The 72,089-nt window shown below is 44.6% G+C and overlaps 1 protein-coding gene across 2 annotated transcripts; it reads right to left on the bottom strand.

Moving 5' to 3' along the window:
* Positions 1-31,517: 31,517 nt before the first annotated feature.
* On the bottom strand, positions 31,518-36,647 carry TSPYL5 (TSPY like 5). 2 transcript variants are annotated; one of them, XM_079901897.1, is made up of 2 exons: positions 34,324-36,647; positions 31,518-33,032 (listed from the first exon to the last, which is right to left on the bottom strand). In XM_079901897.1, exon 1 carries the CDS (start codon positions 36,496-36,498, stop codon positions 35,242-35,244), a length of 1,257 nt encoding a protein of 418 aa, XP_079758023.1. In that variant the 5' UTR covers positions 36,499-36,647; the 3' UTR covers positions 31,518-33,032; positions 34,324-35,241. The 2 variants fall into 2 exon arrangements, with proteins under 2 accessions (XP_079758023.1, XP_079758024.1); XM_079901898.1 differs by having other exon boundaries at positions 31,519-33,032; positions 34,368-36,647.
* Positions 36,648-72,089: the final 35,442 nt, after the last annotated feature.

The raw sequence follows: 72,089 nt of genomic DNA, 5'->3' as shown, positions 1-72,089 counted from the left end.
TCTCAGGCACCGTTAACAGGACCAGCCCTAGAGGAAATTGGAAGAGAGTAGCTTTTTAACAGCAGCCTTTCTGCTCCCTTTCTCTTTTGCCAGGGGGCCCTTCCCTGGATTTCAAAACAATAAGTACAGTTGAGCCCTCTTCTCACCCTTCTCCAGCTCCCAACATCCTTCTCAAACGATGCTCATGCATTGTTTATGTCTTTGCGGGAAAGTCACCCTCCTCTTTTCCTGGGGACAATGGAATCTTAGCCCTTATAGCAAATTAGGGGACAAAAGCCTTTATCTTCATTAAAGGAAATGTACACACCAGTGAACAGACCTCCAAAATGGGAAAAGCAAGCCCCAAAAGCCTTGAAGAAAGTAAGCAGTGGGGGCCTTCCTGGTGTCTGAAATCGGCCCACGGAGTCGGGCATCCTCGATGCCTGGGCTGTCCTGCTCCAGGAAGCACCAGCAGGTTCACATCTCCATGGTGACGCAGCCTGGCTTGTCAAATATTCCTGAGCTTTCAGAGAGTCGGGGAAAAAAAGAAAAAAAAACCCACCAAGTGGACAGATTGGGTTTTTGCTAGGCCAGGGATATGGGATTGGAATTTTGAGTCTTGACTCCCATCCCTGGAAACGGTTGACACCATCATGTGGGAGAGCCTGCATTTTCTGCTATTTTAGGCTGAAAGGAGAAACCAGCAATGGCCCATATTCCTACGGCCTCCCCTGAGCTCACCGCCCTCTTCACGGAAGGCGGATTTCAATCCGGCCCCTCCCAGCCTCACAGGGCACCTCACCCGCAGTGACACGTGGTAGTTTTTAAAGCACTTGCACGCCAAGTGCAACTATATAGTTTTATAAGCTCTGCTGGACTGTTGAGGAAACCAGCTCAGGAAAATTTAGTGACTGGCTTAAGGTAAAAAAAACAACAGAGTTGGGACTAAACAGCCAGAGCCTTAACTCCCAGATAAGAGTTATTTTCAGTTCTCTTCAGCTAACTGTCCTCTGGGAGCCGAGCAGGCTGGCCAGGCTGGCCTCCTACCTCTCGGGAGCCTCACCCGGCAGATCCTCACCTCCCTCCATCCCTCCCTCCCCCACGCTTTGCTCACACTTCTCACATCCTCGTATGCAGGTTGGGGTCCTCTGTCCCTGGTCTGTGAGAGTGTCAATGGCAGGGACAGTGTCTGGTTCAACTCTGCCTAACGTCATAAGTGAAAAATAACTAAATAACAAACCAATGAACTTGGGGATGGCCCTCGGTGCCGTCTCACCCACACGCTAAGAGCACCCTGGTCCGTGTTACACCCGGTATAGAAAAAACCCCAAATCTTTTTCCTGGCAAAGTTACCTCCACTGCTACATTCATGTATAAATGAGCAGGTGTTGGCAGCTACAGGACGTTCCAGTGAGAAAGATTTAAGACCCTGGCATAACGTCTGCCTCATCAAGTCCACATCAGAAAATCAAACAAACCAGAATATGATCTTTTATTCTGTTTTTGTCTTAACGGCTTTGGAACTGTGGTCAGTGGAAACAGCATCATTCTCAATAAAAATATTCCTGGCCAGCCAAGTGACACATCTGGTCAGTAGTGACGAGGGAGAGAACGAGCTCTTTCATTCCTTGGCAGCCTGGGAGAAGGCATCTGGGCAGGTCTACCTTGAGAATGTTTGCGAAGTGTCACTCCAGTAACTCCAGGAGAGCTGGGGTGATGAATTTCATAACTAAAATCAGAAATCTTGTCCAGCATAAAGTTTGGATGGTTTTATGAAATCATGGAGCAGAAGAGATCCTAAGTGAGAATAATTAATCTATCCCTCCACTGCTCTACAGGACAACACCGAAATTATCCTACCAAATTCTCTATGTTTTTTCTTTAATCTGCAGAACAGGAAACTCTTGAAACCTCTCTGGATAACCCCTTTAAATACCTCACAACCTTCATGGGAAGAAAGTTTTCCTTCTTTCTAACCTAAATCCCTCTTGCTGAAATTCAAATTCATTCCCTTTTGCTTACGGATCAGCCAAGAATTTAATGCCTTGATCAATTTGCATCAATACATGAAATAAAATTCATGTTTTTTTAAGACGTGAAGTATATCTATTAGCAAGTTCCAAATACCCAACTCAGTGGCTAAATAAAGGTCCTTTAAGCTGAGGATGCACTGTCTAGAAATTGGGTCCCGTAAACAGCTAACTAGCACATGAGAATCATGAGCAAAGCACTGGGAGAGTGAAGGAGTTGGAGCTGAGGCTCTCGAGCCCCACAAATGGTAAGTACAGAGGTAAGTTGAGCTTTGGCACCTTAATAATGTCAGTAAGGGCTTGGTTTCTTTTCTCTTTTCTACTCTGACTTCCACGGGGTCAGTCATTTGAAAGACTTTCTCCCTCATTGTGGCAAAAGAGCTGCAGCAGCTCCAGCCCTCACATTCTTACAGCACACCATCCCTTCAAAGCCACAGGCCTGAAATCCCCTTACATGATATCAGCCTGGATCATGAGTCCACACTTAAACTGGGAAGTTGAATGTAGTGATTGGCTTGATTTAATCAGGGCCCACCTCTGGACCTGGGGGTGGCAGGGGTGGGGTGGGTATGGTGTCAGCTTCCTAGAAGCACTTGTGATTTGTGGGGAAGAAGAAGAAAATGGACTGAAAATCTGGTACTGTTAGGGTGGGCAATTAGATGCTGGGTCATCGTGAAAACAACCTTCCCCCTCCCAAGATTCAAAAGCATGATATGATTTTCTGCACGTAAGACATCTGCTCAGACCTGTGGCTTGTCCACTTACAGACAGGTCCATGCTCCCTGGTGATGAGGATCACCTTGGGCCCTTGTTAAAGATACAGTCCTCAGGTTCCTCCCCTGAAGCTTCTATTCAATGGGTCTGGGATGGAGCCTGAGAATTTTTAATCCAACACATTCTCCAGGTGATGCTTGTGAGACCAGCTCAGCCCACAACCAATCCCAGTGCCTGTTCTTCCCACTCCTGAAAGCGAGGGAGTACATCATGTCTGCAAAGGTCTTCAAGGTGAGGGAGACACACTCAAATCATGGATGCACAATAGATTTCAGAAGGGTATTTCTGAACCTGGTCATTGTGAGTACTGGTCAGGAGTCTATGAAGGTAATTGATAACCCTTGTTGAGCATGAAATCTGTGAAGGATGTTGAGTGCTTCACATAAATTTTCTGTAAGTGATGCATCTCCTTTGTAGAGAATTTTCAGGCAAAGCAGAGACCACCATCCTTCTAAAACATTCTTATTAAGAATTCAGAGCAACATCGATGCAACTAGAGATTATCATACTAAGTGAAGTAAGTCAGAAAGAGAAAGATAAATAACATATGCTATCACTTATATGTGGAATCTGAAATATGACACAAATGAACCTATCTATGAAACAGAAACAGAATCATGGACATAGAGAACAGACTGGTGGTTACCAAGGGGGAGGGGATTGGGAGAGGGATGGAGTGGGAGGTTGGGGTGAGCAGATGTAACATTTTATATGTAAAATGTATAAACAAGGTCCCACTGTAGAGCACAGAGAACTATATTCAGTATCCTATGATAAACCACAATGGAAGAGAATACGAAAAAAAAAAAGAATGTATAAATATGTATAACTGAATCACTTTGCCTTACAGAAGAAATTAACACAACATTGTAAATCAACTACACTTCAATTAAATATATATATAAACTGGAAAGAAAAAGAATTCAGGCGCCTTTATAATATATAAAAATCAGGATCCCCCACATAGTAACAGTTTTATTTAGTATCTACTGTATGAGGAAATATATAATATCAAGAAATCACTATTGTGTGAGTGTTTCTTTGGTTGAGGTTACCTTAATCAATTTGTAATGTATTGGAAAGGTTCCTGGGATAGCCAGTAGCATCCAGGCCTCTGGGAAGAGAAAGGCAGTATCTGGAGAGTGTTCGGTATTCAGCTGTGGCCGCCTCGATTTCTGCTTCTCTCCGTGTGTTTGCAGCACTTCTCACCCAACACCCCCTTTTTCCATGCTTAAAACAAGAAGATGATGCTGGCCCACGGTTGCCAGTTACGGGTTACCTCCGTGCCAGACACCTGCACCCCTAATTAATTAAATCTCAAGTTCAAGTTCTAGAAGGGAGACTGTGGTCAAGCTACGCATAGACGAGGCACCAGCCCGGGTCCAGTGAGCTGTGACTGGGAAGGGAGCAAGGGTGATGCGAACATGGGCCAGGGGCCATTTTCTGTTGGGAGAAGGAAATTAGTTCTCAGAGAAAAAGAGTCTTTGGAGGCTGAAAAGATGCCCCTCCTAAAGCTGCTGATATAATTTATTGTATTCATCCCAGAGGCATCTGAAAACATTGGGAAAATTGCAGTGCGATACAGTGCTGCATGCATTTATGGCTGCCCAGAACTACTACAATGACCCCTCAGTTCTCCCAAGTCCAAGGCCAGCACACGGGAGCCAGTGTTTCAGAGGAAGAAGAATAAGCCAGATGATTCTCGGGAGTCCTTGACCTCTCTGGTCACATCCTTGGAAAGAAATGAGAAAAAGAATACTTCGCCCTCTAGAAGTGATTTGAGGACGAGAGACTGGTTCCTTCCCCCTCTGACTCCCCCAGGACCCTCCCAAGGGCCACCCCCCCCCCCCCATCGCTGGCCTGCCTTGAAGCCGACCTGGCCACTGTGCCTCTGTGGCTAGTTGTAACAGTTCAGCCTTTGCTGGCAGCGGACTGCCCACTTCCTGGCAGCCCCAAACTGCAGGAGACTAATAAAACGAGCCCTAATGAATGGACAGATCTGCAGTCATGTTGAACTCTCGGATTTATTCTTGTTGATAATTTGAGTGGAGTAGACCAAAGGGTGTCTTAGCGTCATAACTAGGAGACAATATTCTGATGAATGAAGCATTACCTTGTTGCATAATTAAGACGGTTGTTGACCCTAATTTAAATGATATTGCCAAGGTGAACCAAATAGCAATTCTGGACCAGAGAGAGAGTTTCTTGCTCACAGTAGACTCTTCTGCAAGCAGAGGACCTAACTTTAATTTTGGCAAAGTTTAGAAATGAGCTTTGCTAATGGGGCTTTTTAACCTGGGTATGGAGCTAGACCTGAAGAGTGCTAGGTGTCAGATTCTGCCTTGTACAGGCCTCCTGGCTAAGCAGAAGGGACCAGGACAGAATCAGGGGTCTGTGCATTCTAGGCCGCCTTTCAGGATCTGCTGTTGCCCTGCTGGGTGCCCAAGGGAGCAGGGCCAGATGAAGAACTTCCAGAGAATGTCAGCACCAAAAAAAATATAGCCCTCCACAATACGTAATTTTAAATATATGTAGTAGTAAACCTTAAAATTAATTCAAGGAATTTTAAAGATGTTCTGATTTTTTTCTATTATAACTTCGATGCATCTTTTAGAAATATCAAAGTTCCCCTCTTGGGTAAACCAGCACTGTGAATGAGTGAGAGAAAGAGCCAGGACTGACAAACAACAGTCCTGAGTTCCAGCCCTGGTTCTGCTTCTCGAGCACCTGTGGGACCTTGGGCAAGCCACGTAACTTTTATGGCTCTCAGAAAGGTCATCCAGAAAATAATGGTTCCTCTCTGGGCAGTTGTGAGGCTCAAATGAAATGTCAAAGTGCTTCATAAACTCTGAAATGCTCTACACATACACAGAGGAGGCCTTCCATGATATTCATCATGCAAGTGCCTGAAACAGGGAGTGGCACCAGAAAGTGAAAGGTTTCATACCCCAGAACTATCCACTGCTGAGGTATAGGACTTAAAAAATCCATCCCCACTCCAGATCCCCTTACAATTAATATAAGCACTCCTTCCTGCCAAAAGGGGAAGGTCTGCCCCTTCCTGAGGGTCTGATGCCCACAACAGCTGACCACATTTGCAAATTCAATGCAAATAGATAGCAAAATGAAATTGCAACTCTTGCAATAAGTGAGGGATTTCATGAAGTCAATGAGTGTGATGTTGGAGACTGCTCAGTTCAGTTAGCTAAGCCACTGACCAAGGAGTATAGGCAGTCACCAACAAAGAGAGAAAAAGCGCAAGGTTAGTGATGCATCAGAGAAAACCATTTGAGTAGCAAAGCTTTTTAAGGGGCTCTTGGGGAAATGATAAAAACTCAAGTATTTTGTAAAAATTACTCTGTTTCGGATTGTGCTACAAAACTTAAATGTGAAGAATTTAGTATCAGACAAGCATGTAATTTTGCTGGAAATTTTTCACATGTAAAAAGTGTTTATTTCATTCATTCTTTAAGAATTAATTAATAGTTGGTATTATGACCCTAAGTTTGTTTGATAGAAAATAAACTAATTTTTATAAAAGTTTTTATAAAATGTTTCATTTTCTAGGCAAAAATCACATTCAAGGATTTTGTTTTTTGATTTTTTTTTATTTTACTATGATCTTTTGGATTCACTTTCAGGTAGCTTTTTTTTTTTTTTACTGATATCAATCATTCTCAGATAATGAGGACTTTTTATAATTATTGAAATGAAATTTGCTAATTTCATTATTTCCCAGTCTCCCTCAATGGAAATGATGTTGACAGTTTCCTCAAGCCCAAGGGAGGGAAAGGGACAAGCTTCCAGCCCTTTGGAAGTGGAAAGGCCCAGCGTGTCCCTCTTTAAGAGATAAAGCCAAAATGTCTTGGAACCAATACAGTGAGAAGTGAGCCCAATTTTCTGGGCAGAATTGACGCTGCCATGCCAGGCTGGGTGCAGAGTGCACTGGGAGAGGATGTGCCAGGGGCCGGCTGTGAGGCATGAACGCCGATGGCCTCTGTACCCCTTGGACCACCAGACTGGACTCGGCTACTCCAGCTGGCCACGCAGGTGCTCCTACATCTTCTCCACTGGCTCCACTGCTCCCTCCTCAAACCTCAGTCAAAAGGGTCAGATTTCCAGGACACCCCTGCTGACCCCTCACTGAGGACTTAACTTAGATGCGCTCATCAGTACCCTTGGAAACAATAAGCCTCCACCTTACAGCCTCAAGCAGGCTGATTGAGCAGTTCGACATGCCAGAGTCCTTGGTACATTACCCCTACAGTTCTGGGCCAGCATTCAGAGATGTGCAGCCAGAAAGTAAGATCTCAGGTGCTGCTAGGCGGACCTGTGTCCACATCACAATTCTACCACCTTACTAGCTGTATGACCTCAGGCAAATTACTTGACCTGGGGCTTCCCTGGTGGTGCAGTGGTTGAGAGTCCGCCTGCCAATGCAGGCGACACGGGTTCATGCCCCGGTCTGGGAAGATCCCACATGCTGCAGAGCGGCTGGGCCCGTGAGCCATGGCCTCTGAGCCTGAGCGTCTGGAGGCTGTGCTCTGCAGCAGGAGGGGCCACAATGGTGAGAGGCCCGCGTACCGCAAAAAAAAGTACTTGACCTGTCTAAACTTCGATTTTCCCGCTATAAAATAGTAAAGCATTTAAAAATAGGTCTGCCTCATGGGGTTTGAGGTATATCTTAGGTCAGACTCCCCAGAAGCAGACCCCGAGAGGAGGATTCACATGCAATGGTTTATTTAGAACACACTCCCACCACAGGACTCGAGGAAGCAGGCAGGGATGGAGAAAAGTCAAAGCAAGGCATGGTTTCCTAGCCCACGATTCAGCAGCCTGTTTCTCTGAGTGCGGCTCCAGGAGATGGTGCCTGACTCAAGACCTGACCATGACGTCCACCTATATTCTGCCATTTGCAGGAAGAGTTGATCAGAAGCTCCAGTCAATAGTGGAAGCTCCGTGGTCCAGAGCACAGAGGGAGCCTTACATAATCGGGGATGGTTTGTCAAAGCACATTTCACGTGCAACTGATTCTATCACCGTGGGACTCGCTGGTGGAATAAACAATCACCGTACACATTTTGTTAGCTACGCCTCATTAGAGATGGGTTTTTGGAAATGGCATCGTGAAGGCTGCTTATCTGTCAGTGCTCCGTTTAAGTATGGTGAGTGTTCCAGATAGGCTTTTCTAAAGAATTAGACGTCGCCATGGCCAGATGCAGCTCGTCATGGTTACTGGAGTTGAGGGAGCCAGGGGGAGGGATACGACAGCCTGAGCTCACCTTCAGAGCTTGCAGCTTCAAGTGCTGGAGGAAAGCTGTAGAGAAGTGTCCTTGCAAAGTGAGAGCTTGATCAGAACTCTTCCAAAGAAGCGTCTTGACTTCAGCGTGACAAAATTCCAGCTTGAAGTCACTACGAATTCTTACACTTTCTTCTGTGGGTCTCCTGTCTCTGCTGTTCAGGATATGTTTGACTAGCTGCTAGGACCACCTCAATACAACAAAAATACGTCAGTGGAAGATGGCTCTGTCCTTGATGCGCCACGCCCAAGTCAGAAGGTGGAGGATTACTCTTTATCGAATCCAAGCAGGGCTCTGACAGGGGCCGTCCCTTAGTGACCGAGTGAGGGCAGGGGCAGGTCACTGAGTTCTCCATTCCCCAGGCACATTACAGCACCTGGTACACAGTAGGCGCTCAGTACACAAGTTAAACTGGACTGGATTGTCACACCCTCACTTTGGGCTTCTCTTCACTGTGAATAGTTCCTCTAACATGAGAACTGCTTGCTGGGTGCTCTCACACACACTGTAATCTATCCTCACTGCTCCAGGACAGGAGCCTTCCAGCCAGCATCAGCGAAAGGCCACAGACAGAATGGAAACTGCTGACAGTATCGGTAGTAGGCAGGGGGGCTAACAGCTCCTGCTCAGCCTAGCAAGGTAACACCTCACAATTGTCCTGTCAGGGGGCGCTGAGGAGTATCAGTATTATGTTATGGGTGAGAAAAGAAAGACATGGAGCAGTTACTTAATCCAAGGTTTCATACGATGTCCAAATATAGAGATGCTCATGGATTGTGAAGATCTAGATTTATCATAAAAGGCAAGTTAAGAAATGCTAACTTGCTTCACAAAAGGATTCCTTTGCTTTTGCTTAAGCATGCCCGTTGTCTTGGTGTTTGTAATATGCAGTTGTTAATGACAACAAAAAATTTATATACAACTTTCAGCACCACGTCTGGTCCACAAAGCCAAGTTGTGTGTCCAATGGAGCTTTGTCCTAGTCAATCTGTATTCACGAGGTTAGAATGCAGATTATTCCCATTTCTAAATAGGAGCCTGGGGTTAACCGGGTGTCGTCAAAGGGTCTTCAGCCCCATTCCTCTGGGTGAAAAACAAGGGCCACAAGTCCTGAGCCCCGGTGGGGATGGCCCTGCCTTCAATGGGCCCCACTTAGCCATAGCTGGGATACTAAGCTGAATAACTACTGGCTATTTTGTTCATATTTCTGGGCCTTGTTTCCTCAGGGGAAATACGTAAGGGGTTAGATAAGGCAGTCTCATGCTTTGTCAGACCTGAGATTCTAGGACTCTAAATCTGGAGGAGCAGAGGCAGAGGGGTGGGCTGGGTTAGAATGGGCAGGAACAGTCACCTGGTTCAAGAATAAAGAGGATGGGGCTTCCCTGGTGGCGCAGTGGTTGAGAGTCCGCCTGCCGATGCAGGGGACACGGGTTCGTACCCCGGTCCGGGAGGATCCCACATGCCGCGGAGCGGCTGGGCCTGTGAGCCATGGCCGCTGAGCCTGCGCGTCCGGAGCCTGTGCTCCGCAACGGGAGAGGCCACAATAGTGAGAGGCCCGCGTACCGCAAAAAAAAAAAAGAATAAAGAGGATGAAGACCTTTTATTCAAATTCCCACCGATGTCCTACGAGTCACTGCAAGAATATCCGTAAGCACACAGCGGCCAAGTGCATTCCATCCAAGCTCTCCTTGACCTTGGGAAGGGTGGTGTTTGTGAAGGATCTGTTTCTCAGCATCCACCAGGGAAGTGTTTCCATGATCTCTGTGGCTTCTAAAGCGTCAAGGGGAGAGTTTCCTGTTTCAGGGGAATCAGCTCTGAGGCTATGAATCAGGAGAACTTTCAAGTTCTCTCCAACAGCCAAGTTGCAGGCTGAGCGGGACTTGAAGCCAGGAAACCTGATGCCTCAGAGAGGACAAGGTTCAACGGTGAGAAACAGGGACCCAAAGTGGCGGTGGTTGAAACAACATAGAAGCTTAGTTCTCTCACCCGTAAAAATGCAGAGGAAACCAGTCCACAACTGGTATGGCAACTCCACATGCTCTTGGGGAGCCCAGGCCCCTTTGGCCCTTCCTGGGGTGCAGACCACATCCACATAACAGATGGGAGGACAGAGGGAGGGGTAAGGACAAAGGGAGAAAAGAGTGGGCGCCGGCAGTTTTTAAGGAGGGCTCCCGGAAGCTGCCCCCAACATCCCCACCGATGCTGAACAAAACTGCATCACACGCTACAAATAGAGGCAGAAGGATTTGGAACTCTGAGCAATCTTGGAGGACAGGGGCGGAGAGATGTGAGGAGAAAGAACCAGAAGGAAGACAGGAAGCCGCTGGGTCCTTGTCCCCAGATCATCCATAAAGTATGCCAGATGTGCAAAGTGCTTGCTGGGAGAGGCTTTTATGGAAAGTGCTGTAGGACCTGAGTGTTGAATGGGGGCTGACAGAGAGGCAAGACAGAGGCTGTGGTGCCAACTGGAAGCTGGGGCAGAGAAGTCCACCAGAGCATAAGCCTCATTTCAGGAGAAGGATGGAATTTTCATAAACCACAGCCTATAGGTCTGAGTCCAAGGCATTGATTTCAAAATCACACAATATATTGTGGGGCACAAGAGGTCCTAAGCCTTTATCTACAGTACACATTATTATCACTGTAAAAAAAAAAAAAAAAAAGGATCAAGAAATTGGCCCTCAGAGAGGTCAAGCAACTAGCCCAAAATCACACAGCCAGTACGTCCCAGGGCTGAGATTCAAATCCACTCCTGTCTTGTTGCAAGGCCAGTGCTCCCAATCACTACCTCTACTGTCCTTGCCCACCTCGCCCCCCCACCGCTCACACACACCGCCCTGCCAAGCAAGGCTTTCCCTCAGGTTCAAGTCCAGCTGAGGGGCTGAGCCTCCAGCCTGCAGGAAACCACCGCTGAGGTATGAGGTATGGTGTCCAGAGGACAAGTCCCTCGGGTGCTGGCTGTGGCTTCACCTTTTACTTCAGCTTCCAGTGGGTCCCACGCCCTCCCTGCCCACAGCTGCACTTCCTCCCCTGCAGGTAGACAGAAAGAAAATCCCCCCCAGATGAGGCGGTGGAAAGTAACAGCACTTTCTTTCAAAGGCAAAGGGAGCTCCTGGCAGATGCCCAGGACCAATCTGCAGGGAGAGCCCTCCAGCAGAGGAGCCAGAGCAGGGCTGGGTGGCAGGCTGGGCTCGCTCCCCGGAGGCAGGGAGGGCGGGGAGCTGAGGGCCACACTCCCCAAGAGCGCCGCTCCGCTCCTAGGGCTGCGTCCTGCCTTCAAATAAACAGCATCATAGCACTGCCCAGGTCCAGGGCCACGGAGCCAGGGGCTGCCAACATCTCCACGAGAAAGCCTTAATCTTTCAGACTGAAAACGCGGCTTTCAGAGTTTATTCTGAATTGAGACTTTTCCATGTAATCTTGGGACCCAATTTTTACTTTTCATTGGTTTGGATTCTCCAGGGATGGAAAGCCCCCTAAGCAGCTCCCCCAGGCCCCCAAAGAACCAAAACTAAGCCCCTAGCTGTCTAAAATGATTTTACTTTTTGTTTTAGACTTCTTTTTTCTTCTGTGCTGTGGAAATCGAAATAAAGCTTCAGAGAATGAAGAGTTCCTCTAGGCCGGGCTGGAGCCTGGAGAGCTTTGTAAGTGTGGGTGGGAGCAGAGGGGCCTGACCTCACAGTGGCCCTCACGCAGGACGGGAGCCGGGACACAAGCCCTGCCCGGCCAAGGGCAGGTGAGGCCCCCGAGGCCGAGCGGGCCTACAGAGGGCGTCCTGTAATACTACTAGGCCTCTCCAGTCCGTACTTGGTCACCACCACCCCAGCGTCAGGAGGAAAAGGAGACTTCTCCGCCCACCGCCTCAGTCCTGAGACCCAGGCCGCCCCCGCAGCATCACTTCATCACCCCATCCTCCCACGCCTGTCCTCACGCAGCTGCTCGAGCGCAGAGCACGGCTTGCCCACAGATGAAGAAACCAGAGGTGTTCCAAGGTCCGAGACAGCCACGCACAGTCTCCCAGGTCCCCCCACTCTGGGACAGGAGAGGGTTCCCCCTTCCGGGCAGTCCCTTGCTCCCTTCACTCTAAACCCTCTTCCTCAGAGCAAAGCTTCCCTCCTTCCCATTGCTCACTCTGGCCCAAGGCTGGGCATCTCCTCTGGGCACTGTTTTATCTCTGAAGGAGGAAATGTCTTCCCTGCTTGGCTCCCAGGGTGAATTTATCTAGCCACTCACCCACCCGAACATAATTAGCCACGCCCCTTCTATGTCCCGCCTTCTCTTCTCTTATTCCCGCATTTTGTGCAACTCATCTGAAACTCTCAGTTCTCTCTCCCACCTCCTCCCTACTCGCAGCCCGGCCTGCAAGGAAGTGCACAGAGCCCACTGCCACCAGGGAGAGTTCATCTTTCCCCAGCTGAGGTTCTGGTTATCAGTTTGTGCGGAACATTTCTTGTGATCAGTTTTTTTCACATTATTATAAATTCATTCTAATTCTGGCCTGCCCTATGGCCGAAGGTAAATCCTGCCATGTCTCTGGCCTCAGGGACTTCACCCGTGTGGCTAGTCTTCCGTCCATCCCTTCACTGGCACTGCTCAGTGTTGGAAGAGGCTGACCTGCCTGTGTGTCCCTGAACCACCCACATTCCTGAGGGGTGACCTGTGATGGCTTACCCCTCATCGTGTAGAGAAGACAAGAGTGGAAGCCATGAGGAAGGATGAAGGGAAAGCCGCTGGCCTGGGAAAGGGGGAGCGAAAAACTCCTAAACCTCTCTGAGGTATATGGAAAGTCCCATGGCTCCCAGGAACCCCTCGCCAGATTCTCTGAGGCCCCAGCCTGTATCAACTGGCTCCACACTGCCGCAGGTGAGAAGCCCCGTGCCCCTGCCTCTGAAGGAGCCCTCCTCACCTACCAGTAGTAGCTGCTGACCGCCTTCCCAGACTCACGTGGCTACAGTCAGCAGTCCCTGTCTGGATTATCCATAGCCAAGAGTCACACCAGAAAACACAGAGGAAAAGCACCAAAACCTGGAGAGAATAATAATAATGGAGAAGAGAAGGGGGGGGGGGGCGGAGCTGCAGCAGCAACAGCAAGGCTTGATGCCCTGAGAGCTTAAAGCAACATGGGTTGTACGCCACATTCAAGCTGCAGCCAGATTTCCATAGTAGAAATGCTGTCATGCTGTGAAGAAAGGTAGGGAGTTGTTGGCCCCTGGTCCTACAAATAACAGCAGTGTTTTTGTTCCTGCCTTCCCACTTCCTTATTAACAAGGATGACCCGGGAATGGACTTCTGCTCAGTGGGCATCTATTGTTTTTCAGGCCCGGCATCCATCCCCCACTTCCTCTGGTACAGACACCATCATTTATTTTCATTTGGAAAAAATTATCCCTTTCCTATTGTCAGTGTTGTAGCTTGGGTGGGGCTGACTCCATTCTGGGCTCCAGGGCTGGGCAGTGACCCAGTTCTTAGTAACTGGTTCGAGTGTATGTAATGACTTCATGAACCAAGAGAGTCAATCTCAGGGCTTTTTTTCGGGGGGACTGCAAGGGAAGAAATATTTTTTTGTCTTCATTAGGATTGCTGAAAGAGTAATATTTGTGGGTCTAGAACATCAGGCAGCCAGCTTGCCACCAGAAGAGAAGAACCTGCCTGAGAATGAAGTTAATACAGAGCAAAGAAAAGCTGACATGGTTTGATCCCCTGGATCAAGCCCTATCTGAAGCCCAGACTGCCCCTGGACTTTCCAGTTCTACATACTAATAATTTTTTTTATTGCATTAATTTGAGTCTGGTTTTTAATGACTTTCACCTAACTCAGAACTTTTGTCTCCATAGAGAAGAAAACTGGGGCTTAGAGATGCTAAATAACCTACTAAGGTGGCACACACTGACTAGTAACTATCAGAGTTTGGATGTGAACCCAGATATGCCTGATTCCAAGCCTTAGCTGTCAGACTCTACAGCCTCCCATTATATTCCTTCCCCCACTCTCTAGGTCCCTGACCTAACTCTGGTAAACATTTAGCAGTCAACCATTCTGGAACATTTGGCATCTCCACCAAGTACCCAGAGTAGTGGCTCCAGCCAGCTTTACTTAGACCACAGTGCATGCCCGCTGCTCTTTGTTGGTTCCAACTGGCATTCTAGCTCTGGCTTGAAGGCCGTGGCTTTCAAACGCAGACCTGAAGCCAGCCCTAAGGTGAGCACGTTCTGCAACCTGCATCTTACCCTCTGTCTTTAGCACAAGATCCACCACATTTTCTCCAATTGCTCATTGGCCCCAGTGGCTACTGGAGTGCTCAAGGGCACAGAACTACCGTGACTGTTTGGCAGAACCGTTTCTTGTTAGATTGGCATGGGTCACCATTGCTCTAGCTCAGCTAGGGCTGAGGAACAGTTAAAATAGCCAACAGGGTGGGGTGAAGTAGCAAAGCACTTACTCCCCACTCTAATTAGAACAGTCCCTGAAAAGAGGGATGAGAAATGCCATGCTGGGTATGCCCCTCCTTGCTCTCTCCAACCCCCAACCAAGAAGAGACTGGAAAAAATAAGGTTAGCATCTCTGGGGGCGGGGGTGGGGGTGGTGGTGACATAACAAAAGCCCTAAAATAAAAAGGCGGGGAGGTCTCCCAGATGGTGATCTTACCAAAGTGACTGGGCTACAGGGAAGGTTCTCCGACTGGAGCTCTAGAGAAATAAGAGCCCATATTCTGGATCACCCTTTTGGGTTTCGAATGATAACAACTCCTAAGCCAATTTATTATAGGTCAACACAATTATCAGCAAAGTATGTGTTTGTGTTTATCTGTTCAAAGGATTACTCTAGGAACTGAGGCCAGATTGAGAAGACTGCCTTTAATCAGAGGCCAAATTAAAATTTTGCCTGCTGCTATGGCATTTTTTAAAGCATTATTCAAATGCCTCTAACGTGATTGTTGAAGTGAACGTTCATGCTTAATTTGAATTGCTTAGATCCACAGGGAACCCCCAAAAAGAAAAAAAAATCATAAAATGTCAGCCTCACACAGTAAAGCTACCAGGGCTGATGCTTAAATTTAAGATTGGTTCAGACATCCTGCTGAAGCACCAAATGTTTTTTCTAGGAAGCCAGCAATATTGTGTTTAACACCTAAAAATAATCTCCTTGGCCCAAATATCCTTAAATTATTGAAAAATTTATGCATTTTCTTTGGAAGGAAATAACAAAAATCCGGCAGAGGATATAAAAAGGAATCCTGCCGATTGAAAATAGTTTTTAAAGTGCTTCCAGGAGGACCTTCAAGATGGCAGAGAAGTAAGCCGTGGAGATCGCCTTTCTCTCCACAAGTACATCAGAAATACATCTACAGGTGGAACAACTCCTACAGAACACCTACTGAATGCTGGCAGAAGACCTCAGACTTCTCAAAAGGCAAGAAACTCCCCACATACCTGGGTGGGGCAAAAGAGAAAAGGAAAAACAGAGACAAAAGAATAGGGATGGGACCTGCACATCTGGCAGGGAGCTGTGAAGGAGGAAAGGTTTCCACACACTAGGAAGCCCCTTCACTGGTGGAGTCGGGGGGTAGCCGGGGTGGGGGGAGCTTTGGAGCCACAGAGGAGAGCACAGCAACGGGGGGGAGAGGGCAAAGCGGAGAGATTCCCACACAGAGGATCGCTGCCGACCAGCACTCACCAGCCTGAGAGGCTTGTCTGCTCACCCGCCGGGGCGGGCAGGGCTGGGAGCTGAGGCTTGGGCTTCGGAGGTTAGATCCCAGGGAGAGGATTGGAGTTGCCTGCGTGAACACAGCCTGAAGGGGGCTAGTGCCCTGAAGGCGGCTAGCTAGGGAGGGAGTCCGGGAAAATGTCTGGACCTGCCTAAGAGGCAAGAGACCATTGTTTCGGGGTGCACGAGGAGAGGGGATTCAGAGCACTGCCTAAACGAGCTCCAGAGAGGGGTGCGAGCCGTGACTATCAGTGCGGACCCCAGAGACGGGCATGAGATGCTAAGGCTGCTGCTGCAGCCACCAAGAAGCCTGTGTGCGAGCACAGGTCACTATCCACACCTCCCCTCCCAGGAGTCTGTGCAGCCTGCCACTGCCAGGGTCCCGTGATCCAGGGACAACTTCCCAGAGAGAACATACGGCACGCCTCAGGCTGGTGCAATATCATGCCGGCCTCTGCCACTGCAGGCTCGCCCCACATTCCGTACCCCTCCCTCCCCCTGGCCTGAGTGAGCCAGAGCCCCCTAATTAGCTGCTCCTTTAACCCCGTCCTGTCTGGGTAGGGAACAGACGCCAGAGGACGACCTACATGCAGAGATGGGGCCAGATACAAAGCTGAGCCCCGGGAGCTGTGCAAACAAAGAAGAGAAAGGGAAATCTCTCCCAACAGCCTCAGGAGCAGCAGATGAAATCTCCACAATCAACATGATGTAACCTGCATCCGTGGAATACGTGAAGAGACATGAATCATCCCAAAATTGAGGTGGTGGACTTTGGGAGCAACTGTAGCCTTCGGGTGTGCTGTATGCGACTGACTAGTTTCTGATTTTTATGTTTATCTTAGTATAGTTTTTAGTGCTTGTTATCACTGGTGGTTTGTTTATTGGTTTGGTTGCTCTCTTTTTTATTACTTTTTAAATTTTTTTATTTTAATAATATTTTTTAATTTTAATGACATTTTATTTTATTTTACTTTATTTTTCCTCTCTTTCTTTTTTTGCTCTCTTTTCTTCTGAGTTGTGGGTCTGACAGTGTCTTGGTGCTCCGGCTGGGTTTCAGGCCTGAGTCTCTGAGGTGGGACAGCTGAGTTCAGGACATGGGACCACCAGAGACCTCCCAGCTCCAAGTAATATCAATCAGCGAGAGCTCTCCCAGAGATCTCCCCCTCAACGCTAAGACCCAGCTCCACTCAATGACCAGCAAGATCCAATGCTGGACACCCTATGCCAAACAACTAGCAAGACAGGAACACAACCCCACCCATTAGCAGAGAGGCTGCCTAAAATCATAATAAGTTCACAGAGACCCCAAAACACACCACCGGACGCAGCCCTGCCCACCAGAAAGAGAAGATCCAGCCTCATCCACCAGAACACACGAACCAGACTCTCCACCAGGAAGCCTACACAGGCACTGAACCAACATTACCCACTGGGGGCACAGACCAAATAAAATGAGGACGAACCTGCAGCCTGCGAAAAAGAGACTCCAAACATAGTAAGTTAAAGCAAAACGAGAAGACAAAGAAATACACAGCAGATGAAGGAGCAAAGTAAAAACCCACCAGACCAAACACATGAAGAGGAAATAGGCAGTCTATCTGAAAAAGAATTCAGAGTAATAATACTAAAAATGATACAAAATCTTGGAAATAGAATGGAGAAAATAAAAGAAACGTTTAACAAGGACCTAGAAGAACTAAAGAGCAAACAAACAATGATGAACAACACAATAAGTGGGATTAAGAATTCTCTGGAAGGAATCAATAGCTGAATAACTGAGGCAGAAGAATGGATAAGTGACTTGGAAGATAAAATACCGGAAATAACTATTGCAGAGCAGACTAAAGAAAAAAGAATGAAAATAATTGAGGACAGTCTCAGAGACCTCTCAGACAACATTAAATGCACCAACATTCGAATTACAGGGGTCCCAGAAGAAGAAGAGAAAAAGAAAGGGACTGAGAAAATATTTGAAGAGATTATAGTTGAAAACTTCCCTAATATGGGAAAGGAAATAGTCAATCAAGTCCAGGAAGTGCCAACAGTCCCATACAGGATAAATCCAAGGAGAAATATGCAAGACACATATTAATCAAACTATTAAAAATTAAATACACAGAAAAAATATTAAAAGCAGAAAGGGAAAAACAACAAATAACATACAAAGGAATCCCAATAAGGTTAACAGTTGATCTTTCAGCAGAAACACTGAAAGACAAAAGGCAGTGGCAGGAAATATTTAAAGTGATGAAAGGGAAAAAACTACAACCAAGATGACTCTACCCAGCAAGGATCTCATTCAGATTTGACATAGAAACTAAAACCTTTAGAGACAAGCAAAAGCTAAGAGAATTCAGCACCACCAAACAAGCTTTACAACAAATGCTAAAAGAACTTCTCTAGGCAAGAAACACAAGAGAAGGAAAAGACCTACAAAAACAAACTCAAAATAATTAAGAAAATGTTAATAGGAACATAAATATCGATAATTACCTTAAATGTAAATGGATTATGCTCCAACCAAAAGACATAGATTGGCTGAATGGATACATAAACAAGACCCATATATATGCCGTCTACAAGAGACCCACTTCAGGGACACATACAGACTGAAAGTGAGGGGATGGAAAAAGATATTCCATGCAAATGGAAATCAAAAGAGAGCTGAAGTAGCAATTCTCATATCAGAAAAAATAGACCCTAAAATAAAGACTATTACAAGAGACAAAGAAGGACACTACATAATGATCAAGGGATCAATCCAAGAAGAAAATATAACAATTGTAAATATTTATGCACCCAACATAGGAGCACCTCAATACATAAGGCAAATGCTAACAGCCATAAAAGGGGAAACTGACAGTAACACAATCATAGTAGGGGATTTTAACACCCCACTTTGACCAATGGACAGATCATCCAAAATGAAAATAAATAAGGAAACACAATCTTTAAATGACACATTAAACAAGATGGACTTAATTGATATTTATACAACATTCCACCCCGAAACAACAGAATACCCTTTCTTCTCAAGTCCTCATGGAACATTCCCTAGGATAGATCATATCTTGGGTCACAAATCAAGCCTTGGTAAATTTAAGAAAATTGAAATCATATCAAGTATCTTTTCTGACAACACTATGAGACTAGATATCAATTACAGGGAAAAAAAACTGTAAAAAATACAAATGCATGGAGGCTAAACAATACACTACTTAATAACCAAGAGATCACTGAAGAAATCAAAGAGAAAATCAAAAAATACCTAGAAACAAAGGACAATGAAAACATGATGACCCAAAACCTATGGAATGCAGCAAAAGCAGTTCTAAGAGGGAAGTTTATAGCAGTACAATCCTACCTCAAGAAACAAGAAACATTTCAAATAAACAACCTAACCTTACACCTGAAGCAATTAGAGAAAGAAGAACAAAACAACCCCAAAGTTAGCAGAAGGCAAGAAATTATAAAGATCAGATCAGAAATAAATGAAAAATAAATGAAGGAAACAATAGCAAAGATCAATAAAACTAAAAGCTGGTTCTTTGAGAAAATAAACAAAATTGATAAACCATTAGCCAGACTCATCAAGAAAAAAAAGGGAAAAGACTCAAATCAACAGAATTAGAAATGAAAAAGGAGAAGTAACAGTGGACACTACAGAAATACAAAGAATCATGAGAGATTACTACAAGCAACTATAAGCCAATAAAATGGACAACCTAGAAGAAATGGACAAATTCTTAGAAAAGCACAACCTTCCAAGACTGAACAATGAAGAATTAGAAAATATAAACAGACCTATAACAAGTAATGAAAGTGAAACCGTAAATAAAAATCTTTGAACAAACAAAAGTCCAGGACCAGATGACTTCACAGGAGAATTCTATCAAAACGGTATTTGTTCGGACATATTTGACAGATATCAAATTCTATCTATCTCTATTTAGAGAAGAGCTAACACTTATCCTTCTCAAACTCTTCCAAAAAATTGCAGAGGAGAAACACTCCCAAATTCATTCTACAAAGTCACTACCACACTGATACCAAAACCAGAAAAAGATATAACAAAAAAAGAAAATTATAGACCAATATCACTGATGAATACAGATGCAAAAATCCTCAACAAAATACTAGCAAACAGAATCCAACAGCACATTAAAAGGATCATACACCATGATCAAGTGGGGTTTATCCCAGGAATGCAAGGATTCTTCAATATATGCAAATCAATCAATGTGATACACCATATTAACAAGTTGAAGGATGAAAACCATATGATAATCTCAGTAGGTGCAGAAACAGCTTTCTACAAAATTCAACACCCATTTATGAAAAAACTCTCTAGAAAGTAGGCATAGAGGGAACTTACCTCAACATAGCAAAGGCCATATATGACAAACCCACAGCCAACATTGGTCTCAATGGTGAAAAACTGAAACCATTTCTGCTAAGATCAGGAACAAGACTAGGTTGTCCACTCTCACCACTATTATTCAACATAGTTTTGGAAGTTTTAGCCACAGCAATCAGAGAAGTAAAGGAAATAAAAGGAATCCAAATCGGAAAGAAGAAGTAAAGCTGTCACTGTTTGCAGATGACATGATACTATCCATAGAGAATCCAAAGATGCTACCAGAAAACTACTAGAGCTAATCAATGAATTTGGTAAAGTAGCAGGATACAAAATTAATACACAGAAATCTCTGGCATTCCGATACACTAATGATGAAAAGTCTTAAAGAGAAATTAAGGAAACACTCCCATTTACCACTGCAACAGAAACAACAAAATACCTAGGGATAAACCTACCTAAGGAGACAAAAGACCTGTATGCAGAAAACTATAAGACACTGATGAAAGAAATTAAAGATGATATAAACAGATGGAGAGATATACCATGTTCTTGGATTGGAAGAATCAATATTGTGAAAATGACTCTACTACCCAAAGCAATCTACAGATTCAATGCAATCCCTATCAAACTACCAGTGGCATTTTTCACAGAACTAGAACAAAAAATTTCACAAGTTGTATGGAAACACAAAAGACCCCGAATAACCAAAGCAATCTTGAGAATGAAAAACGGAGCTGGAGGAATCAGGCTCCCTGACTTCAGACTATACTACAAAGCTACAGTAATCAAGACGGTATGGTACTGACACAAAAGCAGAAATATAGATCAACGGAACAGGACAGAAAGCCCAGAGATAAACCCACGTACATATGGTCACCTTATCTTTGATAAAAAAAGGTAAGAGGGCTTCCCTGGTGGCGTAGTGGTTGAGAGTCCACCTGCCGATGCTGGGGACATGGGTTCGTGCCCCGGTCTGGGAAGATCCCACATACCGTGGAGCAGCTGGGCCTGTGAGCCATGGCCGCTGAGCCTGCACGACCGGAGCCTGTGCTCTGCAACGGGAGAGGCCACAACAGTGAGAGGCCCGTGTACAGCGAAAAAAAAAAAAAAAAAAAAAAGAGGTAAGAATATACAATGGAGACAAGTCATCGTCTTCAATAAGTGGTGCTGGGAAAACTGGACAGCTACATGTAAAAGAATGAAATTAGAACCCTCCGTAACACCATACACAAAAGTAAACTCAAAATGGATTAAAGACCTAAATGTAAGGCCAGACACTATAAAACTCTTAGAGGAAAACATAGGCAGAACACTCTATGACATAAATCACAACAAGATCCGTTTTGACCCACCACCTAGAGAAATGGAAATAAAAATAAACAAATGGTACCTAATGAAACTTAAAAGCTTTTGCACAGCAAAGGAAACCATGAACAAGATGAAAAGACAACTCCCAGATGGGAGAAAATATTTGCAAATGAAGCAACTGACAAAGGATTAATCTCCAAAATTGACAAGCAGCTCATGAAGCTCAATATCAGAAAAACAAACAACCCAATCCAAAAATGGGCAGAAGACCTAAATAGTCCTTTCTCCAAAGAAGATATACAGATTTCCAACAAACACATGAAAGGATGCTCAACAGCACTAATCATTAGAGAACTGCAAATCAAAACTACAATGAGTTATCAACTCACACCGGTCAGAATGGCCATCATCATAAAATCTTCAAACAATAAATGCTGGAGAGGGTGTGGAGAAAAGGGAACCCTCTTGCACTGTTGGTGGGAATGTAAGTTGATACAGCCACTATGGAGAACAGTATGGAGGTTCCTTAAAAAACTAAAAATAGAATTACCATATGATCCAGCAACCCCACTACTGGGCATATACCCAGAGAAAACCACAATTCAAAAAGAGTCATGTACCACAATGTTCATTGCAGCTCCATTTACAATAGCCATGACATGGAAGCAACCTAAGTGTCCATCAACAGAAGAATGGATAAAGAAGATGTGGCGGGCCTTCCCTGGTGGCGCAGTGGTTCAGAGTCCGCCTGCCGATGCAGGGGACACGGGTTCGTGCCCCGGTCTGGGAAGATCCCACATGCCGCGGAGTGGCTGGGCCCGTGAGCCATGGCCGCTGAGCCTGTGCATCCGGAGTCTGTGCTCTGCACCGGGAGAGGCCACAACAGTGAGAGGCCGGCATACCAAAAAAAAAAAAAAAAAAAAAAAAAAAGATGTGGCACATATATACAATGGAATATTAGCCATAAAAAGAAACGAAATTGAGTTATTTGTAGTCCGGTGGATGGACCTGGAGTCTGTCATACAGAGTGAAGTAAGTCAGAAAGAGAAAAACAAATACCGTATGCTAATACATGTATATGGAATCTAAAAAATAAACATTGTTCTTAAGAACCTATGGGCAGACAGGGATAAAGACGCAGACATAGAGAATGGACTTGAGGACACGGGGAGGGGAAAGGGTAAGCTGGGACGAAGTGTTAGTGTGGCATTGACATATATACCTTACCAAATGTAAAATAGATAGCTAGTGGGAAGAAACCGCATAGCACAGGGAGACCAGCTCGGTGCTTTGTGACCACCTAGAGGGGTGGGATAGGGAGGTTGGGTGGAGACGCAAGAGGGAGGAGATATGGGGATATATGTATACGTATAGCTGATTCACTTTGTTATAAAGCAGAAACTAACACAACATTGTAAAGCAATTATACTCCAATAAAGACGTTAAAAATAAAATAAAAATAAAGTGCTTCCGTCCAGTAATGAGAAGTCAAAGAAATCACAAAATACTTTCAAGAACAATATGCTGAATTGCCCTCTGACCCAGAGACCATTTGATCCTATGTTGGCTTTTGCTAAATATTTGTTTCATGCTTTTATTTAACTGTTCACTGATACTTAACCCCTCCCACATTTAGATTATAAAGCATGTTGCAGGTCTATATCCTACAGTTCTTTCAACACACCAGGGTGCCTAGTTCATGCCTGAGATCAGAGAGGGTACTAAACAAGCATGCTGTCCAAATCTATGAATAAATAGTGAATGTCCTCAGTCCTCTCAATTATTCCACTCCAGCTATGCCAATCACAGAGCCTGATGAGTCCTTGGCTTTGGTATCACGTGGCAAGTGCACACCCAACAGCCATGCTCCCTTCGTCCCTGCAGGCTGTGTGCCTAGTCCCTGGGAACTAATCCTGGTTGGTCTAAGCCAGTCATGGCATTAGCATTCCTCTTGCCTAGGAATTGGTCTAAGAGGGGATATATATGTATATGAGACTTATGTCTGGCCAATGAGATGAATGAGGTGTTAAAGGAACGTGCACTACAGATTTCAGGATAGATTTTCCTCCCCTGTAAAAGAGAGAGACGGTTCTACAGGAGAAGCCCCTGTTTGCCCCCTTGGCTACTTTTCTAATTTAGATGCTGTCTTTGAGAATATGATGTTTGGAACTGAAGCAGCCATCTTGAGACCATGAGACAAGTTTGAAGACAAAAAGTCCTTGCTGAGTCTATGCCAAGGATGTTAGGAGGATGGAAAGAATCTGGGGACCTGATAAAATAACTGAGCAGCTAAGCCAAGCGTGGGATCACTTGCCTCCACATTCCTTATTATAAAAACAGAAGCTGCCCTTACTCTTGGACCTCTTTGGTCAGAGTTGCTGTTACTTGCACCTGAAAGCATTCTATCTGATTCATATTACTCTCACGAAAATTAGAAGTAATTATGTCTCCTCTCTTCTTCCAGGAAGGGCCGTATGATATAATGGAGAGAACCTCTGTTTTGGAGCCAAAGACACTCTCATCAGTCAGAATTCCAGCTAAGTAACCCTGAGCAAGTTTTTTAACTTTCAGAGTTTCAGCTGCATCATTAACTGTAAAATGTAGATAGCAATGCAGATTTCATAAGCTTACTATTATAGAAAGTAAAAAATAATTTGCACATAAGTTACTCAATCTGGCACATAGCAGGTGCTCAATAAATGCTAACTGCCTTGCTTCCTTTCCCTCCATGTGATCCCTGTGTGGAGTAGAAGATTCAGTGAATTTTTTGTACATAGGGAAGCACACCCCTATGGAAATGTCAAGAAGGAATGATTTCTCACTGTCTTTCTCATTTGAAGACAAGAGCAGGGATAGGGACGGCTGTCTGTGTGGGAGAGAGGCTGCAGCTCAAAGAACAGCTTATGATGAGCAGGCCGATCTATGCTGCTTGCACACAAACAAATACCCTAATTTCATAGCTGCAACACCCTTTTGTTGAGTCTGGTGCCTTCTGCGACTCAGCTTCCCTGTAAAACATCTGCTCGAGGCCTCAATAGAGGCCCCCTCTTCTGAGCTGCTTCAGGCCAGGAGAGTCTGTTCCCCAAACTGCCCACAGCTGGGAGCCTCTGAAGTGTGGACTCCACTGCTCAGTTGGCAGTGATCCTGAGTGAGCGTGCGTGCCTGGGAGCCTCGGGGTGCCATGGGCCTGTAGAAAAGCAGCAGGCAGTCTGCAGGCCGTGTTCCAAAGCTGACTTTGGACACACACGTGGACACACCCAGGACACATGCCTTCCCTGGACACACAACCAGATATGGCCCCCCACACACGTACACACAAACACACACACACACTTCCCAACCCTGGTGAGTAGGCACAGTGACAGCCACCCTCTGGAGAGCTGGAAGCCTATCTGGGACCACACACCCTCTTCCCTCCCTCCTGAAGTCAGGAGACAATGTTAGTCTAACTCACCAACTCACCTGCAAACCCCAGCCTGAGAGGCAGGGCAGAATAGTGGTTAATGGGCTCTACCCCCAGCTCCAGGAATTACAACTTACATGACGTTGAACCAGTTATCCAAACTTTCTTGGGCTCTTTTTATCTCATCTGGAAAATGCAGATAATAATAGAATTGTGATGATGTGTCTAAATGTTCCAGCACTGTGTTTGGCGTGTGGTATGTGCTCAGCAAAACAAAGTCCCAAAGCATACTTAGGAAGAGACAGCTCCTCCCACCAGAGGACCACTCCAAGGTACAGCCCATCCAACCTGCCACCTTAACAGGCCAGAGCTCACAAGACTAACACGTCCACCAGCCCAAACTACTTGTCAAACACCTCCTATGTGTATGCAGTTGGGATTCAACAGTGAACAAAGATCCTTGAAAGCTTACAGTCCAAAGCAAGAAACAAACTCAAAGACAAAATCATAGCCTTGAATTGTGATAAGTGCTATGAGGGAAAAGAAGGAATAGAGTGGGCAGTGGGGGTGGGAATACCATTTTATCAGGAAGTCAGATAAGACCTCCTGCTGAAAGAATGACACGTGACCATGGAGGAGCTCAGTGACCCTCCAATGTTGGTTGGATGAGTAAATGCCCCCTACCCCAGAGGTGGCTCTGACAGTAAGATGAGTTCTCAGGGCAGAAGATGAAGAGTTCTGATGATGATACACTCAGGCCCTACAACCTCACTGCCTGAGGGACAGTCAGCCCGGTCTCGCTCCTCTCTCCCCCTAAGTGTTCTGAACGTTCTCATAAGGTATCTGGTACCATAGCACTAGGCGATGCAGCACCGGGCTTTGATGATCATATGTGTCCTAGAATCTTAGAATTCAGGCTACTTGATACTGAAGCTCAAGGCGCCTCTCCGCTAGATCCGCTCCTTGGATTCCATCCTGCAGGGCACTCTCTTGTCCAGCTTCTTTTCAGTGACATCATTCTTTTAGAGACTGACTTTGTTCTAACCCAATTTTTTGAAGTCATTTGAATTCAAGGGACCTCTTAGCAGATCTCAGACTATTATACACATTCATGTATAAAGACAGAGAAAGATCCCAGGAAAGTCATTACCAGAATAACATCGGCTTGGCTTTTTGTTTTCTATTATAGACCTGTGTGCTGTGGAATATTACTAAAGCAGAGCATACCTAGTACATTTCCAACATTCTTCACTTGCTTTCCAGCTCACTTCCATTTTCCTACTTTATTTCCAGTATGCTGTGAGAGTAATTTAGTGTACTTTTTGCCTGAGGCTTTGTGCAGGTAATAGCTTCCTTCCCCCACTATCCTTTAATCCATTTGTATTAGGTTCATGCTTCTCCTTCACTTGAAATTATTCCCAGTCTCTGCTCCTGGGCATTTCCAACCTCTCTGTAATTTGTCAGCAATGCCTTCATGAATCATTAAGGACCGTTCATTTGCTCACTTGTTCAGTACTTCATGAGCACCTACTATGTGTAAGCCCTTGAGCTACGGGAATGCGAAAATGATTAAGACACACTGTTAATTACTATTCTGTGGTCTCAAGGATCTCATAGTCTCTGGTGGGAGCAGACAGGGAAACAGACAAGAACAAGACACTCCATTAGGTACTATGAATCGAAGTATGAACAAAATATTGTGGAAATAAAGAGAAGGGAGGGACTAATTCAGCCCTGAAAGATTAAAAACTACAGCCCAGGCAAAAATATCTGAGCTGTATCTAAGCACCAGAGAGGGTGCACGAGGGTGTTCCCCCTAGCAAATGGTGTGTGCCAATGTGCAGGGCGTGAAGCAGCACCACGGTGTCCACAGAACCCACAGTGGTTCACGCCAGCTGGTGCGCAACACATGGGGCAATGGGAGAAAATCAGGGACAAAGATGAGAGGAGTGTGCTGAAAGTGAGTTTGGAGCAAAATGCGGGTCAATTATGTAGCCAAATGAAAGATGACTGTAATTGTAAGACATTAAATAAATAAAATTCCACAAGTCCATAGTGATAGTAAACAGAAAATAAAGAAAAACATGTCCTTATTTGAAAGCATTAGAGGTGATTATTATATGCCAACTTCTGATTCTGAAAACTGACAACTAAAGGGAACAAGTTAAGCACTTATACTGCCTTTTCAGAAGGACGTATAGTTCATCACCAGATGATGAGGGTAAGGTCTTCCTTATAGAATACCAGCTAAGAAATGTGAAGGAAATGCCAAATTTAGAAAATCACTATTTTGTAACCCACGGAGGAATATCTGATTTGGGCAAATACCATCAATGGCTGCTAAAACCTTGGGACGAAAATTTAAGAGAACCGGATATTCTCACAGTGACCAAGTACCATCTCAGAGATTACCTGCTGATTGGAAGAGGAAAACCTATCTTTACAAAGGAAAGATCTAGTGATCACCATCTTAACTAAGAGATCAAACTAACAGCATGATAGCGGGACAACCTGTCATGTACCTTCTGAAGTGACGTCTTATTAAGCACACACCTCATTTACACAGTATTCTTGCCAAAGGTGTTTCATCCAAATCCTCAGTTTTCAAGAAGTACAGAAGACAGAGAAAAAAGTTAAATTACCCCACGAAGCAGCAATCAGACAAATCCAGAATGTGGAACAGCCTATAAGACAACTGGCCTAACTTGTTTAGAAGTTCAATGTCATGGGGGAAAAAAACTGAGTGGATTATTCTTGTTTTAAAAAGAATGAAAAACAGCAAAATGCAATGCCTGAACATTATTAGATCTTGCTTTTAAAACTGGGCTTCCCTGGTGGCGCAGTGGTTGAGAGTCCGCCTGCCGATGCAGGGGACACGGGTTCGTGCCCCGGTCCAGGAGGATCCCACATGCTATGGAGCGGCTGGGCCCATGAGCCATGGCTGCTGAGCCTGCGCGTCCGGAGCCTGTGCTCCGCAACGGGAGAGCCCACAGCAGTGAGAGGCCTGCGTACCGCAAAAAAATAAAATAAAATAAAATAAATAATAAATAAAAACTTTAATACTATAAGATAATCTCGGGAGCAATGGAAAATTCTAAATACAGACTGGATACTAGACGTTATTCGGGAACTGTAACCTTCTGCAGTCTGATCATGGTTTTGTGATTGTGTAGGAGAGTAACCTTATGTTTTTTGAGATACATGCTCAAAAGGGGTGAAACAACCAATTATTTTCAAGTGGTTCAGCAAAATATAAACATACAGACACATGAATAAACGAATATGGCAAAAAGTTAAAAATTACTGAACTTAAATGGTAGGTATATAGGTGATCACTGTACTTTTCTATCAACTTTTATGTGAATTTTCATAATAAAGAAGTTCGAAAGAAAAAAATGTAGGGTCAGATAACGAAGGGCCAGTCATGAGCTTCTTAGGATTTTGGACCTTACTCCTGAAGGCTCTGAACAGATGACTGACAGGATCAAATATACACCTTAGAAAGACTATTGGCTTAATGCATTCACTCCACTAGCATTTACCACCTACACCAAGCGTTGCGTGAACCCTGAGTTAGGTGCTGTGGGAGATAGGAACACCAAAAAGGCACTGCTGGCCAGAAAAGCATTTACCATAAACAGAGGTGAGACACAAAACACGGAGCACGGGTAGAGCTTCCTTGTCAGAAGAGGACGGGGAGAGCTGGGGAAAGCGCAGATGCACACGCCTCCAGGTATTAAGTGGTGTTCCAGGTCACCAGCACAGCCATGCCACCCCAAAAAGGATGAACCTACAAGTGACTAAGATCTCCCAGCAATTCTAGACTTCTGATCTCTTATTCCTTGATGGCAGAATCCCACTCCCATGAGAGATGCTGAAAAGTGCTAGATTTCCTTGAAGAAGAGTGTGGGAGTGTGACCCATTTCTGGCCCAAGGGACCTGACTCAGGTCCCCTGAAATCCACCAGGGACTACCAGCAAAGATTTTCTTCCCTGATAAAGACAGAGAGGACCCCTTTCCCCTCCTTCCTGGTTTAAGTGCAGCCGGATGAGGATGTGGTGCTTGGAGCTAGGGAACCATGAGGGGGACCCAGAGCCCTAATATCCCTGTGCTACTGAAGCAAGCCTGCAACTTCCTATCACTCAACTTCTTGTTATGGGAGAACTTCCTGTTATCTTTCTTTCAAATCACTCATATTTAAGTATTGATACTTATAGCCCCAAACCTCACTCAGCCTCCATCTGCAGCCATGTGCGTCTAGAGCCAATCCTGACCCTGGGACACAGCAGTTAAAGGAAGCCTCGGCCACAGTCTAGGTCACCCAGGCCATCAAGTCACTGCCCCTAGTTGAACTCCACCAGCAGCTGCAGTGTGGGATGGTCAGGAAGGTTCACATTCACATGTCAACTCTGATTGACTGGCAGTGACTAAGGTGCTATGCGGAGGGTTCTGATGCACCGTGTGAAGGGTGAAATACAGGTTCTGTGCAAAGAAGTGCCTAGATTCCTGTGCCAGATACCTGCCCTGGCCTCACATTTATCATCGCATGTATGGACGGAGTTTGGAAGCAGAAGACCTGAGTTTGAGCCCTGGCTCTATTGCTTACTGGTTTTGTGATTTTGGTCAAGTCACTTAACCTCCTCGAGCCATCTTATGGGATAATTGTTATCACTGATAGTGAATGTGCTTTGTAAACCATGAAGCGCCATGTGTGGGAGTTATTTCGTCTTATATTTGTCAAACCTCAACTGAGGACCAGGTTGATAGGACGTAGGGAGAGGAGGAAGGAATTCAAGGTTCCAGCCTTGGACACCTCACCAGAGGGCGCTGATCCAGGCTAAAGAAGCAGGACTAACACAAGGTCAGAGTTTCAGGTGAAGGTGAATCAGCAGAAGTTGAGTTGTGAGCCTAAATGGTGAAATATAGTTGGAGAAGATGTCAAAAGCAGAAGTGAAGATGCTAAGGACAAAGAGATAGAAACCACAGACTGGAGATGGGATCTCTGCTTTTTTTTTTTTTTTTTTACTTCTTCGTCACCAGAGGGATATGTCCCCATCCAGCGGTTAACAGTGGCTCCCCAAGGCTGAGGACCTCAAGGGGTAAGAGGGTAGAAGGAGTTTCCAAAATCTTCAGAGGGGCAAAGGGGGGTGTGGTCCCCTCCCTAGGTGAAGCCACCCCAGGGCAGCGTGCCTCCTTCCCTTGTAGCAAATCAGTGCAGTAAGACCAGAAGGGGAAGCCCAAAGTGTAAGAAGAGACAGTCAGAAGTAGATAGACTTTCGGTAAGCTACAGGTAGCAAGACCATTTACTTTTCTCTTCCCCCCTCCCCTATGGCATAGCACAAACTCACGACATTCCGAAAAAGCCCAGCAAGTAACAAGTTAAGAAATCAGAAGGCCTTTTGCAATAAAACTAGCTGAGAAAGGGGTAAGGGACTCTTAACAAGAATTACTCCAAGAAGCCCTTACTCTCCAGGTTACTAAGAGTCTAAATTGCCTTGTGAAGTCTGACCTAGAGGCCAGAGAATGATCCCCCATATGGATCTAAAACACCGGCCAGCCCCATGCAGGAAAAGGGGAAAAAAAAAAAAAAAAAAAGATTGACGACAATTCCAAGCAAAAGCTGAGAGGAAGCTGAGACCCAGAAGCGGGGCAGAGTTCAAAGCTGTATTTGTCCATCACTTTATCTCTAATGTCTACAACAGAGATGATGAATGAATGGGCCTCTGGGGCGGTGAGGAGCCCCAGATCGGATGGGCTCTGCAAGGTAGTGAAGGGAGGGGTGTGAAAGGGGCCTGGGAAGTGGAGGCTCCACGCCTGTGAAGAAGCAAGTGTGCGAGAGGAACTGGACAGAGCCCCTCCAGTTTGTAGCCCCAGAGGACTCTGCACGGGTCTCAAGAGGACGCTCACACCTGAAGGACAGGCTGCCCTTCATACCCTTTTGCACTCCACCTATCACAAATAGCGAGGCTCTGGGTGTTTAATTTTTTAGTTGAAAACATTCAAAATTGGGAGATTCTACATATTCTGATTCCCCCCATTCCTTTTTGAAGATGGAGCGACACTAGGCCTGCGGGCCCCCAGGTAAACGATCCGGCACTGCCCAACAGCTGCCCCGATTTACACACAACACCCACCTCTTCCCACTGCTCCCAGACACACACACAGGTAAGGCCGTGAAAACACAGAGAAGACGAGCACCTGTAAGCCCAGGAGAGAGGCCTTCAGAAGAAACTAACCCTGCCGACACCTTGATCTCAGACTTCTAAGCCTCCAGAACCGGAAATAAATTTCTGTTAAGTCATCCAGTCTGTGGTATCTTGTTATGGAAGCCCTAGCGAATTAATACATACATCCTTACGAAACAAATATGGGCCACTTCACAAATTTAATTACCAGCCTAGCCCTAAGGCATCTGAAAATACACTATGTTTTAAATTCATTCTTTCATTCAACATTTGAGCACCTACTATGCCCTGAACACTGCACATTTATTGATTCAAGCCCAGTATCTTATAAACCAATTTTATTTTCTTGTCATTTAACAACCCACTTCTGATTTCTTCTAACCATTTTCTGCTGGGAAGCTTTATGTGGCATTTGGTTGTCTGCTGCTGATTCTCCTGATTAATGGAAAATGGTCTTTGTCACGAATCTGTTACGAACGGTATCAGAAATCCTAGTTCTCAACTCCGGCTAGACATCAGAATCATCCGGGATGTTTTTAAAATACCTACACCTGGATCAGTCCCTTCCTCCATTCTGATTTAGTTGGTATTTGTGCGGAGCTCTGCCAGGATGTGTATATTTCTTTAAGCTTCCCAGATAATTCTGATGTGCAACCAAGACAGCACTGTTATTCTAGTTTGAAAGGTCCTTGAAGGTCACCTCCTTTGCTACTCAAAGTACAGTTCGCAACCTGCCAGCACCGGCATCACCTGGAAGTGTGTTAGAATTGCAGAATCTCAGGTTCCACCCTGGACTACTGCATCAAAATTCATATTTTAACAGGATTCCCCACAAAATTCAGAGGTACTCTAAAATTTGAGAAACACTGGATTTCCACTAGAATTACCTGGAAAGCTTGTTAAAAACAAGACTGCCTGGCTTCTTCCCAGAACCACAGAATCACAATCTCTGGTATGGGCTTGGGAATCAGAACTTTATATATGGTTAATGTAGCTAGTCACACATGGGCCTGAGGCTTAGGAATCACTCACGTACGCCATAGCATACATCCCCTCAACTACCCAGCCTCTGCTTAACCTTCCAAGTCATTTTTAAAGATAAAAAAATATAACAGAGAAACAGGCTTTTATTTTTTCCATCACGCATGCAAACTTACAACTATTTAAACTGTTTCAGAACAAAGAAATAATTGCATTATTACCAGTGTGTCAATTACCAAGTAAGACAACCAGTTACTGATTACTGTTGGGAGGTTATTATCACAGAACACAGCAACAATTTCCAAATTATACTTTCAAGCCCAGAGTTATATCATGAGACCAGGACAAGCTGATAATTCTAATAGTCACACAAGTCTCCATCTTACACAGGAAAAAAGACTGATGCTCTGGTGAAAGATCTCAAGTAAGCACCTCATCAAAGACTGATAAGTCTTTATCAACAAACAGTCTCTCCTTCCTTTTGTGGATGCAGGGAAAAGGCAGCATCCCCTTCATCTCTTTTTGAGACTTCTTGTTAATTCCGAAGACTTTCATTCTAAGGCCCACCTCTGGAACTTCATTAGTTAACACGAAAAGCAAAAAACAGACCTGATGTGATAATGATAGTGCACCCCACCACTATCACCACCAACACAGAGTCCCAATCTCCCAAAGCAGTCCTGGTTGAACTGGCACAGGATCTTGGACTTTTGATAAACAATACAGGCAGGGAGAGGGAGACACAGATGAAACCAGGTTGATCATAACTGATAACTGATGTAGCTAGGCGATGGGCACACGGGGTCCAGAGACCATCCTCTCCACTTCCGTGCATGTCTGAAAATGTCCATAACAAAGAAGCAGCAGCTCAAAAAAAAAAAAAAAAAAAAGGCAGATCTGGACAGTTCTATTTTCCCATTAAGCAAAAAATGAGGAAAATGGTTAGATTTACTTAGAGACAAAATAAGCAGCATATACATTAATCTTCCACATACACAAGGCCACACCTAGAACAAAAGAGAAAGCATCCAAAGTAACATTATTCTGTTTTTGTTTGTTTCTATGATTTATAAAATCCACTAATGATGAGAGACTGGACAAAACTTTGGGCATACCCTCACCTAGGCATCGCATTTGCCCACAGCCCTTTAATTCTCCCGTCCCCACCCTGGGGAAGGTCCCTCCCCATCCGCTCCAACACTGAGAGGCAGGAGTGTTCTCCCTGAGGCTCCTCAAGCCATTTCTATCTGCTCTTCCAGGCCCGCTCCACACCAGACTCATTCCCACTCTGTGTTTTTGCTCCAACTCCCCTGCCCAAAACACCCTCTCGACAGCTCTGAGTCAAGACCTCCCTAGCCCCTGGGGAACTCAGAACAAGGTCTTCCATAAGGAAAGGGACGCTGGTGGGTGGAGGGCAAGTGTAGACACAGTCCTACTTTCCCACCCTCAGGGATAAGGGGGAAAGAGGGCACAGGTGAGCCTGGGCAGGGAGGGCCCAGATCAGCTTTTACACCCACAGGAAATGAGCCTTGGAGATTCAGAACAGGTTCTGCCCACCCCCATCCCCATGCCCCAGGAGACAGCCTTGGGATCCCCCACCCTATAAACCAAAGCCTACTTCTACGGGTATTTGAGGGTAGAAGCCAAGAGAGCAAAGGACCGCTAAGGGTGGGAAAGCTGGGGAATGAGGTTCCAGAGGGCGAGAAGCTACCACAGAGGAGGAAACAGCAGGAGGCAACTGGGTCTTAAGGGACAGAGGAAAAGGTCGGAACAGGAGTAACCCTGGTTCACGACACTGCTGCCTGGGGGGTTATTATTCTAGCAGATGCACAGCCATGAAAAGAGTTTTCAACATCAGAATTATAGCGTGAACCCAGGAGTCGGGAGCAGGGTCTGAACCCAGACCCACTTGGCCTTCTGGCTTCCTCTACCCTCTTCCAGCCCAGTGTGTGCGTGTGTACAGCAAGTCCCCAGCTATCTCGCTACCTGTATGTAGAAAACCCTGGTTTTACAATTGTTTTGTTTTCTCTTTCTGAGATGCGGTACTACTGAAACAAAAAAAAAAAAAAAAAAAGGAAGGGAGGGAGGAGTGGTAGACAGGACAGGGAGAGAGGGAGGGAAGGAAGAGTGAGGAAGGAGGCGTGGAGGTGTGAGATGAAGTAGCCACAGGCCCACAGATCAGAAATACCTCTTCCCCAGCAACCCCACTATAGCACTCTGGTCATGTGTGAGGAAGGGATGAGGGGAGTTGATAATCAAGATACCTAGATTATAGGTGAGTCCAGTCCCCACCCTCACCTGGAGCCGCAGCCTGATGACAGTGAACACATGTCCATACATACCAGCCCGCCCATCAGTCCGGCAGCCGGGAGGGTTGCTGGAAGGCTGGGGAGGGTAGGTGTGTGTCTCATACACCGGCAGGGCGCCTGGGTCCACAAGCAGTTCTTGAGGTCCTTGTTGACCAGGAAGCCAACTGGGGCCGATAGCAACCTAGACAAAACTCAATGGCCTCATAGTGACGGGTCATGGTGCAGACCCTGACGAAGGTTCACCAAGAGAAGGGCCCAGAGGCAGGAAGAGATGCATGATGGTACAGAACACGTGGCATACTGCTTCTCACCCTTAACCTCATCTGTGTCCAGGAGGACAGCATGGGCCCCTGGCCAAAGCCAGAGATCTTGTAGATGGCACCTTGGCTGGTGACCCCAGAGCCACGGAACAATCAGTTCTGGCTGATGGCCAATACCATGTGCACAAGCTTCATTTTGCAGTGGCAACAGAAAAGCTTGCCATAGATGGCATGCATGGTCACATGAACCAGCCCAGCAAGTCATGGGCCCTGAAGTAGTAGAGCTTAAGGATGCACTGGTCCTCTTGTTGGATGACTCATGAGTGTCCACGTTAAAGACAGGTGGGAAAGGCCAGAGCCAAGAACAGGGTCCAGGCAACGTAGATAAAGGCAGCACACATCTGAATCATGTGTGTTTAACATATAAACAGTAGGGGTGAGGTCACGTAACATGTGACACTAACGTAAAAAAGCAAGAATGCCATGGGGAGGCAAAAGAACATAATCATAAACACCGTATTCTTGTAACTGAAGTCCAAAGGGAACACAGTGCACAGAGGTCAACATGAAGAGAAGGCAGACAGCCAAACACATGTGGTCAGCCGGGCACGGGTCCAGCAGGAGGTAGTAGGGAGACTTGTGCAGAATCAGTTGGAATTGTTTACCCCAGGCTCTGGGGTCTCCACTGGCTGCCTTGCTGGACATGGCCTGCCCTCCTTTCCTTTCTCCGCTCGGGCCCCTTCACTCATAAGGTAGTACTGCAGGGGATTGGGCCACAACTCCTCGTTGATTATCTCCACAATCTTGTCAGACTCAATGGAGCTGTGGTTTGAAAACCACCCAAAGAAGCTCCGGGTGTCGTCTGGGTTCCCCTGGCTTAGGGACTGAAGATCGTGCCCTGGGAGCCACTGGATTGGAGTAGAACGAGACACCACCTGACCGGAAGGACCACACCCATATTCCTTGATGAGCACCTTATTTTGGAAATAGGGGTTGCGGCCAAAGTAGAACTTGATCTTGTAGCCCAATCTGGCGAGGCCAAGCTCTTCCACCTCCAAGCTGTTCAAGTAGCTGAGTGCCTCTTTATCTTGGTTGTTCAGAAAGGATGCGAGCTGGGGGTGGTTCTGAAAAGCCTGCCCCCAGAAGCCCGGGATATTCTGGATGAGGAGGTTCCTGCGCTCTAAGTGGTGCAGTCGCAACTGCCCAAACTTGCGGGAGAGCCGCAGGTAGGCCCTGTCCGCCTGGGCGTTCATGGTCTCCAGCTTCAGCTGGACGTTCTCCAGTGTATCCATGCTGCCATCTGTTGCCGGGGGCCCTGACCCTGCATCCTTCTCCACCTTCTTTTCCTCTACCACTGGAACGGAGGCAGACTCCCCAGTGGTCCCTCTCTTCGGTTTCCCAACAGCTACGGCCGGAGACGCCCTCCCCACTGCGCTACAGGAAACTGGGGCCTTCTTCCCAGCGGGGCAGCGTCGATTTCCAACGCGAGGAACATTTTTCGGCCTTCCCATGGGCCCCACGGTTCCCACGAAGACAGTGTCTGTCGGCAGGCGCTCCGAGAGGGTTGTGGCCTTCCCCGGGTCGGGCCTGGCTGCGGCCTGCCCGCTATCCCCCTCAGCCCGGGCCCGGAGCGCGAGGCCACAGTCCAGGGGGAGCCGGCAGGCACTCTCTTCCCCGGGCCGGCGGGGCGGCGCGGGCTCAGCGGTTTCAGCGGTTTCCAGGCCACCCCAACCCGCGCCAGCCTGCACCTGTGCCTCCTGGGTCTCCTCCCCGAGCCTCTGGCACTGTGGGGGGTCCGGGTCGCGTGAGGCGTCGTCAGGAGTAGCGCGGACTCGGCCTTTGGCGCGGCCTTTGCCACGGTTTTTGGCGCGGCCGGACTTTTTACCCCTACTTCGGCCGCTCATGATGGTAACGGACTCAACTTCAAACGCACGCTCCGGCCTGCGGCCCCTGGCGCCTGCTCGCTGTCCCTACCGAACGGGCCTCTCCATGGCAACCGCCGACGTCACGACTGCACGACGGTACCGTAGCGCGAGGACTGGATGCGCCCGGTGATTGGCTCCAGTGCCGCAGCTGCGCACCAGCCGACCCTCACAGACGCCCCCACCCCCATCTCACCCCAGCTCGCTCTCACTGTTCGAGAGGGCAGTCCTTTCGTTTAGTTTCTTCTCGTTGGTCTCAGCTGTGCCCTCGCGGTCCTCTTATACAAGACACCCTCAAGACAGCCATCATGTCAGTTCCCCCACCATATACTTTCTAAGCCTAATATCTAAAGTTCCTTCAGTTATCTTCTGTGACATCTATCATGATGAAACTGCTCCTGGTCTCTATGTCTCATCTTTGAAAGCCTTTGCTGAGGGATTTGCCCAGGTACCTTAACTCCAGGGACTTTAAAGGTAGGTACCGTAATGCCAGGCCACAAAGCGATGTGATACGTGGTGGGATGTTAGTACTAACTACTTTAAAAAAAAAAAAATAGCAACTGCTATTTTATGAGTATCATTATGTGTCAGGCACTTTACTATGTGCCTTATATGCATTTTCTCAATATGTTAAGGAGGTATTGTTATCATTCTCATTTTCCAGATGAGAAAACTGTGGCTCAGAGATGCCGAGGAACATTCCTGAGGTAACGCAATAAGGCATGGAAGCACAATTCTAACCCAATTCTGACTCATAACCTTTATTTTATATTCACAGGTGTCTAATCCTTCCAGACCTGCTCAGCTGTAAATTACTGCCTTAGCGCTTAAGAAGGCCAGCCTTGCCTGTTAAACCAGCATCAGCTGAGCACCTCTTCATCCTGGGACCATGACCTGAGTCCTCTAGCTGCCTCAGGCCTAATTTACAGAGCTGGGCTATCACTCAAGGTATAGGGCCAGGAGTGAAGGATACAAGTCAGAATTCCTATAACTGGAGTAAGATGGGAATGTGGTCAGAGAATTATTTAATTATCATTCAAGGAGTGGAGCAGGGCTTCCCAGGTTAAAGTTCAGAAGCAGACCCTCCATAGTGGCAGTGAGGAGGCCCTAGAAACTTCTTAGAGACTGCAAAGAAACAGCCAGACAACCTATTGCGTGTTCACAAGAGAGCCCTGGACCATGCTTTAGTGAAGCCAGTGATGAGGTTATGACCAGTATGAAAGTTTTCAGGTTGTCTCTTTAAGTTCAAAGGGAACAAGAAGGCCCTTGCAACCAGCTAACGGAGAGGTAAGCCCCAGCGTCTCTGGGTTCTCAATACCTCTTACACTCATTACTCTCTTATACTCTCTTGTGGTTGTGGCCCAGCAGCCTGGCATCACCTGGAAGCTTGTTAGAAATGCAGAATTTCAGGCCCTACCCCAGACCAGCTAAATCAGAATTTGACTTTTAACAAGATCTCAGTTGGTTTGTATCCGCATTAAAATTGAAGTATAGGAGACAAGGAAAAAGAGGAATTGTTTGATACAGTTGGGCCTTACTTTAAACCAGCCCGATACAAACGACTCTAACTTTCCCAAAGATTCTACAATAGCTTGCAAGGCTCTCCGTGATCTGCCAAGTTCCCTCCCTGCCACTACCCAACTTACCTCTCTGACCTCATCCTCTTGTCTCTCCCACCCTCTTCCAACTACACTGGCCTACTTACTGTTCTTCAAAATTCTAGGTAGGCTCCTGCCTCAGGGTCTTTGCACTGGCTCTTCCTTCTGCCTTAAATGCTCTTCCCCCAGATATGGTTTACCACCTTGGCTGGCTCCCTTCACACTTTGCTCAAATGTAACCTTCTCAATGACCATCCTATTTAAAATTGCCACCCAGCTCCATCCTTCTAACTCTGCACTAACTTTTTTTATTCCTTAGCACTTGTCACCTTCTAACACGCTACCGATTATTTATTACGTGTATTATTTAACTGTCGCTCCTCACTAGAGTGTCAGCTCCATGAGGGCAGGGATCTTTGTTTTGTTCACTTGTGACTACAACAGTGTCTGATACATGAAAAGCTCTCAATAAGTGAAATAACCAATCAAAGGAGAATTTTTTAGAAATGAGTTTATAAATTGATTCTGATTCTGAAGTCAGAATACCCCTCTTTTCCCCACAGAAGCAATTTTATAGACGAAGGTTGTATACTCAAATCAATGCATGGAAACCTATCAAACTCATAATTTAGCTAAAAAATCATCTTTTGATATGGGCACCATTCAGGGACAATCTTAGGTAAAAAATCTAGAGTGACACATTTAAAAATTAAATTAGGGGAATTCATATTTGACTTAAAAGGGATTAAGCCAAGGGTTACCTTAAACTCTTGTTGAGGGCCCTTTCATAATCACTTCTTCCCAAGGTCTTCCATGGTCACTCCAGACCACAGTAAGCAGCCCTGTCCTTGATCTTACAGAGAAGTTGTTAACTGTAATATATTCATTTAGCAATCAGAAATGCAGTTTTTGTGCCAGTCCTTGTACAGAATTACCTCTTAAGCCAGATAACCACAGTCTGGAATTCTCTGTAATCTCGGGGGGAAAAAATTAGCTGAAGCAGCCACTATCCCTCTGTAAACTGCAGAAATTGATAGATTGGCCCACTTCTCAGAGCACTAACAGTTGGACCTGTTGTCAAGAGCCCTAATCCAGCATCAGCATCTGCGTCACGTAACGCTCACCCATGACTAAACCACTGCAGGATTAACGTAGGCTGGCCGCTGCAAACGGTGTTTATTGTACAGTCTGCTTGAGCCTGTTTTCATCATGTCAAAGAGACAAGCATCAGGTAAAGGGAAACAAATGTGAGACTAACACCTTATATAAAGATACTCCTCTTCTCCTTGAGAAGCTGGCCTGTGCTACTGAACTGAACTGTTGGTTTTCTTCCGAGGTATTGATATTTAATTTATATGAGACTATATCTTGGGTTCCCAGTTAGATAGTAAACTGTATAAGGGTAGAGACTGTGTCTCTTTCTTTTATCCCTCAAAGCATCTAGCGTGGCCCTTGCACATACTAGTAATTATAACAAAAGTTCACATTTATTTTGTACTTTATACAGTACCATGTTCTAATTCACCGAATCCCTACAACCATGCCATGGGTAATATAATTATACATACACATACGTGTACATACACATTCATATATAGATAAACTAATACCTATATATATCAATTAGTCATGAATCATTTTCTATGGGGTGTATATGTGGCATGATGATACTAAACAGAAGTGAGTTTCATTTCAACAGTCCAGGTTGAGAATAAACCATCTTCATTTGCATTGCATTTGTCATAAGCATTCTATGACTATTATGAAGGAAATACAAATTTACTGTCATGAACTCAGAAATCTGGAAGCAATTTGGCCTTTTCCCAAAAATTAGGCATTAAATCCACAGTAATGTAAACATTTAATTGATTCTTTTAAATAGTTGATCATTAGCAAATATTTATTAAAAACTCATAAAAACACTTTTCAAAATATTAGAATAACTAGTCGTCACTTCTGTTCTCTGAAAATTGTACTTCCTCCATTCCTTTTAAGGTCTGATTTCCTCCAATCATAGAAATTAACAGGCTGGGAAAAGACATTCCAGTCATCCAACCTATTGCGCAGCCAAGAGAACAATGTTCCCCGCCGTCTCCCTGCCGAAGGGCTTTGAGATCCCAGATGACATTTTTTAGCCACAAAGGTTTTCTCTTCCCCCAAGGAGATAGTCTGAGTCTGTTAGATCAAACTAACAGACTACTATAAGACATTTTGCCAACTAACCCTCCCAGATTTGGAGGATCATAGAAAAGGAGTGGCATAGGGAATATTTTTCAAAGCCAAGGAGGGAGAGAAAAATCTGCCTCTTAATGGTAAATTTCAAACACTATTTGAATTTAACATCTTGAATCATGTGCCTAGCTTCTTCCCAGTTCCCACTCACAGCCAAAGACCAAAATTTTGCAGCATCACCTAAGTTATTCAGTTCATGTCGTATAAGTAGCTGTAAAATATTTTTAAATATTGACAGGTGTATTCTTCCTTCCTGGCATTTTCTTTTTACCCTACAACATTTTCACCATAAAAATTAGACCTTTAGGCTAAGGCTTTTGTTCTGGAGAAGGGAAAATACTGAAGAACCCAGCAAGAGCAGAATTTAGCAACTCAGATTCTTCACTTTGAATTTCAAAATAGGTTCTTGAGAGGGGAAGATACAACAGCATTGAAAGAGAAAAAAAAATTTTTAGCTCTGCAAGAGCACACCTGGGAGCATTAAGAGCATAGAGTTTATAATATAAACCACAAAGGAAGAAAAACATGTGATGATATACAAGCCAGATCTCCACCACACAAAGAGGAGACTAAAACCTTTCCTGAGCTGGGGTTGAAGAGCTTGGGGAAAATTTAGAGAGTACATTGTTGGTGCAGGATCTATAGAAAGGAACTCTCACAGTTACCCCTCCAGGGGTCAGACCTCTTAGAGAGCTAGTAGAGTCCATCCTCCCTGGAAAGATAGAAATCTGAGAGTAGGGAGGACTAGTTCCCAACTTGAAAACTGGAACTCAGACAAGAAATCCTCTTAGAGGGCTTCGTTCCATCACAAGGATAAGTATTGCCAAAGGAAGGTCTTTGAATTTTAAGCGTTTTAAGTGATAAGTTACCTAGTTATTTGAATTGCCATGTTTAAGTTCATCTGAACTTTATAAATTGCTGCAACTATGAAAATTCATACCCATTACAATAACATTACCTAGACCAGACCCAATATCTAATGGGTTTAAGCCATGCAATACCAAAGGCAAGGAAACTTAAGGGACGGGTGACTTCAAAACTCTTTAGAAGATAAATGGCATTGATAATTTTAGAAAATAACAGAGGGTATTAAAAGGAAGCCTCATAAAACATGGTTATGATTGCAAAAATCAAAAAATTTATGAAACTCCAAGCACCAAATATGAACATTTTCACTACAATTTAGGGGGGGACCCTAAAGCAAAAGTAAGTGCTGTCCAAGAAGGTCTTCCATTGACTGGTTATGTGTTGAACTTAGAACCATGGGTGTACCCCACTTATTGCAGTTATTACTTTTAATATGTAACTTAGTAATTTACCATACACTTGAATTCCACCTCTGGTTGGGTTACATATGCAAGTCTTTGTCTCCAACCAGATCAGAAGCTTTATGATTTACAAAGGCCGATCTTGCCTTCTATGTAAGCTGCACAGTGCCTTCTCTGAATTACCCCACAGTCATCCCCCAATTTCCACACAGCCCTCATCAATTTCCAAAACAAAAATAAGCTGTCCTCAGTCAACACCTCTACATGTCGTCTAGTGCAGAGAACAGTAGGTGCAAGGTCTCTCTCTTCCCTACCATCTCTTTTCATGCCACTCAGGGATGTTTTGTTCATATTATACCCATAAGTTTATTATCTTTATTGTTCCCTTTCCTGTATTTACACACACACTTTTTTGTTGAAGTATAGTTGATTTATAGTGTTGATGTTTGTATATGTGTATGTTCTTTTTCAGATTCTTTTCTATTATAGGTTATTATGAGATATTGAATATAGTTCCCTGTGCTATGCAATAGGTCCTTGTTGTTTCTCTATTTTATATATAGTGGTGTGTATCTGTTAATCCCAAACTCCTAATTTATCTCCCCCTCCCACTATCCCTTTGGTAACCATTCTGTTTTGTAAATAAGCTCGTTTGTTTCATTTTTTTAGATTCCACATATAAGTGATATCATAGGCTATTTGTCTTCCTCTGTCTGACTTACTTCACTTAGTATGATAATCTCTTGGTCCATCCATGTTGCTGCGAATGGCATTATTTCATTTTCTTTTATGGCTGAGTAATATTCTCTTGTATGTATATACCACATCTTCTTTATCCATTAATCTGTCGATGGACATTTAGGTTGTTTCCATGTCTTGACTATTATAAATAGTGCTGCTGTGAACATTGGGGTGCATGTATCTTTTCAAATTAAAGTTTTCGTCTTTGCCGGATATCTGTCCAGAAGTGGGCAGCTCTATTTTTAGTTTTTTAAGGAATCTCCACACTTTTCTCCATAGTGGCTGCACCAATTTACATTCCCACCAACATGTACACACACACTCTTAACATCCTTGTGCCTTCTCTTTTTTTCCCAACAACGCATTAATAGTACAGAAATATTCTACAGAAAGAAGTAAAGTTGGTAGATTTTCACTTGGAAGATTAATTGGGAAGAAAAGATCTCAACAGGACTAGGATATGAAACTTGGGATATCCCAGGAAAAAAAGTCATTAAGAAAGGACAACATGGAAAACAGAAACTGGAATCACCCTCATTTCATATAATCTAAGATCCTGCATGGGTTACACAGGGTCCTGAGATTGAGGAAGGCCAGGATCTTCATGGAGGATGACCAGTACCTGCAGGGAGTTGGGGTCTTAGGATGGGGGTGGGGAAGTGAATCCTCTTATATCACCCAGCACATCTCACACACCAGCCAGGTAGCTATAAGGATGAGAAGACCCCCCCCTCCCCTTATCAAACAAGCCATCAGTTTTCATGAAGCTAGGAATTTTCATCAAAGACATGGGGAAAATGAACAAAGAATGTTACATTGAATTTTAAATTAATAGGCAAGCATTCTGCAGTTAAAATGTTCAATTATATGTTGCAACCAACTAGCACCCATATGCATGAGGTTTCATTGTTCCATTTCCTTTTACCTGGACGAATTTAACTGAAGATACTCCTTGTCTTCTAGAATGCCTGCTTCGGTTATTCAGTCTGTGTTTGTGTAATATCTGACGGCAATAAGATACTTTAAAAAGCACTCAAAATTAATAGTCAAAAAAAAGAGTAAAAGAAAATAAAGAACTCGAAAATGAAGAAAAAAAGCAGTGAAATACAGTCACCCCTCAGTATCATGGGGGATTGGTTTCATGATGTCACCTTGAACAAGAAAATCCAAAGAAGCCTGGGTCAGTCCCTTACATAAAATGGTGTAGTATTTGCATATAACCTAGGCATGTCCTCCCATATACTTTAAATCATCTCCAGATTACTTATAATATCTAATACAAGTAAATGCTATGTAAATAGTTGCTGGTGTGCAACAAAATCAAGTTTGCTTTTGAAACTTTCTGGAATTTTTTTTAATACTTTCCATCTGAGGTTGGTTGAATCCACAGATGCAGAACCTGCAGATAATGAAGGGTCAGCTGTCCCCAAATGCGTCCCAATCCGTTGTGTCTCCTACACTTGCTAGAAGCTGGGCACAGATTTGATTCTGACCTTTTATCTACCAGTGCAAAGAGAGAAATCAGATGTGGTGTAACGTTCATAATGTTTGTAATATTAAAAAACAAACAACAAAAAAACAGGTTCTCAGAGAAAACGCATTGATTCTCAATGCTGAATCCAGAGAGGAATATCAGGATTCCAAGTCCCAGTAATATCCTGACACTGAGTCCAGCACCGTGGTACCTGTAGCACCGCCTTATAGGCTGGTGAGCAGCCAAAGAGCCATGTTGTAAATGAAGTTCCATGGCGGTTCAGGTCCAGAGCTAGAAGGCTTAATCCAAGGAGACAGTTTGTAGAGTTTTGAGGAGAAAGCTGGGTGTGTGTCTTGAGGTCAGCCTCTGCAGTATGGCCTCCTCGGCTGATGGTGTGCCTGGAGCCTGGATATGGCCTGGAGCCTGGATACGGCCTGGAGCCTGGATATGGCCTGGTAGGCATCACATGAAGAGCGGGCTGGTGAATTTCATTCTGCTCCTTGCTACCAAATGGGTCCAGACCTTTCCTGAGAGCCACGCCCTCCTCTCCCATTCCTTCATCTTTTTTTCTGTCTCCCCTCACTTTCTTTTCTTTCCTTCCCCCGTACACTGATGTGTTTAGAGAAACCACTCCAGCTGCTTCAAAAACTATTTTCCCGCTCCAGGCCCTCCCCCATCCACACGCAGAGTAAGCTGAGTCCCTGTGAAATTAAGCCATGTTTCCCTCTCAGAGTGGCTTTGTACCTCAGTGTCTCCACACTGTCAGAGGTGTCGGTTGGGGTCAGGGTTCAGGTTCAGGACCAGGCACGTGGCATAGGTGAGTGAAGCAGGCCCAGTGCAAGCCTTTAGGGAGTTGAAGAGGGAGTTAATGCCCCATCTCAGGCTGGCAACTGCCACTCCACTCCAGCTGATTGTAGCCATGGAGAAATCTATTTTTATGTGAAATTTCTCACTTTAAAAATCCTGCGAGAGCCAAACAAGACAATTCTGCTTGTAGGCTCTAATTTGCTACCCCTGTTCTACATCCTTGTTTTTAAAAAAAAAAAAAAAAAAAAACTCAGTTTTTAAGTGAAATCATGAAGGAATGTCTGGAAATTATCTGAATTCCTCCAAAGAAGAGCAGTTTTTGTGGTTGTCCCTCGAGAAGAGCCTATGAACGTAAAGAAAGGTAATATGATCAAGCTGGACTCCACCTTACGTTGTTAGGGCAAGTGAGGAATTGATGGCAACTGGGAGACAGCTTTACTCAAGGTGAGCCCAAGTAAGGGATTATATTTTTGTCAAGATTTTTATCCTTTTTCATTTTAAACTGCAAAGATGATGATCATTATTTTTAATTGGTTTTATTTTTCCATAGATTAAGACTCTGTGCTACCTCTGATTTTTTAACATGTGTAACTTAGACTCCAAAACTATTTTCATCTCGCTACAGTATGAAGGCTTTGCAAGATCAACTCAGAGACACATCCATACTGCTCTCTGCACCCAGCAGCCACATCTGGACAGCTCCACCGAACAACTAATGCAATTCTGACACAAGTCGTAGATTTGAGTGACTAACGCTGCCTCTCTGTTGTTTTTTTCCTCCCCTTCTTAATCAATACCCGTATAATTGATCAGGTAGGCCATATGGCCCCTCTGATTCCCACATTAAGACAATTAGGACACCAGCCAGGTCATTGCTCAAGCTGGCATTCTTCATAACTAAGACAAGAAAACCTAACTCTTTGTCTTCCTCAGACAAAAGCCAACTCCATCTGCTCTTGGGTATGATTCAGTACGAATTCATATAATATCTAGCTAAAAAGGAGTACAGCCACATTTAGAAAAAATATTGCCTAAAAGTGAATTGTATGCCAGTAAGTCTCCCCCTGCAGAATCCAGACTGAAATGTGATAGTAAAAATCTAATGTGATAGTAAAACTCTAACTCAAGAAGAGTGAGTATACAGTGCAGACTAAGATCTTACACACACTCTGAGAGAGCTGCTGGTCACTGGAGAGTAGGTAGACTCTCCTACTCTAGGACCGAGTGTCAGGAAGAGTTAGGAGACTGGGGGATTCTCACAGCTACGAGCCCTAAAATGATAGAGGCGAGGGAGGACTTAGAAATGCAAGGCCAAGTATAAGGAAAGATAAAAGGTCTATTTTCTGGCATCAGGATTTATAGAGGGAACCGCTCCCACACTGCAACCCTCTTTTTATAAGAGAAAATAACAAGCTAAACAGCATGTCATAGCTGAGATTTCTGGAAAGTCAGCCATTCTCAGCATCATGGAATCTGTGAATCGGGAGCCAACGGGAAGCAAAACAAGTAGCAGTTTGAACATAGAATTATTATTTTATTTAGAACAGAAAGAGAAAATTTACTAAATGTATTTACTAAACATAGGCTAAACATATGACCTATTGGCCAGGAGATTTATGCTTCCCTACGTGATGTGTTCTCTTAACTCCAACCCCCAACCCCCAAGCAGGAGCGGTGGAGGAAGCAAGAACCACCGCAGCAGGGTTAGTCCTGGAAATGACATTGTGCACCAACAGACTTCCTGCAGAAGGTTTCCAAGCATAAGAGAGACCCCTGAAGTACCTGGGCGGCCCACCCACTACTGAAACAAGACGAAAGTGCCTCTGGGAAGGAGATGACAAATATTCCTCTTGTCTTCCATCACTCAAACCAATTAAAAAGTAAAACAAAAGTACCTAAAAAGAGGCCAACAACAGCAATCAATTCTCCCAGTTTATAATCAAACAGGATTTCAGCAACCAATGATGTTAAAAAAAATTTCTACCATATGCCTCATGTGTTACTCTAGTAAATGATTTCTTTCATCATCAAGAGAGTTTATATGACATTCTCTTGACAATGAAAGAATTTATTTCCTAGAACAAAACTCTGGAAAAAGTCATGTTAAGAATCATGCTGGCGTAAGTCAGGTGTATCTAAGGGCCTGGCCTTCTGGCCTAAATTTTATCATTCAGTCACGACTGGAAAATATTCCAAACCACCCCCCTAAAACTGCACACAGTTAACAAAGAAACATGTCATTTAAAGATTAAAATAGAAAATTCCTTTTATGATTTTGAGATTGTGTACATGGGATGGGATAGGATGGGATCTTGTGGGATGGGGGAGGGAGTTAGCAGGAAAGGGCGGCCACAGGCAGTAGCTCACTTATGACTCAACATGTGTTAGGGTCTAAAGAAATCCTACCCAGATCTTTTTGATTTTGAACTCAGATAAATGAGGCTACCTGTTGGCAAGAAGCAGCAATGCTGAAATAAGAGATAGAGGACTGAATTCATTTCCTATTGCTTCTGTAACAAATTACCACAAATTTAGTGGCTTAATGCAACATGAATTATTTTCCAGTGCTGGAGGTCAAAAATTCAAAATGGCCACAACGGGACTGAAATCCAGGTGTTGGCATGATTGTGTTCCTGACAGAGGTTCTAGAGGAGAATCCATTCCGATGTTTCTCCATCTTCTAGAGGCTGTCTGTGTTCCATGGCTCTTCCAGACAGCAGTTGTATCACTCCTACCTCTGCCTCTGGCCTCACATCTCCAGCCCGCCAGCCTCCCTCTTTCACTTATAAGGCCCCTCCTGATTACAACAGCCCTACCTGACTTACCCAGGATAAATTCCCATATCAAACTCCTTAACTTAATTGTATTTGCAAAGTCCCTTATGCCATGTTCGCTAACATATTGACAGGTTCTGAGAATTAGAATTTGGGGGTCATTATGCTTCCTAACATAGGGCCATAAGTATTGAGTATTGTTTTTAAAAGTTAAGTGTTAGAAGGCTTACGATCAGTTGTCCTGCTTTATAATTGTTCATCTCTTTCATATACACCCATCATTTTATTTCTGTGCCCTAAATCTAGTTTATTATAATAATAACAATAGGTAACATTTATTGTTTTCTAAGTACCAGGTACTGTGCTAAGGAACTTTCATTTTCATATTTACTGCTCACAACAACCCAGTGAGATAAGTGCCATTATCATCCCCATTTCGTGGATGATAAAATTGAGGCTTAGAGAGGTTAAGTAATTTGTCTAAGATTAAACAGCTGAAATTCAAGGCAAGGTCTGTCTGGCTCCTAACCCATAAGAAACAGCTCAACTAGATTGAGGCTTGTAACAGAAAGGTGTATTTTTTTTTCTGTAAGCTTTATTTATTTATTTTATTTATGGCTGCATTGGGTCTCTGTTGCTGCATGCGGGCTTTCTCTAGATACGGTGAGCAGGGGTTACTCTTTGTTGCGGTACACGGGCTTCGCATTGCAGTGGCTTCTCTTATTGTGGAGCATGGGCTATAGGTGTGCAGGCTTTTGTAGTTGTGGCACGCGGGCTCAGAAGTTGTGGCTTGCGGGCTCTAGAGCGCAGGCTCAGTAGTTGTGGCACATGGGCTTAGTTGCTCCACGACCTGTGGGATCTTCCCCGACCGGGGCTCGAACCCGTGTCCCCTGCACTGGCAGGCAGATTTTTAACCACTGCACCACCAGGGAAGTCCGAAAGATGTATTTCTTTCTCATGCTCCATACCCATTACAGGTCTGCCTTGGGTCTGCTGCATCTTCACATCTTCATTATTCTGAGACCCAAGATGAAAAAGCAGCCCGATCTGGGATATTGCCCTTCCCGGATATTGCCCTTGGTCAGAAGAGAGGAAAGAGAGAGATGGTGGTAGACCCTCCCATAGGCTTTTAGAGTGTTATCTTGAGGTGACATAATCACTTCTGCTCACATTGCATTGGCTAAAGCAAATCAGTGGCTCAGCCGAACATCCATGTAACCAGGAGGTTTAATCTATTGCCAAGTAGCGCAGCAAATATTTGGAAAGAATTATACAGTCTATAACAGCTTTAAGTATGGTACCATCCCACTCATTGAAGACGAGAGGAAAAGTAATCATTTATCCACAGTCACGATGATGTGGGACCTCCCTTGGTGGCCCAGTGCTGGTCCCTCAGCCAGCTGGACTGCTGGGTCTATGTGAGCAATCACCTGTGTGGAGGGAAATTCTCAGATACTGAAATTTTCCTTCATCCATGAGCTCAAAGTGCCTAATGCTCCATCATTAGAGAGAGAGAACTGTGCCACCTGAGGATAGCTGTGTGGTACTAGGAGTTACGAACTGTTCTCCAAGGGAACTTTCTCCCAACTGGTGGAATCTAGATGGAGGCAGGCCTCCCTCAAAGTATCAGGTGAGGAAGAGTGTGGGTCTCCAAAGGTCCTCTCTAGTCCAAAGACTTCCTAGGATTCTAATCCAGGTGGAGAAGAATACTCTTCTCTAAGGACAGTTCTTAGGACCCAAGGATTAGGAGTGATGGTTGCTTCTTGCGCAGTGGCCCTCAAACTGTGCTCCAAGGAGCCCTTGAGCTTCTATAAAATTGTCTCAGAAATGGCCAGACAGAGGGACACACACCCACACACATCCTTGCCCTCATTCCTGGAGCTTGCCACACAGACTAGGGCTAGGATAAAAAATGTGGCTTTCATAATGAGACAAGAGGTGGATGATGAGAGAGAAGAGTTCCTTTTGATAAAACAATTCACAGAAAATCTGCGAAGCAAGGCTCCATCTTAGTAGTCTGGAAGATTCGTCTGCCCAGTATTTGTTTCACCCAAGGTTATCAATGTTCTGCCCCACCCCTACTCCGTGTGGCCCATTCAGAGAGGCTGGGACTGCACGGCTGCACGGCTGGGACTGCACGGCTGCCCATGTGGAGGACATTAAGGACACAGGGCCAGCGGAGGAGCAAAGAAGGGAGTGTCAAAGGGGAAGGTTGGTTCCCCATGCCACCGAGGAGGGTGGCCCTGGGGCTGAGCCCACGGCTCTCAAGGCACAGAAGGGCGCATGCTGGATGGTGCACCTCGATGCCCCACCTCCCTCGGAACTCCGTGGGGTCCAGCACGCCCGGGGATGGCTGTCAGTGAGGCCACTTAGCAAAACACTGTTAGGACCACTTCATCTCACGGTAGTATTGAGCGCACACACAGAAAAGGCTTCCACTTAAGATTTACTTTGAATTTTTAAAACAAAAGCTTAAAAACCCCACAATTTAACTCAGTCTTCTCACTTCATGGGAAAGGAAATAGGAACTCAGATGAAAAGGCTTGTCCAAGATCAGAGAGAGATCCAGTAGAAAGTCAGAACCAGAACCAGAACCAGGATTTTTGGCTCCCAATTCAGTGTTGCTTCCAGGCAGCCCTAAATTCCTCACATCCTGGGCGCGCATCTTTGGTGCTCACAGCCCTGTCACTTAGGGGCGACGACCATTTGCTTTAACTGGGTAACCTCACTTCCAATTCACTGATGGAGGAGAATGAGTATTTGGATTTTGCAGCAAAGCCCCTGCTTCAAAAGGAACCAAACCTTATTCTTGTAGTGTTACTGGGTTCCTCTAAAAGCCACGGCATGGGAGTGTGAGCTTCTGGCTTCCCCTGGGTCCCCACTGCCCCCCACATCCCTTCCCCCGGCCTTCTCACGCTCCATGGAAACGCCGCCCTGACTTGTCGGGATGCTGCAGCCTGCGAGCTGGCTGCCAGTTGGAGTTTTCTCAAGTTTGCCACGTTGCAGTGACAGGACTGTGTCGAGGCCCAGATGCTTCGGCATAAATAAATAGCACATCTGGGACCTGGAAGGGGTCCAGCTGCATATGATAGAAAAAACTGGGGTGGAAACAGAGCCAAGTGATACACAGCTGGAAACCGTTAAGTTAGGAGCGAGGTAGGGGAGCAGTTGAAGTAGAGAGAGGAAGAAAGAAATGGAAAGGGAGGGGGGAAGATCAAACCAGCGATGACCGTTGTCTGAAGGCTCTGAATTATAATTGCTGAGAAACAGACCTGTGGTTTACACACAGCTGAATTAAGAGCATTCCTACAAAATGATAGTTTATAATCATTGACCTCAAAGCAGAGAGACCAAGCAGGGGAACTTGACTCCTGGATGTCTGGCTGCCTTGGATGTGTCGGTTTGGTCACCTCCTAGCTATTTGCATCTATAAATGGCCTCGTGGTGAGCAGGGTGAAGGAGTTCAGACCTGCATCGATGAGCACCCCAGGGCTCCCTTCCCAGGGTCATCGGCATTTGGGAAGCTCACTGAGTTCCCAGACTCCAGGGCAGCCTCAGTTGAACATGCCTGTCGCAAACACGCAGAGGATTAAAGCGGAGGCTGGGGTGGGGGTGGAGGGACAGTGACATCACCGTCTCCCAGCCCAGAGGCCCCAGCAGATGAGTCAACGAGATGAATCAGCGATGGCTGCAGAGGGAGCTGCACACCCACAGCCCCACCAGAGACTAAAAGCTACCATGGTGTCACCAAGCAGAGGAGAGGAGGTTTGAGTACGGGGAAAATTAGGACACAAAGAAGAGACAGGAACACAATCCGTTGCTCTCTTAATGGAAATCAAATGCATGGATTACCTTCTTAATGATGGCTTGATTTAATCTCCTGGATTAAAAATACCCCAAATGAAGCCATCGTCAAGAGATGCCAGAATGCAGGCTTTCTAAGCAAATCACGGTATCGCAGGGCAAAGCTTTTCTAGATCCTTCCAGACCCTCCCACTTCATCCTTGTCTTGTCGCAGGCGATAGCAGGTAAATCCCACCATCCTAGAGAGGATCCGAGGCTCCTTCCAACCTACTTGGTGCTGAACATGGATGGCCATAAGATGCAGGCTTGTCGTCTTTTAAGGAAAGCAGATGACTACACAAAATGGACCCTACGACAACTCTTACACTTGGTTTGGTTGAGATTCCAGGTTTTCTGCATTCACAGGGAATCTGAAAGGATAAATGACTTTCTTTGGGTCTTGGTTGGCAAAGTTTCTAATTGGCAACGATTGCACTTTGGAGAATTCTCAAAATGACTGAACCACAACAGAAAGACTAATCTTGGAAGCTAATTCTTAGTTTGTAGGTTCCCAGCATTCCAGTGAAGGGAGGAAACCAGTCAACCTTCACAATATCATTTATAGTGATTCTGAAAGCTCATAATAACACATATTTAGGGAATATGGTTGGAAGTTGGTATGGTTCAGTTATGGATCTATGCATTATTTAAAAACCTTTGTTCATTCATCCAAGAAATATTTACTGAGCACTTTCTAAGAACCAGGCATTATGCTGGAAGCTGGAGGTAAGTTGTTGAATGAGACACAGCCCCTCTTCTCAGGGAGCTTATAGTCGGGCAGCCAGAGTTCCTACAACCACTGTGACTGTGAAAACACAGCTGTTCATTGTATTTAAAATTAACTTCTTAGCGCATCAGTCAATTCTAAAGAGAAAAGAAGTCTGCACAGCACTGGAAGTATCCCATGCCTCAAAATAAAAATAGGATTGTATTTAGAAAAATCTTAATTTTGTGGTATTCCAAGAAACAGAAACTGCATAAAGGGAGGTAAGCCAGAATTCTTTCTATAGCCTGGTAATTAATTTGCAGCTTAAAATCTCCTACAAGAGACTCCAAACCAAAGTACTATTTTGGGGAAGGAGACGAATTCGGGAGTTGATGGAAGGCATGTTTCCTAAAGCATCTCATAATTCAAAGTCCACACAATTCAAAAGCAATCCTGACCAGGGATAGATCGTTTGGAGGACTCAGGGGCGTGAGTGCTATTTACCAGCTGAAATGGCATGGCCATGTGGCAACAGCAGAAACGCTATTTACAATTTGTCCTGCTGCTGGCTTGAAATTGTATCATTCTCCGCTCATTTTTCTGTTTAGTTTGGCAGCCCTCCAGATTTTTCTCCATCCTGTTCCCCCCAGGAAGTCAATCTGTACGGACTACAGCAATGAGTCTCCTTGCCCTCTGGCTTCCAGGCAGGTCCCACCGGTGGGCAGCACCCACTGAAATCAGGGTGATGGAGGAGGGAGGTTAGGGTATCTACTCCCAGAACCCTCTGCCAGGCCACAGAAGATCAAGTGTGTCCCTTTACCAAAGCCCCCAGCTCCTGTCAGGTGACCCTCTCCACCCAGCTACCCCCGGAAGGGGTTCAGTAATTGCTTATTCGCCTCGTGCCTTCAGGTCAGGAGGGAAGATTTGTACTGTTGCTTGCGGTTTCCCTACACCCTGCCCACGCCTTTGTCAATAGCTCTTTAATCCAGTTTAAGTGTGCCATCTATTTGCTGCCGGGACTGTGGCAAATCGAGGGGATTTATATGATCTCAAATGTTGTACCTAAAGGGAGGCTTTATTATTATTTTCATATTACATGATTTCAAATTTGCTTGGTTCAAACTTGCATGAAAAAGCAATAAATTTCAAAAGATCCACAGGGCCATCTGCATCAGTAACAGTGTTGAAAATCAAAGTTTACAACAACCTGCCTTAGATCTCCCTCTGTAGCTTAACAGACTATCCTTTATGACTTTGGGGACCTTCCTCTTCTGCTTTATTTGTAGCTTAAATGGTAGACATTAGGTCATCCAACAATTCCTTCTGACCTAGCTTCATTAATTTCTAGGCAAGAAGACGAAAAGACTTTACCGGCAATGCATTAAGGCAATCACCCCTCTGTCTTTCCAGTCATTGAATTCCATTCCCAGGCAACGATAATCTCTGAAATATTCAGAAGCACACACGCGACATCTCTTCTTCCACTGCAGCAATGCATGGGGGTGGATTTTTATTTGCCTTCATTTTTTCATAATTTCAGCCCCTTTTGTTGGGTCACTGATTCAGTGGTAGACAATTCGGCTTCCACTGCAGCTCAGAGAAGCCAAAGCAGACAGTTTGGCTGTGGGGAAAATGGGTGTCTGTCACCAAGAACCATGACACATCTGCTGATTTATGGACACGACCCATCGTTTCATCTGCCACCTCCATGTGGAACTCCCCATCCATCCATTCATTCTTACTCATTGGTGCCATTTCCACTTCATCACTTTCAAGGAAACGCTTTCTGGAAGCATTGTGGGAAAGGGCAGTCAACAATTTCCTGAGATTCATGTCCGAGGAATATGGATTTAAATGAAAAGGCAGGGATGGACAGTGACCGCCCTTGTAACGGGCAGACCGTGTAGTACGCACACTGACAGCACTGACTTTAGAATCAGGTCTGCATTTTAATCCTAGGTTCACCTCCTATTAGCTAAGTAACATGAGTTAGTTGCTTAACCTTTCCAATTCTTACTTTTTTTCTCTGTTAATTGTGGATATCATTAATACTCACTTCAATGGCTGTTGTGGAAATTAAATGAGGGAGTATCAGTAAAGCTCTTAGCACATTGTATGGCACATGGGGCGCTCACTAAATGAGGGTTTTCATCCGGGAGCCCTTTGGTGGTTTTCTGCTGCTCCATGAAGCCCTTCAAATTCAACACACACTCCCCCTTCCACTGCCTAACTACTAACACGTAGAAACAGAATTTCTCCCCTTGTTGGTATGTCTAGATTTGCCAATCACAGGGGTTACATCTTCTTGTCCCACAATGATCTCAGACGTATAAACCCACCATTACGGAAAAGGGCAGTGTCATAGGCACACAAGGTTTTGCCCTTTTCAAAGCACTGCTTTTGGGGGTGGGTGGGTGTGAAAGGTTAGGCTGAGCTGGGCTTCTCTGATGCCTCTCTGAATGATGGAAAGCCAGAAAAACACCATTCAACCCATAAAACTATCTAGCTACTAACCCTTCCTACCTACCTACAACTCCTCTATTGGAATCATGTTTATTATTTACCCCTTGTCTCCCCAAAAGCTATGATATTTAAATTTAATTCTTTAGATGAATGGATATCATTGAAGAATTTTAAGCAAAGAGTGTTTAGACTTAGATCTTCCAAGAGCATTCTGGGAGCACTTAGATCTTCCAAGAGCATTCTGGGAGCTGCATAAAGGATGGGGAGGAGGGGGCATAACTAGATCAGTGCTTCTGGAATGTTTCAGTGTGTCTGATCACCTGGTGATCTTGTGAAAATGCAAATTCAATTCTTTTTTTTTTTTTTTTGCGGTACGCGGGCCTCTCAGTGCTGTGACCTCTCCCGTTGCGGAGCACAGGCTCCGGACGCGCAGGCTCAGCGGCCATGGCTCACGGGCCTAGCTGCCCTGCGGGTATGTGGGATCTTCCCGGACTGGGGCACGAACCCGTGTCCCCTGTATCGGCAGGTGGACTCTCAACCGCTGCGCCACCAAGGAAGCCCCTGTGAAAATGCAAATTCTTATTTGCAGGAGGCCTGGAGTGGAGCCGAAGTTCTGCAGTTCTAATCAGTGCTCTGGTCCATGGCCGTACTTTGAGTACCAAGAAGCCAGACCATTTAGTCCAACCTCTGATAGTCCAAGTTTGATAAAGGATAGCGCCCATACCGTGTACAGAGCTGTATCTTGCTCTGTACAGCTCCTAGCATTGGGTGCAGTATAACTATCGTGTTTATTTAATAAGTGCTTTCTGACAATGCTGATGTTGATCGATGACAATGAGAAATAAAACGAAATTGAATTATTGAAAATGTGTCCCAAAGATTTCCAAATGCTGGGGTTTTGTTTGAGAGTGAAGGAAAACAACCCAAGGTTTACCAGTCTTAGTTTAGGTTTTGCTTTCCACCAATTTCAGGCTGTTTCTAAGGGACCACCAAATCAATTTTTTTCAAATGAATGTTTTTAGTTTCATGAAATAATGGGTTTTTTACTTTGATGAAATGAAAAAATACCTCTCACCATGGTTCTATAATATTGGGTTGACCAAAAAGTTTCTTCAGGTTTTTCTGTAAGATGTTATGGAAAAACCCGAACAAACTTCTTGGCCAGCCCAATAATATTAACAGATCAATCCAATGCCCCTTGTAAAGAAGGACTGAGTGTCAGAATGGTAAAAATCCTTCTTGTCAGTCACCTCTTCTCTCCCTGGTCTGTTGTGAAAACAAAGCCGTTGGGACTGCATTCCCCGTCCTGTCACTCACACATCTCCATCTCCACGTCACTCAAACCACAAGCAGTTTGCTCATCCAGGCAAAGAATGACTGCTCTACCTCTTGGAGGAGACCTACATCCTCATAGATCAGAGGTTCTCAGTGAGGTTCCTGGACCAGAAACATCAACATCACCTAGGGACTCGGTAGAAATGCAGATTCTCAGGCAAAACCCCAGACCTCCTCAGATTCTGGGGGTGACCCAGTGATCTGTGTTTCAGCAAGCCCTTCAGGTGATCAAGCTGAGAACCGCTGTCCTGCATTTGGGTTTTCAGGTGAAGGCACTCCAGCTGAGTGACCCTCCTGATTATTTTCCCTGCCTTTTGGAGAGGATCTGTGTCTAATTGGTGAGTCTAGGAGAAGGAGTTGAGTGTTTGGGGTCCGCCACTGCTGGAATCTCTGATTCTGATCTTCCTTCCCACAGAGGATGCACTCTGCCAGGGGGCAGGAACTGGGGGTGCAGAATCTTCTCATTCTTCCTACCCATAAACAATGACTGTGATGGCCTTTGAGGCTGAACTTGATCTGACCTTGCAAGAGCCCTTCATGCCCGAGCAGGCATAGCTGTGACATAAATTTCATTCTAGGAAAAATAGAACGTTTTAGACCTAGTTAAAACTAATCCTAAAATTGGCTGTAGCATATGTGCTTTTTATGCATTGGATTTGGGAAATTTTTTGCTACTTGGATTATGTCTCTTCAACATTTCTAGAGGCCAGGTGTTTAAACTACAAAGGCAGCTAAGTTCTTCCTGGCTGCAGAGCGCCAGTGTGAGTCTCATGCCAGACCTTAATCTAGATCAACTACTCAATGTTCTGTTCCTTTCTGCATTGTTAGGAACTGCATTCAAGGACAAGGAAGAGAAGTGTGGAAGTAGGGGGATGATTCACAGACTCAAGTCACCCCCAACCACCAGACCTCAAGTTTATCCTGTATTTGTTCATTATGTAAATTCTGGCCCTAGCTTTACATCCCAGGGGCACTAACACTCCCCAAAGATGGTAGATTTCACTAATGAATACATCAAAGAAGGAACAGGAGCCACTGTTTTTATAAAGAATATCCCATCTTCTTGGGAAAAGGAAACTACCCCTCCCCTACAAAAGCTCAGTGAAATTATTATCAGCCCCAAAGCTAAGAAGGCAATTTAGGAGGCCTGAGCCTGAAACAGCGTATCTGGAAGCAGGTTTGCTCAGAAACTCAGGGAGGAACTCGATTGCTGTCAAAATGCACTTCTGCCTTATTATCTCAATAGGAGCAGAGAGAGAATGAAAGACAAAAGCAGATGGCCTGATTAAACAGGAGGAAGAGAAAGATTTCCTTAGAAGGTTTGGGTTTTTAGAGACAAGGTAGATGGATATAAAGGAGATCAGGGAACATAACCAACTCCATCTGCTCATAAAGAGATTAGGAAGAAAAGTGATGAAATCTAACAGAGCCAGCCAGAATGACTCCTCCCCCATCCCCACCTGCAAAGGGATCCCAAGTTTAGGAAACCGTTGAGAGAGGCATGCCCTTACAGCTACAGGAAGAGAGTCCCTAATGAGAGCAATCAGAGAAACCACACGCAGGGGACTGCGGCAGCAGTGGTTACAGAAATCTTAGATTTGAGAAGGGGGGATCCATCTAAAATATTCAGAAGAAATACTGGCTTAGTTTCAAGGTGGAACTGTTATCATAAGTGAAGATGCAAATAATACCTATGACCTGAAAGAAATGCCCAAGAACTCCATGGAATTCACACAAAGAAAAGCACGGTGAAAAATGGGACCTTTTAAAAAGAAGGCAAGCAAGAAAAAGTAGGTCAGCGGCAGACCTCAGGTTACATATTGGTTTAATGGAACTGCACCCCTTAGGTTGGATTATCCCATTCGTGAGATGCAGATGGAAAACCTCTCTGTGAGCAATGGATGCTGGAAAGATCCAGAAATCTTTGATTTCTTAGCTCTCAGTATGAGGTACCCTCAAGAGAAAAATCTAGAAATAGAAAAACAATCCTAAAGTTTCTAAATTTTAATTTGCTTCATGGGAGAGAAATAGACCTTGAATTAGGCTTGGTGACTGGGGCTGTCACTGCTGTAAATTTCTGAACTTGGCAAGAAAGGAACTCCAGTCTCTAATGAAGGCGGTGGCAGTTTCATGTGGATTTCCCTTCCACCTGCCCACCCCACCCCAAGTATGTTAAACGAGTGCCATAAGTAACCTCTTTATGAAAGTTGTCTCCCAACCAAGTTTAAGTTCATAGGTTCATACTTGAAGTTCACAGATTACGGAAACGTGCCCTGGATAAACTGGATGGCATTCTGAAAAAGGTGCAACCGAGAGTTATCCTGTCTATCCTCTTTCTCACAGCCTTTATTACGATCTTCAGGATGCTAAATATAGAGTGATGGAGATAGAATTTGGCCAGGCAGGGATACCTGTGCTGGAAGATGGACATTTGATTATGTTCCTCTAGAAGATGGTAATTTTCTCTAGAAGAAAGTAACTGATCATTTTAGGTGTCTTATGAATTATTAAACTAAGAGACTTGGGGTTGGATTAATTCACTTCAAAGACACCAAAGGAATCACACATCTTTCACTTGAAGGAACCCCACCTACAAGAACCTCTGAGAATCTTTTTGGCCCAGCCTGAGCCAAACATACCTGAACAGAACTGCTCCAGCCATTGTACCAAAGATGCCCCAGCAAACTTTCAAAGCATATTTTCTCTTATGCTTTCCTACTTTCCAACTCTCCTCCCCATTCTCCTGTTTCTGGCCACTTTCTACTGGCTCCTGGCTCCCCAAGGCTCCCCCAAATGCAGTACCTCCTCCCTGTTTCCCCCCCTTCCTCTTTGCCTCCCTCTGTGACAACAGGCATAGATCTGTACTGTCCAATACGGTAACCACATGTGGCTACCAGACACTTGAAGTGTGGCTCCTCTGAACTGAGATTTGTGATAAGATTAAAATACACGCTGGATTTTGAAGACAGCATGAAAAAATATGTAAAGTATGTCACTAATTATTTTGATTATATATTGAAATATATTTTTGATGTATTGGTTAGATTATAATATATTCAAATTAATTTCATCTGTTTCCTCTACCTTTTTCAATGTGGCTACTAGAAATTTTCTTTTTAATTTATTTATTTTTGTCTGCATTGGGTCTTCATTGCTGCACATGGGCTTTCTCTAGTTGCAGCGAGCAGGGGCTACTCTGCGTTGTGGTGCGCGGGCTTCTCATTGCGGTGGCTTCTCTTGTTGCGGAGCACAGTCTCTAGGCGCGCAGGCTTCAGTAGTTGTGGCCCGTGGGCTCAGTAGTTGTGGTTCACGGGCTCTAGAGCTCAGGCTCAGTAGTTGTGGCACACGGGCTTAGTTGCTCTGTGGGATGTGGGATCTTAGTTGCTCTGTGGCATGTGGGATCTTCCCGGACCAGGGCTCGAACCCGTGTCCCCTGCATTGGCAGGGGATTCTTAACCACCGTGCCACCAGGGAAGCCCTAGAAATTTTTTAATTACTTATGTGGCTCACATATTTCTAATACAGGTCTAGTGCCCTGGGCCCTGAGAATCTCACTGCACCTTGTCTTACTCCTGATCTTCTAAAGTACCCAAACCAATCTAACTTTTCTTCTTCTGGCTAAGCACAGATTTCAGTGTTCTTAGTTGGAGAATTATTTTATAAATGCACCATATGGTGCTAAGATTGACTATGGCCTAGCATAGTCATACGCTGGGGCTCTCACATGTATTTATTGAACACCTACCACGTGTATAGATTGTACTTGAACTAAGCGGGCATACTAAGGAAGCATCAACAGCTTCAATCAACAGCCATCCAACAGCTAACAGTCTAGTTGGGTATCACCGTTTGATGACACTAACCTGAAATATGACATATCTTCCCCTAAAGGAATGAATCAAATAGGAATTCTAACGCACCGTGGTAGAATAATGGAAACTACTTGTATTATGGTTATAGAGGAAGTTTCATGGAGCCATTCAGTTCATACCACATATGTCTGCATACTTCCAGCCCACTGCATTGTCAAGCAGTTGGAGAATTTTTTTCTTTTTGTCCCTGACAAGAATTACAGACTCTGTGTTTCTCTGGTGTAAACAGCATCCTGAAGAAAGGTAAGTGACTTGAGCCAAGTCAGAAAAATAAAAACAAAGTGTCAAAATACTTTCTACTTTGTCTCTTCTATTTGAAGACAGAGGAGTCTGGGGGCTGTGCCTTGACTGGTCTACCCTGCAACCTCTTCTCCATTCCTACTCACAGAAAAATCAGACCAAGCCAATTAAATAGGAGCCCCACTCAGAGAGGAAATGATTCTTGCTTCTCTTTTTTCGTTTCATGGAGGAAGCCAATCATGTCAGTTCAAGAGGCCAAGGATAATTTCATTTATAAATCATACATTTTGACTACATGAATTTTAACACAAATTAGGGGTGGGATTTAGTTTCAATTCTCTTTCCTTTGAATTTGATTATTTTAAAAGAGGAATGTTTTCCTTGAAGCAGTTAGTATTTGCAGGCCAAACATTTGCTGCTCACAGCTGTCTACAGGGTTGCCTTTGGATATAAATGTTCCTAATAGATCACAGTTTGGGGCTGAAAATGTCCATGTTTATTCCAAAATGTTTATTTTCTTTCTCATTCTACAAACACTATAGTCAATTTCTTTTCCAACCCTTTTTTATCTCAAACAAAACAAGTTTTATCATTTGAAAGTATATCTTATGCCATAAAGCCAGGTCAATATTAAGAGAAGAGTGTAATCACATAGATCAGTATCAGACACAAAACGCAGGATTTAGAGTGGAAAAAGATGAGCTCTTATCAACCACAGTAATTAATTGCAAAGAACAGAGAAAGCAGAGCCCACGCTTCAGCGTGGAGATCTTATTTAGTGGGATCTGTGCACTGGGACGGGGTTCCCTCCATCCAGGAGCAGAAAGAACTCTACTCTCTCCACCTTTAGGTGCCATAGTTAAGTTTGAGCCCCAGGTTCCGATGATAATCAATCATTGATTTACTTTCCATGTCATGCCAGATGTTCCCAGCCCTGAACACACCCCCGCTTTCTCATGTCTCCTTGTGTTTATGGTCTACACTCTGCTCTCTGCCCAGTACGCTTCTCCTCACACCACTTCCATCCTCCCCCATTTCCTCACTCAGACATGCCTGCCACCCCACATGTCCTCCCATCTCCCAACTCAAGCAGAACCTCCTCTGAGGAGCCTTCTCTGATGCACCTTCCAACCACCCACACCCTGGCCCCCAGGCAGAGGGAAGTGCCCCATCATCAGATCCCACTGTAGAACTTCTCACTGGTTTGGTTATTATTTGCCTCTAGGTCTGTCTCCTCTCTGGTAAACTCGTGAGGTGAGGAACTGGATCTCGTCTAACGTGTTATCAGTAGGGCCTAGCGCAGCACCTGGAACCAGCCCTGCTCAGCCAATATTTTTTGAATGAATGAAGTCAACATTTAATTCATTCTTTCTTATGTGCTCAGGACTGTGATAATACCAAGGGCAATTCAAGAAAGCAGTTAGACAAAATCTGTCCCCTATGGAGTCCAGAATCACAAGAAGTTGTACCTAGCCAGCATCATGACGGAGCAGGTGATGATTAAGTTCTAGAGTGGGAGAGATATTGCTGCAGGGTTGAGAGCAGGAAACCCACAGTGGCTGAGAATAACAGCCAAAGCACAATGTGAATATTCATTCATTCATTCAGTAAATATTTATTGTGGGCCAGATGCTGATTTAGGGGTTGTGGATACATCAGAGAATGAAACAGACAGAATTCCCTGCCCTCATGGAGCTTACTTTCTATTAAGGGGAGACAGACCAACAAGTTCAAACAACCCCCAAGAAGACACATGCTAGCCCAATAAGGGGAACAGAGACACTGGTTTTGTTAATCTGCTTCTTTCTGCTACTTGTACTGTATGAGCTAGCCAGCCTGTTCAGCTAACATTAAAAAATGGAAGACCTGGGACTTCCCTGGTGGCACAGTGGTTAAGACACCGCGCTCCCAATGCAGGGGGCCTGGGTTCCATCCCTGGTCAGGGAACTAGATCCCACATGCATGCCGCAACTAAGAGTTCATATGCCACAACTAAGGAGCCCGTGAGCTGCAACTAAGGAGCCCACCTGTCGCAACTAAGACCTGGCACAACCAAATAAATAAATAATTTTTTTTTTAATGGAAGACCCATTTGCAACTACCATTGTGCTCACACTATTTGGAATTATCCTTGCATCATTCACACTCCCAAACAGCTACTTCCCACTCCAACTCTCCTTCCCTTCTCCAGTGAGTTGCCCAGGTCAATTCACAGGCAGTAATGGGGTTTGGGCTACACAATGGTCACTGGTCTTCATTTGCAGTTTCTAGGGTCTGAAGCATTGAGGAATCAAGTAAGAAGAGGATGTGGTATGCTGCTTGTGGCAGGCTTCTGTCTTCTTACTTCTTTTGACATATTTTTGAGCACCCTAGTGATCGCCACTGAGCACGCCAAGGTAAATAAATAAAACCACCCATTCATTCAACAGGTATTTAATGAGCACCTACTAGAGTCCAGGCAATAAGTCTATCACTGGAGATTCAATGTTGAGCAAAAGAGATGAGGACCCTGCCCCAATGGTATTTGCAGCGTAGTCAGAGGGACAGGCATAAACAAGAAAATAAGTCCATTCATCACACAAATGACAGCTCACTGGCCCTTGAGCAGTGGTGCAATGAAAGCAGTCTTCCCTGTGCTTTCATTTTACCATTTTCTCCTTTTTTCTGTTTCTCTGGTTTATGTCTCTTTGCCTTCTTTGTCCCACTCTTTCTTACTTTTTCCCCTTCTTTGTTTCTAAAGCTTGAGTGTCTCTAGAAACAGCCTTCCCATCCCATTCTACACATTGTACATCCACTCACAAGGTTTCAACAGCACCTCTCTGCTGAGGACCCTCAGATCTCTCCAGGTGAGGTCTCTCCTGGGAGCACTTGGCTTCAGGCCTACATATGAAACTGCTCACTAGAAATCCCCACTTGTTTGTCTTCAAAATTCGTAATGTAATACAGTCAGGTTGAATTTATTATCCCCATGCTACCCCCAACCCATAACAGGCTTACCAGCTATTTCCCACAGTCTCGGAACCAAATTGTTAATTTCCTATCTCAGTGGCAAGAACACTTTCCCCCTAGACACTCACCAGAAAGCCAAGGGTTGGCCTTTTCACCTCCCTCTGTCTTCCCACCACATTCGATCAGGTTTCAAGTCCTATGGAGTCTGCTTCCCTGACATCTCCTAAACCTACCCCTCCTCTGCATCCCCTTCACCACCACCCCTTCCAGGTCTTGTAGGGATTATCCTACATGCTCTTCATTTCATCCCAAACACCCTGACCTGCCTTTCTGTGGCCACCAGAGTCATCTCTGTACAATGCAAATCTAAGCAAATCTTCAGTGGTCCCCAGGTTATTTTAGGATACATTTATAAGCTTCTTCTCATGGCACATAAGGTTTTGCATTTCTCTCCAGCCCCATCTCTTGCTATAGCCATGCTTAAGCACTTTGGGTTCCACACACGCGCGCTACTCTCTGTCCCCGAAAGAGTGCCTTTTATACCTCTATCTGCCAGGAACATCCTTCACCCACTTCTTTGTCTGATTAAGTCTTACACACTCTTCAAGACTCAGCTCAGAACTTCCTTCAGGAAGATTTTTGCATCAGCTTGTACGTTTTCAGCTTCAACTAACAATATATCAAACTAGATATTTATTATAGCATAATTGAGAGGTTATTATTCCCCTGCAATTTCAGAGCTAGTTAATTTAGCAGCTGAGCTCTAGGCTGCCTTTTCTTTGTCTTGGCTTTCCCCATATGATCTCAAAATGTATACCTTGCCTCCAAACATCAAATCCACACAAAACCACACCCAAAGACAGAAAAAAATAAGAGCTTCCCCTTGGACATCTCTCTTTTTTATCAGAGAAGAAAATCTTTCCCAGCAGGCTTCTCTTCTGGTCCCATTGAGTAGGTCCAGGTCACTAGCTCACCCTAAACCAATCATTGGCAAAGGGAGAAGGATTACTACGGTTTATCTGTGACTGGTGGAGAAGCCCCTCTACTCTGAGTGCCTTCTGCCTCATACAGAACAAAGTTCAGGTTCTATTGACAAGAATGAAGGAAGGAAATGGTGGTGAATGAATGAAGGAAATGGTGGTTAGGTAGGTTACTGACAGTTTTGGCCATGCCTCCTCTCCTAGAGTTCTTTGTTCACCCCTCCCTCACCAGAATGAATTAGGTTCTTGTCAAGTACTCTGTCATTGTGCTTTCCAAACTGTTCTGCAGTGTTGACTTAGTTATCTGTCTCCTTATACTGACCTCCATACAGTTTATTCATATTTGGTTCCTCAACACCCAGCAAAGACCTAGTGCAGTGCTCAATAAAAATTAATGTTTGAATGATGGAGTGATTTAATTAATTAATTAGTAACATGTCCAGGACAATTTCCACATGGTTTCATTAATCCTAATAATTTGACCCATCTATATAGTGACAGAAAAAAAAAAAAAAAACAGACTGACATATGACCATACAGTTTGTGCTGTTTGCTCCATGCAAGTTCTACTGTTTTATTGCTTTTGTAGCTCAACCCTATGGTTGGTTACTTTCTGCTCCCTCTGCAGCAGCAACCAAATGACCACTTTCTTCATTAAATAGAGTCAATGTCTCGTGGCCCCCAAAAGGACCATGCTGGGGCTGAGCCATTTTTTTCTATTACTCTGTTAGTGTCTGCCAAGCCAGCAGGAATCAACACCATCTGTCAGCTTACCATCTTTGGGGTGGAACTTCAAAGGCAGGGTTTCTTTTTCTGGGTCAAGTTGACCTGTAACTTTCATCTTCTTTATACTAACCCTCCATCTGTAGAACTGCATCATCTCTGCAAAGTGGCCAACAGCATCTCATCCAGTGCCTTAGCAAATATTTACTGAGGGAGCTAGTGAATGAATCATTTAACTGACTTATATATAATCTTCAAAAACAGCCATAGCAGACAACAGTTCTTATTTAAAAGGTATGTGCCACAGTAGAAACTTTTAAAAATAACCAAAGCAGCACCTTTTATCAATGTTGGCATTCTGTTCGCAAACTAATTACCACCTTATGTAACTGACCTTATTAAGGGATGTTGACACCTTCTTAAGTTATCTTTGGAAACCAAAATCAAACCCAAATACAATTATGATCTTGCCAGGTTCAAACACTGCCGTTTTGATGTGGCCAGAATTCCCTATTGAGTTCAGAAATCCAACTCAAATCCTTAAGTTGGAAGAAGGAGGGATGTGAATCAAATCAATAAATGAATAATGAATAAAATGGCCAATAATTAACTTAGGCATGAAAATAAAAATAGAAGTGTCAACTGAAGCCTGCCCTGGTAATCTTCTAACGTAGGATAAACATTAGTTGGTTGGTGGAAAATTTGTTTTTGGCATTTGTATGGAAGATGGCTCCTTAGCAAACCAAAGAACTACAGAGCGATGTCATGTCAATATGCCACGTGACGGTAAGCATTTTCCCTGTGGCGGGAATCACAGCCAGCGTACTGGGGGATCCCCTCAGCACAGTCGAAACATCAAATAGAATGCTCTGTTAGAAGTTAGGGTCCATGAAAACAGAGTCATGGACTCATGCCCCAGGCTGCCCAGGCAGGAGTATATCTTGACACAGGTCCCATGAACGGGACTTGCCAGAGTTTCGGTGAGACCCAGACGTCAGTCTAGCCACTAGGTGTGGTACCTCCCGCTGGGACTGGGACAGCATCCTCATGAGGACGTGTGCTGGCACAGCCTCAACAATTCAGTGGCTGGAAATGGGGCTTATTTGGCACAAGATGTAAACCAACCTATGAAACAAAGGAACAACTACCAGCAAACATTGCCTATCACAACAAACCAAAGGCTAATCTTAGCTCACCAAGGTCATAAACTCCTAGAGGGCGGAAACAGCTAGACGGTGGCAAAGAGCATTCACAAATAATATTAAGGTTGGGCTGACTCTGAAATACATGTTCAGAAAATTGTCGTGTGAGATGCAAGCTATTATACGTAGAATGGATTAACAACAAGGTCCTACTGTATAGCACAGGGAACGATTTTCAATATCCTGTGATAAACCATAATGGAAAAGCCTGTGAAAAAGAATGTGTGTGTATATATATATATATATACATATATATATATGTATAACTGAATCACTTTGCTGTACAGCAGAAATTAATACAACACTGTAAATCAACTATACTTCAATAAAATAAATTTTAAAAAAGAGAAAATTGTCCCACAAAGATGAGCTTTAGAACTTGTTTAATCCAAACTCCTCACTTAAGAAATCGAGTTTTAAAGAGGGGAAATGACTTGCCTGATCTCACATGGCTTTCTCTGGGAGTGTTAGAACTGGACTCCTGGACCCCTAACTCCAACTGAGGGCTCTTCCCACTTTAACGCTGCACCCTAAAGCTCCTACCACAGTGCCCTGCGTGCAGTTGGCTTTCAACCAAACTTGATGAATAAACCATGTCTATCATGATTGTGTGTTAGCAGGGGCAGATCCTGGTTATATGGGGCTTAACACATAGAGTTTGGAGGAAGGGACTTCTTTAAGAAAAATCATACAAAATGAGGAATATAAAATGTGGTACAAAGGTGACTATTTCTTCAGATTGAGAGAAGAAAGTTTAACAAATTACAAACATAACAAAGTTAACAACACAAGTGTTACAAAATCCATAAATGTAAGATAATATTCTTATGAATGAACTGCCTGGCACGTCTCTGTAATACTTTCTTGCCCAATAGTTTCTGGCGCAATACTCTCTGGTTAACTCTTCATATAATAACAACTGTGTAATCTTCTCCACAGAGAGAAAGGAAAATTTACTCTTTCTTCTAACAGAAAAAAAAATTTATTTATTGTTAACAGTTTAGAAGAGTTACTTTGAGCTTCACGAGTTCTTACTGGCGATTTGACATTAATTTTTAAGGTTTTCAAACCTGGGAAAACTCTAATCTAGTTGCTTTCATAAGAGCTGCAGGATTTCAGGACATTTCTTGGTTACTCTTAAATACTTTTAGAATTCATGACACATTCATCAGAGAAAATGCACTTTAAAATGGCTGCTAATCCCACTACTGGGCATATACCCTGAGAAAACCACAATTCAAAAAGAGTCATGTACCAAAATGTTCATTGCAGCTCTATTTACAATAGCCCGGAGATGGAAACAACCTAAGTGTCCATCATCGGATGAATGGATAAAGAAGATGTGGCACATATATACAATGGAATATTACTCAGCCATAAAAAGAAACGAAATTGAGCTATTTGTAATGAGGTGGATAGACCTAGAGTCTGTCATACAGAGTGAAGTAAGTCAGAAAGAGAGAGACAAATACCATATGCTAACACATATATATGGAATTTAAGGGGGAAAAAATGTCATGAAGATCCTAGGGGTAAAACAGGAATAAAGACACAGACTTACTAGAGAATGGACTTGAGGATATGGGGAGGGGGAAGGGTAAGCTGTGACAAAGCGAGAGAGAGGCATGGACATGTATACACTACCAAACGTAAGGTAGATAGCTAGTGGGAAGCAGCCGCATAGCACAGGGAGATCAGCTCAGTGGTTTGTGACCGCCTGGAGAGGTGGGATAGGGAGGGTGGGAGGGAGGGAGATGCAAGCGGGAAGAGATATGGGAACATATGTATATATATAACTGATTCATTTTGTTGTGAAGCAGAAACTAACACACCATTGTAAAGCAGTTATACTCCAATTAAAAAAAAAAAAGAAATAGCTTCATCTTGCTAAAACGTTTAGGATTTGACAATTTGAGAGAAAAAATAGGAAATCCTGAAAGTACTTACTCTCTCCTTGTTTAATGGACAACACATGGGCTCCTGACTGAGCGATGCTTCCTCTTGCTTTGATCTGAAGGCAGAGGGAAATACATGTATTATCATTTTAAAGGGTACTTATTAAACTTACTTAAACATATGTATAATACACAAATAAATAACTCACTACTTCCAAAAAAAATGGCTGCTATATTTCAATGAGCTACATAATTGTACAATAAATTAGTCGTATGCTACACAATGATTCAAAGATGAATATGTGTAGTTTTGTTCAAGGGGTACACTTGTATCTTCAGCCTGTTTCTTGCATGCTGTTTCGTCTGGAATCGCCAGACTTCCTCAGGACAATTTATATTAGATTCACAAAAACATGATCTGACATGCATGCAGAAAACACAACTTTGCATTCAGAATGGACTCAACATTTACAGCATTGCTACAGGATTGGGTCCCACAAACATAAGAATTGAGATGAAATTCTACTTTATGAGACTCCCATTACAATATTTAAAAATGTAAGGAGTGGGCTTCCCTGGTGGCGCAGTGGTTGAGAATCTGCCTGCTAATTCAGGGGACACGGGTTCGAGCCCTGGTCTGGGAGGATCCCACATGCCACGGAGCAACTAGGCCCGTGAGCCACAACTACTGCGCCTGCGCGTCTGGAGCCTGTGCTCCGCAACGAGAGGCCGCGATAGTGAGAGGCCTGCACACCGCGATGAAGAGTGACCCCCGCTTGCCACAACTAGAGAAAGCCCTCGCACAGAAACGAAGACCCAACACAGCAAAAATAAATAAATTAATTAATAAACTCCTACCCCCAACATCTTCAAAAAAAAAGGAAAACCACAGCTTTAAAAAAAAAAAAATGTAAGGAGTGTTTATTGGTGTACACCCTACATTATCGAAGTATAGCTCTGACAGAAGAGAACTTCCTTTTTGACAAAGAGTTGATGGGCAGCGAAGTCTCCAATTACAATTTTACACATCTGGTGATTCAAAGACTTCTTCACAGACTAGCGTCTGGATACACTTCAAACCTTGTTTCTTTTCACCTTCCTCCTAGTGTCAAGACTGGGCATTGAAGGACACACGTGTGTCATGGGGCAGCCTCTGGCACAGTGAGCGGGGTGGGGGGGAGAATTTCAGAAAGTCATCTACACTAGGAGATCTAGCAATAACTTCACTATACATGCAAGTGACTGAAGACCACAGAATTATATGCCACTAAACCAAACTAAGTGTATCTCCAAGTTTACATCCTCTTAGCAACATCCCTAAAAGTTCAGGCCATGATAAAGTCACCTGACCCAAGGCAAAGTCGGAGAGGAAAAAGATAGTACTCTTAATTGATTGTGGTGAAAATACCATTTTGAAATTTTTACAAAAACTTATAATTATGTGAACACAAATCTGGAGACCCTCCTGTGCCCTTGGAATGGGCCTTATAAGTGAAGGCCCTTGAAGTGGAAGCTTTATGGCCTCTTCCGTCTTCTGGTGGTTCCTAGGAACCCTTGGCATGCTTCAGTCTCTGCCTGCAACGTTGTGTGTGTCTGTGTGTGTGTCTCTGTGTCCTTTCTCCTCTTCTCATAAAGACACCAGTCATATTGGCTGAGGAGCCCACCCTAATCCAACGTGACATCATCTTAACTAATTACATCTGCAACATCCTTACTTCCAAATCAGGTCCCGTTCTGAGGGACTGGGAATTAGGACTTCGACGTATCTTCTTTGGGGGACACAATCAACCCGGAACAGAAAGGACACAGCACTCTCCTCGCTATGCATTAACTAGCTGTGTGGTCCTAAGCAACTCAAACTTGCGATTCAACAAACACCAGTTAGCACCGAGCACGTGCTAGGCATCCCCAGAAAGGAACGATCAGGCAGCCACTCTTACTGAGCCCCCAGCCTGGGAGAGAGACACGTGAACTAACAACACACCACAGGCTTACGGTCGCTTTATTGCAGGCACATATGCCTGGTGAGATCAGCCCTCTGAGGAGAGAGCCCACAAGCACGAAGGTTGGACGGTTTCTGCAGAATGCGGTCTATTTGAATTGTTTTTAAGAATGACTGGATGGATATTCGCCAAGTGGACAAGAGAGGGGAAGAAATTCCAGGCAGGAGTAATGGTGCATGAAAAGGCTTGGGTTAATGGGAAATCATATGTTCAGGGAGAGTTTTGTGTAATTTTGTGCACAAAATTGGAAGCAAAGCAGTACTTGACAGATTAGGTCAGAAAAGTAGAGGGAGCTGGCATGAAAGCCTTATAAACCATGATAAGGAGTCTGGTCTTTATTGTTTAGAGGGAAACAAGAGAAGTGTGGGAAGGAAAATAAAGTGGTTGGATTTGCATTTCAGAGAGATTGCTGTGGCATCAGTGTGGAGCCTGGGTGAGACAGAAGAGGACAGAGACCCTTCTGGGGATATGCAGGTTCACATCTTCTTTAATCTCCTCAACAACACTTGAAAGCTGTAGGAACTGGAGCCCAGAGAGGGGAAGGAACCCTCACAGCTCAGCAGCAGGCTAATGCATGCTTGGTTCATAGGCTGAAACCCCAGCTGTGGTCCAAGGAAGAGGCAACCAGAGCCTGATCCAAGGCAGGAAGAAGATAATGAGGAGAGGACAGACTCAAAGGATGCTTAGAACTAGATTCCCATATAGGTGTGGAGTAAGAGAAAAAGGGAAGAAGTCCACTGCCTCTTTGAGTCTTATTTGCTCATTTCTCATGGTCCTTACAACCTGAAGTCAAGTGATCACCTATGACAGAACACCTTGAGGAGATGAAAATGCACGAGACCACCTGAGCATCCCCTTGAAGGAGCGGTTTGGTTTTGTCTCCCTGGCCTCTCCTCCTGGAGTCCTCACACCATAATAGAACTAAACAGATCATTCCAGGGATCAGCAAGGAAAAGGGGAAATTCCAGGGAGGAAGGATGAGGGCAGAAAGTAGTCCAGTGCCTTGGAAACAGGTGTGTGTGTGTGTGTGTGTGTGTGTGTGTGTGTGTGTGCGCGCGCACACACGTGAACCAGAGTTAAGAGAATCAAGGCTTTTCTTTTCTCTTTGGCTTTTCTTGGGTTTTTTGTTTTTCTTGTCCTTTCCTTTTTTACCTTTTTTCTTTTCTTCTCTTTTCTTTCCTCAGGTCTATTCCTTTGTGGGGCATTCTCTAAAAGACCTTGGGTGAAGTATCTTCCCAGACACTAGTCTGAGTGTGAAGAATCAGGCTCCCCAGATCCCATAAGGTAGGGAGGACCTCAGGGAGTGGGCTGGGACTCCTACTGGCCCCACCTTTGGAGCTGCTTAACATGTATACCTTACTAATTATCTATTCCAATACATATGTAACATGCATCAGATTAACCCTATTATAAGGTTTATGAAATTGTGGTAATCAATCATCTTCACAAATCCTCAATCTTTATATTTGTTGCTCAAAGATTCATCTACTCACAAATGTTAAGAACTGGGGCGCTTCTGTTTTTATCCTGCCTTTTTATTCCTTCATGCATCTATAAGTCATTCTTCATTTATCAAATGTGTATTAAGAAACTTCTGTGTGCTATCCTAAGATTATGAAAATAAAACTGTACTATAAAATAGCATAAAATGTGAATTTAGTAGAACACTCATGCTCCTCTATAAATGTGTGTTAGGCGTTACTGTGTCTTCTCTTTTATATGCAAAGATGAGAGCACTAGCCTGCCATCAGTGATATACATACTTTGAGCTGCTTTCTGGGTACGGCATAGGGTGCCGGAAAACACCCCTTCCATGCCTCAGGCTCTCTGTGATCCTGTGCAGTGATTGTGTTCTGAGACTCCATTCACTCATATACTCCAGGCTGGAGTCTCCACATACAGTGGTTCTGATGACTTCTAATTCATGTAAATGTTAGGGTTGTCTCCTTTTATTCTGCAAAAAGTACCTAAAATACCTTTCTTTTAACCATAATGGTCAACTGGTAGTGTATGCTGAAACCACTGATTTTCCAAATATAGCGCCTGCATTTAGCACTGAGAATAGCCCTTTAATTACTACAAAACCAAACAATATTTGGAGAAGCTTGCACGTTGGGGTGCAGCAGATGCTGGGGCACAGGGACTCTGGGTGCAGGTCCAGTGTAGCAGGCAGACCTTCGCCATGTGGAAGACTAGACCCAGACAACAGGGGAGTCAGCACACGGATGCATGGCCAAAGCACAGGAAAAAGGCATCTCAAAATAGACAACACTCCAAAACAGGCAGGCAGTGGGGCTGAATGAAGGCTTTCTGCAGGGGCAAGAGGCAGGCCTTCAGATGGGAGTGAAAGGACAGCTCGCATCAGGGGGACAGAAGAGGGCAGCGATAAGAAAGGTTGACTCTGGCAGACAGACCTGGGTTTGAATCCTGGTCCAGCCACTACGTAACTGGAGAAGACTGCTGGCGGA

This window comes from Stenella coeruleoalba (genome assembly GCF_951394435.1).
Source record: "Stenella coeruleoalba genome assembly, chromosome: 17".
NCBI classification, from domain to species: Eukaryota; Metazoa; Chordata; class Mammalia; order Artiodactyla; family Delphinidae; genus Stenella; species Stenella coeruleoalba.
The sequence above is the reverse complement of the archived record's forward strand: the minus strand, read 5'-3'. Positions and strand labels throughout refer to the sequence as shown.

Bases quoted from the DNA above. Each gene is read 5' to 3' on its own strand.
- TSPYL5 (XM_079901897.1), bottom strand. From the start codon at position 36,498: ATGAGCGGCCGAAGTAGGGGTAAAAAGTCCGGCCGCGCCAAAAACCGT.